Below are 72,089 nucleotides of genomic sequence, written 5' to 3' on the forward strand. Positions count from 1 at the left end.
TCAAATAAATATACAAGAGAAAGATCCTGGGATAAAATACATGTTTATAAAAGATTTTGATTGTTAAAAGTTTTGATTGCCAAGTTGATTCTTTCATAAACACACACACACAATTTATTCATTTGTGTGATTTTTTTATCTCAGTCCCTATCTTCCATATTATATAAATGAAATGAAAATGTATGTATGAAATTGTACTTTTAAATCATGATACAACACCCTCTTTTTAGGTCAATTGATATATTTGTTTGTTTCACTCTTGAGTTTTAAGTGTGACCCCCATAAGACTTTGTTTTCCTAATATAAACTTTAGTGGAAGGTTTCTTGATTTAAACTTGTAGGTATCCTAGATGTCTTTGAAACCCTGGAAAAGACAGAATAATAGAAATTCACATTCTAATAATAATGTTTTAAATAAATAAAACTAAAATTCTTCAAAGTAAATCAATTGTGCCAAAATATAATTAGCAAAATATATTATAAAAATTAACAGTCTTATTGTGGGAAAACTGGGGCACTGAGAGGACAGTTGATGAATCCAACCATTCTGGAGGGAAATTTGGAAACTATGACCAAAAGTTTATAAACTGTTATACTCTTGATCTTGAAATAGAATAATTAGATCTGTATACCAAAGAGATGAAAGGGAAAATAGAAAAGGGTCCATTTGTATAAAACTATTTATAGTAGCTCTTTTTGTGATGGCAGAGAATTGGATGCCCATCAACTGGGGAATGGCTGAAAAAACTCTGGTACATGTTTGCGATGGAATACTACTGTGCTATAAGAAATGGCAGGCAGGATGCTCTCTGAAAGGCCCTGGAAAGACCTATATGAACTGATGTAAAGTGAAATGAGCAGAATCAGGAGAGCACTATACACACAGCATTATATGATGAATTACTGTTACTGACTTAGCTATTCTCAGCATTATGATACCAGACAATTCCAAAGGATTCATAATGAAAAAGGCTATCCACATCCAGAGAAAAAGCTGGTGGAAGCTCAACACAGATGACATCATACTATTTTTTCAAATTTTTTTTTCATTTTTTGGTCTGTTTCTTCTTTTACAACATAACTAATATAGAAATATATTTATAATTACATAAGTATATCTTATATTAAACTGCATATCACCTCAAGGACTGAAGAAAAGAGAGGGAGAAAATTTGGAACTAAATTGCTTTTACACATATGTGAGAAAAAATAAAATAGTATTTGAAAAAATTATAAAAGTTTACAGACTCCTGGTTAAGAAATCCTGCTTTAGAATCATGTTTAGATTTATTTGTTTGTTCATTTTATTTATTTTCTATATATTTATTAATACATTCAACCATGTTTTTCATTATTTGTTTATATATTTCTTTATTTCATAGTTTCTTGCAGTAGAAAGGACCTTAGAAAAGATCTAGTTCTACCTCTTTTATATACGATAAAACTGAGACTAAGAAAAGAAGTTTCTTGCCATAGGGCACTGAGCTAAATAATGGAAGACCCAGGACTTAAACCTATATTTTAAAACTCAAAACCCAATATATACATAGCTTTTATTTCCAGTGCTACCCTGTGCAAATCAATTCTCTTTTCTGGGTGTTCATTTCCTCAATTATAAATGAGTGATATGAGTTAGCTGACCTATCTTTAAGGTTCCTTCTTATTTTGAATCTCCTCCCTTTATTTTACAGATATACTTTCAGGAAAGTGGGGTGACAGGTGAACACTAAAGTTGTATGAGTATCTCTCTATAGTGGTCAACAACCCTCACTGTAGAGCTGTGTTTCCAAGAAACTGTAGCAGTCTCAGCAGTCATACCCAACTAAACCATCTTAGAAGAGGGCTAAATGAGGTTGAGGGTAACCCTAAAACACATCTGTGAATAAGGGGGATATCTACTCCAAACATGCAAAAACTTTCCTCAGTGGAAAGGGTGCAAAGACAACAATTTGTTTCAACAGGCATGAAGTTGAATAAAGCAGGAACTATGGAGTGCTTACAGCTTCGTTAAGACATAGAAAAAGTCAAGGTCAACCAATGCATCTGGACACATTGCCAGTCATCTTGACTTTTATCTTGTCACTGGACTGTGATGACTGGAAAAGAAAGTGAGGCTGATGACTTTGTATACCTCTGCTTCACTTAAATCCAATTCAGATGTAAGTCAAGACATTGCCCATTATGCCATTGGTCCCCTTCAAAATTAAGGCAAACAAAACAACATCCTCTTAGGACCTCAGTTTTATTAAATAATGTAACCAAGGTTGCATTTTTTGCAGAACAAGAACTCAAATTCAAATCACTTATTTTTTCACATTTGTTTTATTTTCAATTTATGGAATAAAGTGAGAATTTTTATAACAGTATAGTAAAAAATATGCTTGCACATGAAATTTACATACAACTTGTTATTCTTTTTTAAATATGTAATAATATTTTCATGTAAATGTATTTTTTTTCTTTCCCCCTGCCATACTGGAAATAGCTACCATTAGATACAGATTTATGTGTATGTATGTAGGTATGCATATATGTATATAAAATTCTTCTGTACATCCATATTTATCAGATCTTTCTCTGGATTCGGACAGTAGCTTTCTTTATATGTCCTTTATATTTCAACTAAACTTTTTTTTTTCCCAATATATCCCCATGTCACAATTTTGGTGCATGGTATGTGCTTCATAAGTACCTGTTGATAGTTTGATGTTTTTTTTTTTTCCCTTTGAAATTTCTGCATGATACTTAGCAAGTTCTATCTCTAAGAAATTTTTTTTTTGTTTTCAAAAGCTTTATTAATTTCTGGTTTACATCATTCATTTGTGCCATATTTTGAATTACAATTTTATTCCCTGTTTTTACCCTGCCCAACATCCCAAAATAGTGGTCCCACAGCATATCTCATCCTCCAATCTGCTATCTCCTGTATCTTCTCCCTTACCCCCTTCGACTTTTCCAGTAGGGCATGGTTGATCTCTATGCCCCAATGCCTGTATATCTTAATTCCCAATTACATGTAAAACAGTATTAATTATAGTATTTATATTTTTAAACATTTGATTTTAAAACTTTGAATTCAAGATTCATTCCCTTCCTCTGTTGTCACCCACCCTTACTGGGAAGATAAGCAATTCAGCATTAAGTTATACATGTGTAGCTATGCAAAATATTACAATTGTAGCTATATTGTAAAAGATTGACTATATTTCCCTCCTTCATATCACACCTCCCACTTACTCTATTTTCTACTTTGATCCTGTCCCTTTTAAAATGTGGGTGCTTCCAAATTCCCCCCCCCTCAGACTTCCCTCCCTTCCATCATTTCCCCTCTCATCCCCTCCCCACCTACTCTCCTGAAGGGTCAAATACCCTATTTAATGTGTATGTCATTCCCTCCCTGAGCCAAATTAAATGAGAATAAGGTTTTGCCATTTTGCCTTCCTGTTCTTCCCCTCTATTGTAAACATTTTTCCTTGCCTCTTCTATATAAGATAGTTTACCACATTCTGTCTCTCCCCATATCCTCTCATTATATTCCCCTCTCACGGTCACCTTTTAAGTATCATGCCTCCTATTAAATTGGTCCTGTGCCTTCTATCTATGTATACCTGTAAACCTATATACATACATTCACATATGTATCCATATGAACACATACCCTCCTATATACACATATATATGTGTATATATGTGTATGTGGTGTGGTGTGTGTGTGTGTATGTGTGTGTGTGTATTCCCTTCAAATATTTTCATACTGAGAAAAGTTTCAGCAGTTACAGTTATCATTTTTTTCCATGGAGGAATGTAAATAGTTTAACTTTGATGAGTTGGCCTCCAGAATATCATATCTGAAGCCCTTCAATCACTCAGTGTAGAAGCTTCCAGATCCAGTGTTATCCTAATTATGTTTCCACAATATTCAAATTACTTCTTACTGGCTGCTTGTAACATTCTGTCAATGATCTGGGAATTTTGGAAGCTGGCTATATATATATATTCAAATCACAACTCTCCTTATTATCCATGCTTTGATTTTGCAGAAATGACTTAACCTCCCCCGACATCAGTGACCTAATTGACAATATGATAGTTTTGAACAAAGATGATTATAAAAGTATTTCACAGATCTAAACACATGGTCCTATTTTTCAAAAATGGAATTCGTCCCTCCAAAATGTGTCCTAAATACTAATCTCATCATATCTCTTAATAGCACTACAATCTTTGTACTTACCCAGGCTTAAGAGTTTGACATTGTCCCTGACTCCTTTTTCTCCCTCAGCAACCCCCACCATATATAACAAGTTGCTAAATAATGTTTTAATTTACTATATAACAGAAGCAGGACTTTAGAGTGGGTAGTGTTGAAATGGGAATCAGAAAGACCTGGGCTCAAGTACAGCCTCTATCATTTACTAACTATGTGTCAATGAACATCTCCTGGGTTCAAACAAATGTTTACCATGGTAATTTATAGAGAGCTGTATTTTGCTTTCTTAGAATTGTGTCACAGGTTCTGGCATATATTCAGATAATAGCTCCCATATACCACAATAGCTTTTTCAACTTTCTTTGTTATCACCTTAGTTAAGATTCTAATTAATTTTTCCCTTTAGATACTCACTTGTCTCATCCATTCAATTGTTGCCAAAGTAATATTCCTAAATCACGGGCTTGATTTCATGATTCATACCCTTTCAGTGACTCCAGATTAAAGGTTTTGTAATTAAATGGGAAAATCCTTAGACAGGCACTTCAGACATTACACAGTATGATTCCAAACTAACTTTTAAAACTTATTTTCCATATCCAGGACAGTCGGGAACTAAGAGGAGCTGTCACTTGTAAGGACATGTTAGTATCCTTCTTTTTTCCTCTTCCTTCCTCCCCCCAGCTATATGCAGACTGTCCAAGAGCCCATGTAGACTGCCACTCAAAATTGGGAAGAAACAGTTCCCCATCCTCTTGCCTTCCTCATTTGATTTGATTGCTTTACTATTCAAAGGGCTTGGGTAATCATTATTTTCCTTTCTTCTGATGAGATGAAGAAACACCAGACTGTGCTGTCTGCTATGAAATTTCCTTCTAAGTTATCCACACCAAACAATTTGCCTTACCTTAATACCCTGAAGTCCCCAGCACTGGCCTTTAACCTAATTATATAACCTAAGAACCCCTGAGCTTTTGTATCTGAGTAGCAGCCACATCCCAGTTTTCATAGATTAAAACATATTGAGGGCAAGTGATAGGCCTCAAACTGTTGTTGAGTTAGGGAATTGTTTGTTCCAATCATGTCTAGACTTATTCTGGTGGAATAGGTGGATGAGAATTATTTATTCCAGTGGCCATAAATGTGGCTGAAGCAGGCACTGTGGAGGTCTTAGAGCTTGGCTGGATAATGAAGAAAACAAAGTAGTTCACATCATCCCAGGCTATGACTAGGCATCTTAACTTTTGTCTTGTCACTGAACTTCAATGACTCTGGAAAGAGAGAGTGAGACTTTGTGCAACTTTGCCTCATTTAAAACCAATTCATTCACTGCATGATCCAAGATATCAACTTGTGATAGATACTACTGGTCATCTATGATAAGGAAATAAAAACAAAAACAATAACAAATATTTTGGAAAGCTAGACAAGCAGAGTTAGAACCAATTGATGTGAACAATGTTGTTTTGTTGTCTTGATTTTACAAGAGTAGCCAGCTTTTGAGGTTGGTAGACTTAGGGGATGAGTCAGACAACTTGATAGGGTAGAATGGCCCTGAGTCCCAAGCTCACATAACCCTAACCTTTGGAAAAAAGGATTTATCTATAGAAGACAGAGGAGCTAAAGGCACCAGAGCAAGGTACCCAGAAAAGATTACCAAAGATAGAGCTTATTAGAAGATCTAGACTGACCTTATGATACAATATATAACATGAAGGACAGTGTCAGAAATCCACAGATGCGGGGCTCTGACAACCAGTCCAAGAGTTGGTATGGATTGATGGACCTTTTTTTTTTCTATCTCTTAACAAAGGTAAGTTTCTCTCTACTGGTCAGCTAAGTATACAGGATCTTGTTTATGTATTTTCTAATTTTTTTCCATTTAGATTTCAGTTACCTATGATAAAACCCTACTGACCAATGGAAATAGAAACTTCTATGTGTTTTGTTTAGGGTTATTGATAAACAGAAGATGAGGGAGAGAGTGTTTTGTGAAACAATAAAAGATCTGATGAATGGGAAATGATCTGGTTGTTTGGAGCTATTAAAACAAATTTCTACTGTGTACTTGAAGTTACTCTTAGAAATACATTCCAAGATGTTGAGAATAATAGATTTCAATGGAACAAAGTAAAACATTGTCATTTCACTTCTCTTTGTGTAAGTACCAGCCTTCTGCAATGTTTAGATTTAAAATTTGTTCACACCCCTTATGGATGCTGAATTTCCTGGAAAGGAAAAAAATGCATTCCAACACAGGAATGAGGTTGCAAGGGCAACTCTCTACATAGAACAAAAGAGACAAGGGAGGAACAAATTTTATTAGTATGCTTACTTGATGTGTGAGTTCTGTGGGTGATTGACAGTTCATTCAGGCCTACTTCCTCATTTCTTACCTGGCTATACTATTCTGGGATATTTCTGACTTTTCCACCCTGCCCCCAGGAAGCGCATTATTGTGAAAACCTACATCATCCTGAAAAATCCCATCAGCCTTGATACTCCACATCATGAATACCTTCTGACCTGAATGAAAGGCAGTGTTAGGAACTTCAAAGCCTTTATTTGAGAAGGAAGCTCAGATCAGAACATCTCTTCATTTCTCACATGGTTTCATTACTCTGGGATAACTCTGATTTCTTCGTCATGCCACCAACTTAGTGCCTTTCTTCATTCACTCCCCATTTTTTTTTGTTTTCATTTGTATGTTGTCTTTATTTTATAAACCCCATAAGGGCAGGGATTATATTTCATTTGTCCCCTTGTATTTATAGCATCATTGCTTAGCACTGTGTGTAATGTATAATGAGATGAATAAATGCTTACTGATAATTAACTGACTCTGCTTGATAACTAAAAAAAGTAGAAAACTGGTTGGAGGAGGGGGGGATCATCACCAACTTATTTACATGAACTCTAGATATCAACACAGTACCTTACTAATAGTATATATTTAAGAAATATTTCTTAAATTAAACTGAACTGGGAGAGGTGGAACCAAGATGACAGAGAAAATCCAGGATATTATCTCAACTCTCCCTACTTTTACTCAGCAACAACATTAAATGAAGCCTCTAAACATATTCTGAAGCAACAGAACCCACAAAATGACAGAGTGAAACTATTTTCTGCCTTCATATAACTTAGAAGGATTGCAGGAAAAGTCTGTCTCAATTCGGTAAAACAGGAGTGCGGTCCAGCACAGATGATGTCTGGACAAATAAATGAGAGACTCTTAGCCACAGTATAGATCTCTAAATGAGGTTCCTTGACCCTGGTTCAGCAGGTCAGCAGTGAGACCATCAGTCCCACTGCATAAGACATTTATGCATAAGACTGCATAGACAAATTGCTAGCCTGCGAACCTTACCACAAGAGGAACAATTAGGCTGGGTCACCCCCAGTACAGTGGGCAAGCTGCAAATATGTAATGCCCCATCATGGAAAGCAAGTGACCATATCCTGTCCCAAAGCATTACAAAATGGAATAGTGACCCCTCTGCTCCAGAAGCAGAATCCAACTTTAAAAGACATAAAATAGATTCAATATTTAGTAAGAAATGGAAAAGAGAACTGACCACAGAAAGTTACTAAGGTAACAAGGAAGACCAAAACACAAACTAACAAGAATATAACAATGTCACATGAACTCTCTGGGAAGCCTTATGGGCATAGTCTCAAGTCCAAAAAATCCTCTTTGAATAATTCAAAAAGGACTTTAAAAATCAAGTAAGACAGGTGGAAGAAAAATGGGGAAAAGAAATGAAAGTTATTCCAGAGAATTATGTGGGAGGGGAAGAGTACACAACTTGAAAAAGGAAGTACAAAAAAAATGAAAGGAGAAAACAACCCCTTAAAAATACAATTGACCAACCAGGTCTAAAAAAAAACCCAACTCCTTTAAAAGAAGAATGGGCCAAATGGAAAAGGATGCAAAAAAGCTAAATGAAGAAAATAATTACTTTAAAATTATCATTGGGCAAGTAGATGATAATGATCCTATGAGACATCAAGAATCAAATTCAATAAGAATGAAAAATAATAGAGGAAAATGTAAAATACCAATGACCTGGAAAATTGATCCAGTAAAGATAATTTAAGAATTTTTGGGCTAACTAAAGGCCATGATATAAATTAAAAACAAAGAGCTTGGACAGCAGCTTTCAATAAATTATCAAGGAAAACTACCCAGGTGTCTTAAAATCAGAGGGTAAATAGGATTACACAGGATTTAAAAGCTTTGATATGAAAAGATCAGAGGGCTTGAAATATGATATTATAGAAGGTAGAAGAGCTCAGATTACAACCAAGAATCAGCTGCCCAGCAAAATTCAGCATAACCTTTTAGGGGAAGAAATGGACATTCAATAAGATATGGAAGTTTCAAACTTTTCTGATGAAAAAATCAGAGCTGATGAAAGAATTCTATCTACAAATACAAGCTTCAAGGGAAGCCAAAAAAAGGTAAACAGAAAAGAAAGCAAAAGGCATTTAAAAAAATAATTTTTACCTACATAGGAGGATGACACTTATAATTCTTGAGCATATAAATGCTCATATATGCTCAAAACAAGTATATAAAATATTCTAAATCACTCTTGGTAAGTGAAATGCAAATAAAAAAACTCTGAAGTCCCACCTCACACTTATGATATTAGATAACATGACAAAGTAGGAAAATGATAAATGTTAAGATGTGGGGAAATTGAAAAAACTAATGCATTGTTGTGGAGTTCTGAAATTATCCAACCATTCTGGAGAGCAATTTGGATCTATGCACAAAAGGCTATTAAAATGTGCATACCTTTTCTTCCAGCAAAGCCACTACTAGGTCTGTATCCAAAAGAGATCTTAAAAAATAAAAAAAGGGCCCACTTGTATAAAAATTTTTATAGCAGCACTTTCTATATGGAAATTGAAGGGATGCCCACCAATTGGGGAATGTGAGAAAAATTTGCTATATGAACATAATAGAATACTATTATTTGATAAGAAAGGATGAGTAGACTGATTTCAGAAAATAACCTGGAAAAACTTAGAAAAAACTAATGCTGGGTGAAGTGAACAGACCAAAAGAACACTGTACACAATGAAAGCAAAACTGTGTGATTATCACCTTTGATAGACTTAATTCTTCTAAGCAACACAATAATCTAAGTCAATTCCAAAAGACTATACATGAAAAATGCTATCCATATCCAGAGAAAAAACTAGGGAGTTTTAACGCAGATCAAAGCATAGTATTTTCTGTTTTTGTTTTTTGTTTCTGTAGTATGGTTTTCCCCCTTTCTTCTGATTCTTCCTTCACACCAGGACTAATGTGGAAATATGACTAATATGAGAGTACATGCATAGCTTATGTCAGATTGCATGTTTTTTTTTTTGTGGGGGAGGCAGGAAATAGAAGGAGAAAAATGTATCTCATAGACTTATGATAGTGATTGTTGGAAAATATCTTTGCATGCTATTGTAAAGATAAAATTAATATTATTGAGAAAATATGAAAAAAGGAGGACTGGCTAAATGAAAAGAGGTATAAAAATTAACTGAAGAAAATAATTCCTGAAGAATTAGAACTGAGCATGTGCAAATTATCAAAAATCAGTAAAGACAATCAGAAAAATTAAAAAAAAAATAGAAGAGAACATAATTCCTCATTGGAAAAAGAAAACACAACTTGAAAAATTCATCCATGAGAGATGATTTAAGAATTATTTGACTAAGTGAGGGTCATGATTTAAAAAGAGCCTGGACAGTTTCTTTCAAGAAATTATCAAGGAAAACTCCCCTGATATCCCAGTACTGGAGAGTCAAATAGTCATTGAAAGAATCCACCGATCACCTCCTGAAAGAGATCCGAAAAAGAAAATGTCAAGGAATATTATGACCAAATTCCAAAATTATCAGTTCAAGGAAAAATACTACAAGCAGTCAGAAAGAAACAATTGAAATATACAGGACCCACTTTCCTGAATTTCTACCATAAAAGGATGGGAGGGCTTGGAATATGATATTCTGGAAGTCAAAAGAACTTGCATTACAACCAAGAATCAATGACCCAGAAAAATCAAGCATAATATTTCAGAGGAAAAGATGAACATTCAGTGAAATAAGAATCTTTCAAAATTTCCTGATGAAAAGGTAAGAGCTGAGTTAGAAGAAGGACCTCTCTGCTCTCCAGCTTCCACCTTCCCCAATCCATGTAAAAAAGGGGACTCTAAACAAACTTTGGAGCTGCAAAACCCACAAAATAACACAGAGAAGCTAGCCTCCCTCTAAGGACAGCCCAGCAGGCCAGCAGGTATCAGGAAGCACTCTGGGAGCCCAGCCCAGCACCACACAGAAATTTTAGCCACAGGCAGGGTCTGAAAAGCTGTGGCCAGAAGGACTCCATATCAGCAGCAGCTGTGGCTGTTTCCAGATTTATCAACACATAAATGCAAAGGAAAAAGTGAGAGGTCAATGAAGTCTGGATTTTGGGACCCAGTAAGTGGGAGTGCATGGCTTTTGCCCCCTGGTGAGAAGGCGCTGAGATGCCTGCGCAGCCAGCCAGCTACATGTGGCAGCTTCAGCTCCTGGCCTTCAGAGTGTAGGAGGACCAAGCACCAGTCTGAGGAGCAATTGCTTTTACTTTAACCTCTTGGATCTGGATTGCAGTCTAGGGTGGAGGTCCTAGGGTGTGTGTCCAGCTTGCCAGAGCATGTGGAGACCACAGAGAGGGAACCCATCTAATACCTCCAGCAGCTGAGAAAACCCCAGCGTTTGGGAAGAAAGCTCCCCTGTCTGGTGGCAGAGTCCTACTGTGGCAAAAAGTCCAGGGGTCAAGTGACTGAGGGGCAACATGACCAGGCAAAGGAATCAAAGCAGATAGAAGATTCCAACAATAGACTCCTATTTTGGGGACAAAAAGGAGCAAAGCATGGAACAGGAGGAAGACAGTGAAGTCAGAACTCCTTCACCAAAAGCTTCAAAGGCAAATACGAGCTGGTTACAGGCCATAGAGGACCTTAAGAAGCAGATAAGAGAAGTGGAGGAAAAATTGGGAAGAGAAATGAGAACAATGCAAGAAAATTATGAAATAAGAGTCAACAACCTGACTGAGGAAAATAACACCTTAAAAAACAGACTAACTCAAATGGCAAAAGAGGCTCAAAAATGCAATGGAGAGAAGAATGCCTTAAAAAGTCAAATTTGCCAAATGGAGAAAAGCATCTCGAAAGCTCAAAGAGGGGATTCATTGCTTCAGAATTACAGTGGAGCAAATGGAAGGTAATGACTTTATGGGAAATCAAGATGCTGCTAAACAGGTCCAAACAAATGAAAGAATAGAAGGCAATGTGAAATATCTCATGGTAAAAACCACTGACCTGGAAAATAGAACCAGGAGAGAGAATTTTTAAATTATTGGACTATGTGAAAGCCATGACCAAAGTAAGAACCTAAAAATAATCTTCCAGGAAGTTCTAAAAGAAAACTGCCCTGATGTTTTAGAACCAGGGGGCAAAATAGAGTTTGAAAGAATCCACCAATCACCTCCTGAAAAAGATACCAAAAAGAAAACTACTAGGAATATTATAGCCAGTTTCTAGAATTCCCAGATTAGGGAGAGAATATTACAAGCAGCGAGGAAGATATAATTTGAATATTGTGGAAACACAATCAGGATAACCCAGGATCTGGCAGCTTCTACACTGAGGGATCAAAGGGCTTGGAATATGATATTCCAGAGGTCAAAGGAGCTGAGATTAAAACTAAGAGTCAACTACCCAGCAAAACTGAGCATCGTGTTTCAGGGCAAAATATGGACATTCAGTGGAATAGAGGGCTTTCAAGCATTCTTGATTAAAAAACTAAATTGTGAAGGGTTGATTTGTTTATAACTTTTCATATTCTGTTATGTGTCTATTGTCCTTAGACTGACTCATAAACACCATTTGAATCAGTTAACCATAAAAGTATCTGAATTTATGAACCCTCCTTTCCTATATGATTTAATTTGGGACTGCCTTCTTCAGATAGAACCCAGTACTCCAGCCTGTTCTCAATCTTGGCTCTGACTAAGCTTACTCTACTCCTCTCTCCAGTTAGTGCAGAAAGGTAGAATGCATTAACTCTAAATTCAATATGATTCATTGTAATTGTATTAATTCTTAATTTGGGCAAAACAGCGCACAATGCAACATGGATAAAAAAACAAAAATTATTTTAAAAATTGCCCTCATGGAGTTTATATTCTATTGAAAAATATGCAGAATATATCCAGGTAATAATAATTCAAATTAATTTGAGGGAAGTTCAAGAACTAGTAACTGAATGTGTCAAGGAAGATATTCTGGAGAAGACTAATCCATAGCTGAATTAAAAAAAATAGTAATTTTAAAAGTAAGACTGTTGAAAGGCAGAAATAATGTCAGATTTCATTACAGAAATGAAAGATAGTGTGTGGAAAGGACTGGAAGTAAGAAATGGAATCTCTAGTAGGGCTAACAGATAATAATAACTTCAACTAGAACACAGATTAAAAGAATGAATATTGTGTAAGTAACACTGGAAGATAGGTTAAAGCTAGATTGATGAGGACTGTGAACCTCTTTTATCTGATAGCTTCAGATAGCCCTTTGATGATATTTGGATTAAGGAAGTTATATGAAAAGACATATACCTTTTGGTTGTCAGTCATGAGGAGGAGGTATTGGAGAGGGGGAAAGGTAATGTCAAAGAAATCAATTAGAAGGCTATTGCAATTATTAAGGTAAGATGAAGTGTCAGTTAGGATGGTGACTAGGGGTGTATAAAGAAAGAGTTAGATGCAAGAGATAATGTGAAGAAAGTTGTACAGTCATAACAACAGATTATATGTGGTGGCTGAAGGAGATGGAAGAGTCAAGGGTGATTAAATTCCTTGCCTTCTCAAGGAGGGGAAAGGAGAGGGAAGAAGGGAGAGAATTTGGAATTCAATTTTTTTAATTGCTCTATAAATGTACATGTAACTGGAAAATGTTAAACAAAATAAATAAAAAGTAATTTTAAAAAAGTAACTAGGAAGATTGTGTTTTCCTCAATAGCAAGTGTGAAAGACGTTAGGAAAAGACTGTCAGATCTATTTTGGACTTATTGAATTTGAGCAAATGGGAAACCAAGGAGGAGATTTCCAACTGACAGAGATATAAGTTGAGGAGACTAATTAGATCTGGAGAAATAAATTTGGTAGAAATATGCATAAGAAACGCAGAGGAACAGGTAAAACTATCAAGGCAGACAGTATAGGGATAGAAGAGGAGGAGGCATTCAGAGTCAAGACAAAGAAGATATGAGTTACCATAGGTGAACAAGAATGAGGAGAATGGATTCAAAATAATATACAGAAAATTATATATTTTTTAAATATGTATATTTTTTTTCTTAGAATCTGCTGAGGCTTAACATGTCCATTTCAATGTCCATCTAGAACACATGACTTCCTAATGCATATTAGTTTGAAAGTGATGTTCAATATAGGTCACCAAAAAGCATGTGGGAAGGTTATATTATTTATAATCTTTCAAAGGCTCTACTGCTAGAAATAATGATTGTCATTCCGAAGTATGTAATATCCTGAGGCTTACATATGATGCTATGAAAGGTAAGGAAAAAAGCAGGATATTTATGTGTGTGATTTACATACATATATACATGCATACATACATACACACATATTCATTCTTGCATGAATTTATTTAGTAATGTAGGGTCAAGATCAAGGTTCAGGAAAAGGAAAGGCTCTTGCTTGAAATGGATGGAATAATTATAGTATAAGGAAGCAAAAGCTGAACTAGTCAAACTGCTATTGTTGCTGTTGTTTTCTCTACCAATAAGAATGGATTTAGAAAAAAAATGTTTAGAGAAGTGAGGAGATGTGAGTATCAAGCTCTACTAAATTTAATCACATCTTGAGTTCAGGGCAAACTACACCCCTCCACCTCCATTAATTATAAGTAACTTGATATTATGATTACTGAATTGCTTTTTGCAATCTGAAAAATCTTGTAGAATGGGTGAAGTTTTAAGTGATATGAGACAAGAAAATGTCTCATCTTTTCAAACCATCAGCCAATTAACTACAAGCATTCACTGGAAACATTAGAGACTATATAACTAAAGAGGTGGTTTGTGAGCACTTGGAAAGAGAAGCAAGGATCTCTTCAGTTCAATATGGTTTTTCCTTGAATGAGTCATGCCAAACTAGCCTCAGGGTTGCTAGATTGCCACCTGCAATAGAACGTCAATAATGAAGCATAATTAGATTTCAACGAGGCATGTGCTACTTTCTTAAGCAGTCTTTATAGAAAAATTAGAGGGATGTGACCTAGATGATTTTCGAGTTAAATATGATCACAACTGATTGAATTACAAGCACAAAGCAGTGTTAGCTAATGGATCAGTGTCAGCTTGGAGAAATATCACTAATGAAATCTCTGCCTTTGAATCTAGCTTTTTAAACATTTATTAATCTAAGTTTATAAAGTATCAATAGAATTAGACACTCAAAGTAGCAAACAAATTTTAAATGGCAATTGATAAACATGCAAATCTCTATATATTAATAATATTTATTTCAAAATTAACAAAACATGTCCTGCTTCTTTTAGTAGCCACTAATGATATTTCACTTTAATGTTGTTGGGGTTTTATATGTATCTTTGCTGTTAATTATTTTTTACATGGTTATAGATATGTATTTTTTTCAGATTTTTTCACATGGACACTTCATAATTCTGCTTCATTTTTATAAGACATTTTAATAGTAACATTTCATTAAATTTTTGTATGTTTTACTTGTATCTCCACAACCACTGGATATAAGTTATTTCTAAATTTTACTGAACAAAGAAACAAAAATTTCTACAATGAATGGAATTCAGAACTATCAGTTAGCCAGCTAAGAAGACCCAGCAGGCATTGTGTGTCTTTAAAACTTACAAACAAATTTTATATGAACATCTGGTAGAAATATTTTTCTTTTATGTTAGTAGTACTCAGAAATATTTTTTAGCCCTTAATGATTTAATTAGTTTACGTAAAAAAGATAGTTAATGAAATTAGAAAATGAAATTTATACATCAAAAGGTAAAGCAATCTAAAAGATAAAATAGAAGGAAAACGCAATTGGACATGTTATAATGATCTATAATGACTTCAATTTTTTATCAAATTATACTATTTTTAGTAAAAGAAATATTATGTTATTTAATCTTTGAATGCAATCTAACAATATTTTATAATTTTGCTTTGTTCCAGGTATTATTTAACAAATTATTATAGTGACTGCATATATTTTGATCATTTTTTTCATGGTGAATCTTTTTATTGCATTATGATCTATAAAAGAGTATTTGAAATGTTTTCCTACTTAATTTATCATAGCTTTTTGTACTGTTGTGATATAGTGATGACCCACAATTCTCAAAAGCTAAAAAAGTAGAGAACATTCTCTAAAAGGTTGCAAAATGCTGGAAAATAATGAAATATATTATTTGTTTTCTGAGGAGGAGTTCAAACAATTTAATAGGAATATATCACCAGAAAATTGACCATTTGTTGAAGAATCCTTTTGTTATAGCAACCCAGGAAATAAAGAAACACTATACAAGTTTACTTTTTCCTTCTGATTTTGAAGTGAGATGGACAGTGTATCAGAATGGAACACACAAGAATTATTCAAGCTTAAAATAATCTATAAATATTAACTTGTCTGTTAGAACTATAAAATCATAAGTCCTGTTATGTCTCATGCGAAACTGAAATAACTTTAAGAATGGAATGATAGGGAAAGCATCAGTAATAGATGGAGTAGGTTTATGGTGGAGGTAATGGAATTTTGAGGGTATCAAGGAATATATTCTTTTTTTAATTAATTAATTAATTTTTAATCAAATGCTTTAATAAGTTCTAGTTCACACCTTTCATTTCCAGAAGATTTTGAGTTACTAATTTTCTTCCCATTTTCCCCCTATCCTCCACCCCAAAATAGCAATCCCACTAGATATCCCCTCCTCCAATCTGTTCTCTTCCATATCTTCTCCCATACCCCCTCCGACTCTCCAGTAGGGCATGGTGGATCTTTATGCCCCGGTTCCTGTATATTCAAGGAATATATTCTTAAACTACATAATCAAAACTGTAGAATGTCAGAACCTCTAAGCAATAAAAGTTGCAGGTGACCCAATTGGAAATGGAGGGATACAATATGTGTGTAACTGAAGCTACAACATATAACTGATGGTATCTCTTGTGCAACAAATGGTGAAACATAGTGGCTGAACAAGTTGTGGTATATGATTGTGATGGAATACTACTGCTCTATTAGAAATGATGATGTCTCTCCAGAGCAGTCTGCAGCCTCAGATGTCCCTCCTGACACCTGGATGGGATCTGATGGCCCTCATTCTAGCAGGGCCCTGTCAATAAGAAGAGGCAGTGGGGCACCTCAGGGGATGGATGGGGCACAAAACCATCAGTCTATGTTGACAGATCTTGGAGCTAGAATGGGGGGACACTGCGGAGTGGGGTTGGGGGGGCAGCAAATCATGTCCAGCCTAGGAAACTGCCCAGTTGCTGTTGTTTTAGGCCTCAGGCCTGGGTCTCACCATGCCTGGTGTGAAGCTGACCACCCAAGCATATTTCAGGATGGTGTTGCATGAGGCCAAGTACCTCAGCTTTGCCTGAGCTACTTATGGTCTACAAGCAGAAGACCTACAAGGGGCAGTCATAACACAGTGGCCAAACCAGCACAAGATCCTCTTCCTGGACTGTATCCCTCTTTTCCACAACACCATGGCACTAGTGCTGGAGGTGGCCCTCACCTTGATTGATTCATGGTATAAAGATAACAGCTATGTGATCCTTGGTTATTATCAATCTAATGAAAATGTAAAGGATGCCAGTCCAAACCAGGTTGCTAATAAGGTGGCTTCCAGAATTGCAAAGGGCTTCAATGACACCATACACATGAAGGTAGACAATTTGAAGTTTGCAATGGAGTACATGGAACCCAGGATTCATATGTATGAGCATCATGAAAAAAAAAAAAACTGGCAGGGAAGAGATTCATGATCCACACAGTGATTATAGTGAAGACTGGCCAGAAGCCCAGAGGATCTTGGCATTTCTCTTTGACAGCAGGTCCTATAAAACTCTTGCCAATAGGGAGGCTACGTGGCTCAGTGAATACAGCACCGTCCCTGGAGTCAGGAGGATGTGGGTTCGGATCCAGCTTCAGACACTTAATAACCTCATAAACTAGCCATGTGACCTTGGTCAAGTCACTTAACCACAATTGCCCTCCCCCAAAAAAGCAAAAAATAAAATAAAAACCTTGTCAATTTTGATAACCATTTGTATGACATCCAAAATAATTGGACAAATCCAGAGATCAATTCACCTAAGTCAAGCAAGGATTCCAAGGACAGATTTATGGGCATTTCCACTATACTTAAGAAGAAAAATACATACATACATACATACATACATACATACATACATATATATGTGTGTATATATATATATATATTTTTTAAGCAATTGGGGTTAAGTAACTTGCTCAAGGTTACATGGCCATTTATTTCTGGGTGTGGTGCTAAGTATCTGAGCCTGGATTTGATCCCCAGGTCATCCCGACACTGGAGCCAATGCTCTTACTCGCTGAGCCACCTGGCTGCCCCTAAGCAATTGGGTTTAAGTGACTTGCTCAAGGTTATGCGGCCAGGTGTTTCTTGGTGGGTGCTAAGTTTCTGAGCCCGGATTTGATCCCCAGGTCATCCCGACACTGGAGCCGGTATTCTTACTTGCTGTGCTACCTAGCCACCCCTACATATATTTTTTAATGTAAATAAAATAAAATCTCATACTTTGTATGGAAATAAAATAGCTTTAAGAAATGGCATGTGGGCCAAAAAAAGGCATTGTGTCTAACTGGCCATTTTTTTAAAGCAAAGATCTCTAGAAGGGATACAACTGTGAAGTTGAGCTGATGCTGTGAATTCTTTCCCAGTTGTATGTTTCTTTGTCAAAATTAAAGCAATTTCTGTTTGTCCAAGATTGTTCCAATTAAAGAATTTTAACTAACATTTTATATTCTTGAGGGAATACTTTTTAAGACTTGTGAACTATCTTTCTCAAAACAACAAATCTTACCCTTTTAATATGTGTTTTGGGGAGATATTTCTGAGTCGATATTGTTAATGCAGTATTTGGAGAAGGTCTGGAAATCTACAGTGGATGCCTTGGTACCAAACCAACTATCCCAGAAAACTATTTGTGCAAATAGTCATCTCTGTTAAAGAAGCTGAGTTTGTTTAGGTTGATTAGACTGTACCACTTAAAGCAATATTGTGTTCAAAAAGCCATAGTGAGAAGAAAATTGCTATTGTCTAAGCAATGTTTATATTTGAGGGTAGAACCAATGAGTGTGTCACAAGAACTCAGCTTCCAGTCCACAGAGTTTCATAGTATCACTCAAATAGACATATCTAAAACCCAGAAATAGAGGGATGAAAAATATTATTGTGTTAGTATTCAATGCAGATGCAGGCTCTGTATTTTGGACAACTGAAACCATTCCTAGTTCTTGACTCTTGCATAATCACCTAAATACTTCTTAAAGATGTCTTTAAAATAACTGCCATTGCTTTTGTATTTAGAGGAAAACTCTTTCATTCATAAAACTGAACAAGGGAATGAATGTATCTTTTTTATTCGTTCCTTTGGTGGTTTCTAACAAAATCTGACAAAAGAAATGGAACTTTTTATAGCACCACTGCATTTGTTGTCCCTTTCTCTGTTAATTATTTTGTATATTTTCAGTGTTCTCTACCTTTCCTACTGTCTGTCTCTTTCCTCTTGTTACATTGAGAAAACTTGTGACAATTGGATGAACCTAACAAACTTGTAAAGGATTCTCTTTGCAGCATCCAGTATTTTACTCTGAAAAGCAAAAATCAGTAATTTGGGCTTTTATGTTTAAGTAGCATGCTTTAGTCCATGACCTTGTGAGATTATAGATTTAGACCTGGAGAACGCCTTAAGAATCTGCTCGTACAAACCCTCATTTTCGCAAGTGACAAAACTGATGTCTAGGAATGTTAAGCTACTTGCCAAAAGTCACATGGATAGTAATTGGCAAACCCAGAATCATGGAGCACAAATTTAAAACTCTTTTCTGCTTTTGTATATCATAATTGCCCTTTTCTCCTTTTTCTCCCCTTCCTTCTCTCAGATTTTTCATTCCACAAATAATTTTCCTAAAAAGTACATTGTAGTTATAAAGCTCTCTGCATGCATTATCTTCTTTGAAACTCAAATAACTGTGAAGTTGACTGAGCAATTGGCATGACCCTCAGTTTGTAAATGAAGAAAAAGGTTTTCAAAGATGTTGAGTATTTTATTTACCCATGGTCACAGAAAGTTATTGAGTGTAGCAAAGTTTGGACTCAAATCTGATCTCTTAACTCCTTGTTCAGTGGTCTTTCTCTTATACCATGCTCTCTAAAGCTATGAAATATATTTCATGTGGGGAACAATTATAAACTTTCTTGATAATAAAATTTTTTGAAGCAATAAAAAGCAATTATAACTTCAATGATTTTTAGAAATAAAAACTGGAAAAATTGTACAAAATAATAAGTAGTGAAATGAGAAGAATCAAAAGAACATTATATACAGTAAGAGCAATATTGCTTTAAGAATGAATGAGTGAGGGGCGGCCAGGTAGCACAGCAAGTAAGAGCACCGGCTCCAGTTTTGAGAAGACCTGGAGATCGAATACCGGGCTCAGACACTTAGCACCCACCCAGAAACACCTGGCCGTGTAACCTCGAGCAAGTTACTTAATCCCAATTGCTTAGGGGTGGCCAGGTGGCTCAGCGAGTAAGAGCACCAGCTCCAGTGTTGAGAAGACCTGGAGATCAAATCCTGGGCTCAGACACTCAGCACCACACCCAGAAATAACTGACCTTGTAACCTTGAGCAAGTTACTTAACCCCAATTGCTTAAAAAAAAAAATGAATGAATGAGTGAATAAATTATCTTGTCTATTTTAAATACCCAAATTAACTAAAATGAACATATGAAGAAAGACACTATCTGAATCCAGAGAAAGACTGGATAAATAGATGTATGCATAGCATATACGTACATACATGAATACACACACATAAAGACACACACACAAACTTTTGCCTCTAAGTTATCTCTAGGGCAGGGGGCAGGGGAGAGGAGGAGGAAAGAATAAAAAAGAAAACAATTACTTCATATTGTTGTTGTATATTTGAAAGGAATAGCAAGTTGTGCAAAGTAGATATGCCATTACATGTACAATTGTCTTTTGTTGTTTTATGTTAAGAAAATGCTTGTTTTATTCTATAAATAAAAAAGCTATATAAACAAAAAAGTGAGCTTATTGATTATTGAAAAGTTATCTAGAGAAAATACAGCTCCCACTTTGATATCTATTTTAGAGAAATGATCATTTTTTTTTCAAATGCTTTATTAACTTCTGTTTTACATCACTCATTTCCTCCAGATTTGGAGTTACAAATTTTCTCCCCGTTTTTCCACTACCTACAACCCCAAAAATTGCAGTCCCAAAGGATATGCTATCCTCCAATCTGCTCTCTCCCATATCTTCTCTCATACCCCTTCAATGTTTCCAATAGGGCATGATGGATCTCTATGCCCCAGTGGATGTATATCTTATTTCCCGATTACTTGTAAAATAGTTTTAATAATAATAATATATATATATATTAAACATTAGATTTTAAAACTTTGAATTCCAGATTCATTCCCTTCCTCCTTTATCACCCACCCTTACTGGGAAGATAAGCAATTCAGTATAGGTTTTATATGTGTAACTATGCAAAATATTACCATAGAAGATATATGGTAAAAGACTGAGTGTATTACCCTCCCTCCTATCCAACCTCCCACTTGTTCTATTCTCTACTTTGATCCTGTCCCTTTTCAAAAGTGGGTGCTTCCAGCTTTGCTCCCACCACCAGCCTACCCTCCTTTCAATCACCGCCCTCTCATCACCTTCCCCCCTACTCTCCTGCAGGGTGAGATACCCTATTTAGTGTGTATGCCATCCCCTCCCCCCCGAGCCAAAATCAATGAGAATAATGTTGACCCATTACCTTTTGACTTCCTGTTCTTCCCCTCCATTGTAACCATTTTCCCTTGCCTCTTCTATATGAGATAGTTTACCCCATTCTGTTTCTCTTCATCTCCTTTCATTATGTACTTCTCTCACCTCTTTATTTCACCTTTTAAGTATCATCGCTTCCTATTAAAATGGTCCTTTGCCTTCTATCTAAGTATACCTGTAAACATTTATACACACATTTACATATGTTTTCATATGCCCATATACCCTCCTATACACACACACACACACATATATATATATATATATATTAATATTCCCTTCAACTATTTTCATATTGAGAAAAGATTCATCAATTTCAGTTACTGTTATTTGAGGTAGGAATGTAAATAGTTCAACTTTGATTTGTTGCTTATGATTTCTTTTCCATGTTTACCTTCTCATCCTTCTCTAGCTTACTGTATCTGGATGCCAAATTTTCTATTCCACTCTGGTTTTTTCATCAAGAATGCTTGAAAGTTCTCTATTTTACTGAATAGCCACATTCTTGCATGAAACATGATACTAAGTTTATCTGGGTAGGTGATTCTTGGTTTTAATCCCAGATCCTTTGACTTCTGGAAAATCACATTCCAAGTCCTTTGATCCCTCAGTATAGAAGCTGCCAGATCCTGTGTTATCATGATTGTGTTTCCACAATGTTCAAATTGTTTCTTCCTGCTGCTTGTAATATTATTTCCTTGATCTGGGAATTTCAGAAACTGGCTAAAATATTCCTAGGAGTTTTATTTTTGTGATCTTTTTCAGGAGGTGATCGATGGATTCTTTAAAGCTCTATCTTGTCCTTTGGTTCTAAAACATCAGGGCAGTTTTCCTTCAGAATTTCTTGGAGGATGATTTCTAGATTCTTTCTTTGATCAAGGCTTTCAGGTAGTCCGATAATTTTTGAAATATCTCTCCTGCATATATTTTCTAGGTCAGTGGTTTTTCCAATGAGATATTTTACATTGCCTTCTATTCTTTCATTTGTATGGATCTGTTTGACCACATCTTGATTTCTCATAAAGTTACTAGCTTCCATTTGCTCCAATCTAATTCTGAGGGAATGAATCTCCTCATTGAGCTTTTGAGATTCTTTTTTTCCATCTAGCAAATTTGGCTTTGTAAGGCATTCTTCTCCTCATTGCCTTTTGGAGCCTCTTTTGCCATTTGAGTTAGTCTATTTATTAAGGTGTTGTTTTCCTCAGTAAGGCTGTTAACTATTGTTTCATAATTTTATTGCATCGTTTGCTTTACTTTTCCCAAATTTTCCTCCACTTCTCTTATTTCCTTGTTATGGTCCTCTATGCCCTGTAACAAGCTCATATTTTTATTTGAAGATTTTGGTGCAGGTGTTCTGACTTCACTGCCTTCCTCCTGTTCCATGCTTTGATCATTTTTGTCACCAAAATAGGAGTTTAAGGTTGGGGTACTATGTTTATATTGCTTTCTTTGCCTGATCATTTCACCACTCAGTTACTTGACCACTCAGATTTTTGTCACAGTAGAGCTCTGCCACCGGATAGGGGAGCTTTGTCCCAAATGCTGGGGTTTTATCATCTGCCAAAGGTATTAGTTGGGTGCCCTCTCTTATGCTCCACATTCTCTGAGAAGCTGGTCACACACCCCAGGACCTACACCCTAGACCACAATCCATATCCAAGCAGGTTAAAGCAAGAGTGATTACCCCTCAGACAGGTCACTTGGTTCCCCTACACTCTGCAGGCCAGGAGCTGAAGTTGCCAGGTGGGGGCAGCTGTATGGCCCCCTCAGCTGCTTCTTGTGCTGCGGGCAAAAGCCAAGGTACTCCCAACTATTGGATCCCAAAGTCCACACTGCATTGACATCTCACTTTGTCCTTAGCATCTATGTGTTGATAATTCTGGAAACCATCGCAGCAGCTGGTGATCTGAATTCTGTCCTGTGGTTGGCCAGGCTGCCCTGGGGTTAAAACCTCTGACTAGAGTGGTATAAGGTTTATGGGAATTAAAGATCTTCCATGCCCCATTTGACTTGCTGAAGTAGCAGGAAGGGGTGGAGCAAGAGGAAGCTAGAGTTCCTTCAGTACTGGAAGTGGCAGCAGCAGCAGCAGAGGCAGGAGCAGTGGTAGTGTCCAAGATGGACGCAAAGGTGTGAACCTCTTTTTTTTTTTTGAGCCAGCCAGTATTTCTGCCAAGGAGTCCTGCTGAGGACTGCCAGGGACTGGAAATGTGGGGGCCTGAAACTGCTTGGAGCACCCTTGCTTGATGCTGAGCAGTTGCTGTGAGTGGGGAGAGGAGGACCTTTGCCTGAGATAGTATGTTCTGGTTTAAAATCTTGAAAATGTAGGTGTTTACTACAGTACTACATTAACTACATGTGCCAACTTCATAACTATTCTGATGGCTTTGACTTTCTGGTTCTGGGACTCAGTTATTTGGTATTTTAATAAATGTTCTATCTTTATCCCTCATATAGAGAGCCTGGTATATTATATGATTAATAACCACATCAGCATATTAATAATTGCCATAGGGATTGTGAATATTGCATTGTTGATATATTTGGCGACGAGGATGGGGTTAAAAAATGTGCAGGGCTCTATTTGGAAGCAGGGGGCTTTTAGAGGGAGATATGGCTATCCCAGGATGGGAGGATTTGCCTTATTCCTCTCTAGCCAGAGAATGGGCCAAAAGCAGTGTCCTGTGAAAACTGGGAACCAAGGACAAAAGAGGGAGAACCTGGAGATTTGGAAAGATGTTTGCAAGGAATACCCATAGAACCAGGCAAATAACAGGCAGGACTGTGCATGACAGGCTGGGTCCTGCTAATAAGTTATTGCCTTATGTGTAAAAGTAGGGATAAGCTGCTGGAGGAAAGAGCTCTGATGTCTAGGGAGTCGGCTGGTTTGCCTGTGTATTCTTCTCTGTCACAGCATTCAGAAGAACAAACTGGAGGTACTCAGGTAATCGAGGAACAAGCTACTGGTCATGAAGCTAAAATGAAGCAAAAAATTAGCAAAAGGAATGTGCATGCAGCTTTTATACAGGCTGGGCAGAGTTGCCCCCAACAGCTGCCAGGAGAATGTGTATGAGGAGAATGGAACAAGGTTAGATGAGGAGTCTTCTTATGTAGAAGTTCTCCCCATATGAAGAAGAATACAGGAGAACTTCCAGGGCCAAACAGACTCCAGGAAGATAACTGAGGATTTCCCTCAACAGGAGATCACTGATATATTGAGAAGATTCACCCAAAGAATGGGAGATTCTTTAATGTCTTGGATAGTAAGAATCACTGGTGAAGGTGCTGGAGGAATAACACTGGACAGTGAGGACTGTTTAAAATTCATAAGTATCAGTCAAATCCTTTTGTAGACCAGGCTTTTAGGGACCACCATATTCAAGGAGGCCTCGACAGAACTAATCTGTTAGCTTAAACTGCAGAGGGATGCAGAAAGCAATATCCTACTGACTCTATGTGGCCTAGTGGAGACAGACCCTGGTACTCAGTTTGGGACTGTATGAGAAAGTTAAGGGAGAGATAATGAAAACTACTATCATGGTTGGAGATGCAAATGCATATCATGAAACCCCCCTGGAGTTCCTCATAGAAATATCATAGTGAAGATGACTCCTCCTGCTTATAAACACCTAATTCTGACTCTATTAATTGGAGAAATAGGACACCCTCTTTCAGAGTTGCTGAATAAGATTTCACAATTAAGTGACCTAGGGGAATGGGAAAAAGACAAATTGCCTCAAGAGAGAAGAATAAACAGCCAGAGGATACAGAGACAAAATAGACCAACAAGAAGGGAACTGTTTACTGCTCTATTGAGAGCAGGGGTGGACTTTAGGAGAATAGATGGTATTCCAACTGAAGAGCTGCATAAGCTGTACCAAGAAAAGGTACTTAGCATTAGAATGAAGAGGGAAGCAGGAACCACCCCTGCAGGTATTTCTGAATCTGAATCTTTGTATCCAAGTTTGCCCCACCTTCAGGGGGAATAGGAGATAGGCCAAGCCCCAGCCCAGATAAAAGAAATATGCAGAAGAGATTGCAGACCCCATATTGGTTTAAATATATATTGGAAGAATGGGTCAACTACTGTGACTAGGGCAGTGTTTGATACTGGGGCTGAGGCCACCCTTATCTATGGAAACCCTGATAAATTTAAACATGGAATTCCTATTATCATCACAAGTCTAGGAGGGGATGAAATGTCAGCCAGACAAGTTAAAATAACAATGAAATTTGGGCAATTATCTAAGAAAGTATATACTGTGGTTGTTGTACCCATTCCTAAATACATCATTGGAATAGATATATTGAGAGGGATGACTCTGAATTTAGCTGAAGGAAGATGGAATAATCTTATCTAGCCAGTAAGAAAATCAGATGAGACATGGAGAATGACTGTGGATTATACATATTTGAATAATGTGACTTCTCCTTTCTATGCTGCTGTTTCAGATACCATTACCTTAATAGAAAGAATGCAGAAATATGATGGGACTTGGTATGCAGTTATGGACTTGGTTAATGCCTTCTTCACCATACCAATAGACCCTAAACAATGGGACCAGTTTTCTTTCACCTGGCAGGGGAGACAATATACTTTCATCCACTTGCCCCAAGGGTATCTACATAGCCCCACTATTTGTCACAGGATTGTGACTGAATTGTTGGATGAATTAAAGCTACCTGGTGTACAGCTTACCAACTACATTGATGATATCATGATACAGGGAAAAGATGCAAAAGAAGTGGAGAATAGTTTGACCCTTCTAATTGATCATATGAAAAGTAAAGGGTGGGAAATTAACCCTGAAAAGGTTCAAGAACAGCTCAAAATATTAAATTCTGGATTATACAATGGAACAAGGGACTACGAGAGATCCTTCCACAAGCCCGACAAAATATTCAGGATTTTCCTACCTCTACCAATAAGAAGGACCCCCAAAAGATCAAAGGATTTTTTGGATACTGGAGGCACCACATTGCACATTTGGGATAGATTTTGAAACCTTTATTTATAGTTACTAGGAAGAAATATGAATTCAAGTGGGGACTTGAGCAGAGTAAAGCTTTTGAAGCAACCAAGGCTGCCATACAATTAGCCCTAGATTTGTGGCCCATGCAAAATGGTCCACAATGGAAACCAGATTATGTTACAAAGCCTGCAGACATTATATCACATGGGAGGGATAACACTGTGACTATTGTTTATTCTGGAGAAGAATTACAAAATTGTACCCTTACCTCATATATTCTACTGTGAGTGAAGCTACAATAGTCTGGTTATTGTCTCTGTGTTTCTTCTTGGCTTTTTGTCTGTTCACCTTATTGCTATATTTGTTTCCACAGGCTTGGTACCCTCCACCTGTAGATGCCTGATAGGTTAAGCTAGATGTCACCCCCAGTCTGCAACTGTGCTGTGTCACCCCTGGACCTGGAAACAAGCACATTAAGAATTGACCTCCCAAATGGGATCCTTTAGGACAGAAACAGCTCTACATCCAATTTCAGCAGCAAGTAGACGTGGAAGAAGAGACCTTTCCACCTGACTCCAAGATTTTGGGGCCCCATTAGTTGGGGGGGGGAATGATGGGGAGATTGAGCTCAAGTCCCACCATAAAATATTGTTTTCTGTGTTTATTGTGTGCTATCTTTGTTATAGGATATATATATATATACATATATATATATATGTATATATATTTATAGATGGATGGATGGATAGATAGATAGATAGATAGATAGATAGATAGATAGATAGATAGATAGATGTAGTTATTGTTATATAGTGTTGTAAAATTCTGTTGACACCAGTTATTCCTAATTTATTTTTGCCAAGTAAGGGACATGAAAGATCTTGCGGCCAAATGTAAGGGTTATGGGATTTAAAGACCTTCCTTGCTTCATTTGACTTGCTGATGTAGCAGGAAGGGGTGGAGCTAGAGGAATCATAAGCCAAGCTAGAGTTCCTGCGGTGACTGGCAGTGGCAGCAGCAGCAGCAGGGGCAGGAGTAGTGGTAGTGGCTGAGGGGGAGGCAGAAGCATGAACCCCTTTTTTTTTTTGAACCAGCCAGAATTTCTGCTAAGGAGTCCTGCTGAGGACTGCCAGGGACGGGAATTGTGGGGTACCAGAACTGCTGGGAGCATGCTTCCTGATGCTGAGCAGTTGCTGTGAGTGGGGAGAGGAGGACCTTTGCCTGAGGTAGTCTGTTCTGTTTTAAAGGCTTGAGAATGTGGGTGTTTACTACATTAACTACATGTGCCAACTTCATAACTACTCTGATGGCTTTGACTTTCTGGTTTTGGGATTCAGTTTTTTTAAATAAATGTTCTAGCTTTATCCCCCATATAGAGAGCCTGGTATATTATGTGATGAATAACCACATCAGTGTATTTATAATTGTCATAGGCATTGTGAATATTGCATTGGTGATCCATGCAGGGCTGGGGTTGAGTCCCAGAGCGGGGATTCCTGCTGGCCTGCCAGGCTGTCCTCATCAGGAGTTTAGCTTCTCTGTTTCATTTTGTGGGTTCTGTAGCTCCAAAGTTTGTTCAGAATCACCTTTTTATATCAATTGGGGAAGGTGGAAGCCAGAGACCTGCGAGAGTCCTGTTTCTACCTGCCATATTGACTCCACCTCCCCCCAAATGATCATTTCTATCTATATTAATAACCTATTATTAAATTAGGATTAAAATTTTCCATTCCTAGTTTCTCATTCAGAAATCACCCCCTATAGGTTCTACAGTCAGTCTCAGAAGCATATTGCTGATGAATGAGATTGCTCAAATACATGGAGCACATGCTTTTTTATTTTGGGTGGGACTCCACTCAAGGAGAAGACCTTAAAAAGAGAATTTTATCTAAGTGTAACTCTTAGCTCACCATTTTTCATTGTTCATTCACTGGAGAGAGATGAATAGTTTACCCAGAGAGCTGGAAGCTTCTGAGCCTCAAAGGTCTCAGCAGGATGAGCCACAGGCTTTCCGTTCACTTTCTCATCTACCCTTTAATTGATTGTTAATCAAACTTGATTTCCACCCTCAGGTACATAGCTTTTTTTCAAAGACCTTTAAAGCATTCAGTTTTCATCTGGAGCATCTTTGGTTTATGAGAGAAAGCCAGTGTCCTCTAATAATTATATGCTAATTGTAAGTAATAAACTGATTATTAGTTACCCAGAAATTATGTGTCTTGAACTTTTCATTTGTCATACATGAAAAAAAAATTAAATATAAATAGAAGATGATAAATTGCAGAAGTAAATGTAAAAATCTATTGTGGGTTTATTAAAGAAAGAGATAGAGAACAGAAGAGATACACAATTTCATATCAAAAGGATAGTGGATTGCATATTCAATTCAACTAATATTTATAGAAGGCTTACTAAATGGAAATATGAAATAATAATCTATTGCAGAAACTCCCAAAAGCTAATGTAATCTTGTAGTGAAATAACAGAAGAAATACTTATTAAAATTAAAGGTGACAAATAAAAGTAAGTTGTGATGATGCCAGCCAATTGGGTAATGGCTGAATAAGTTGCAGCATATGATTTTGATTGATTAATATTGTACTCTAAGAGATGAACATGTTCATTTTTAGTGAAGCATGGATAGACTTGCATGAAATAATGAAGAATGAATTGAGGAGAAACAAGAAAATGTTGTATACAGTAATAGCAAAAGTGTGTTTTTATTTTAAGAGCATTGAATTATTATAATTACCCAAATTAACTATAAAGGGCCTATAAGACAGACACTATCTGCATTCAGAGAATGAACTGATAAATAGAAGTATGTATGGAATGATTTTAAATATACATGCATATTTGTTTCTAAAGTTAGCCATCTTTAGGGGAGGAAAGTTGAAAACAAGAAAAAAATGGGGAGAAAGAAAAAAAAGAAATTTATATGATCATTTTGTTTTATATTGAAAGGAATGGCAAGTTGTACATAATAGATTTGCAGTTTCATATGAAATCCTATTTATTTTTATTCCAATATATTATGGAAATGAATGTTTTATTTCATTAATTAAAAATAAATAAAACTTAAGGAGTTAAAGCCTCCTTGTATTTAACTCTAATCCAAACTGTATGAGGACAGGACCATATTTGACTGGAATTATGTTATTTTCCACAATGTTTTAATGGTAATGTTAAGACCCCTTTTTTATTGGCAAGTAAACAGGTACTTAGCATTAGTACCTAACCAAACCACTGTGAAAGAAACAGAAGGCATGAACCTCTGTTCCTGACATAACAGGAAGAGGTTTGCTGAAAGAGGAAGTAGCTAATGCTGTGTATATAAGAAAAGCCCCAGAGAGTCACAGTCAGAATTTTCCTGGCACAAGAATCTGGAGGCAGAGAAGCTACAGAAGAGAGAATCAAGAACTGAACAAGGATTTCCTGAGAATTTGTGGTGGTAGTGGAGATTCTTCTGAATAGGAGCCCAGGACCCTTCCCCCCAGCCCCCCCCCCCCACGCTGGATAAGGTGATTCTCATTTTTTGGATGAACTGCAGAAGAATGAAGAAGCATGACGAGGGTGCAGGCACTTTGTCTGTTTGTGGCTTGATTGAGCCTTGAATTCCCAGAAGCAGAAATTGTGAAGGATTTAAAATGGACTGCACCCTTTGAACTTCAGTGTGGAGCAGAACCTACCCAGAGAGCTGGACAAGGAACTGGGAGCTGCCTGCTATTGAACCCAGGTGACAGTCTGGTGAATCCAGATAGAATATGGGACCTTGGAAGGGAATCCAGGGAATCTGAGAACCGGTCCCAAGTCTCTGTGGGTACTGAGTAATGATGAAATTGTAGTTTACTAGTGACCTAGGGGTGGAAAGTTTGTGTATTTTCTAATGTAATTTACTTAGTGATTAATGATACTTAGTAACTGATTGCTAAATAAGTGAATGATTGAGCTAATTTAATGTGTCCCATGAGTGGAAGACTTTGACTATTGTACTTTGAGATGATTGTTCTTTGTTCTAAATATTGTGACCACTTTGGTGAAAACTATGTGACCATTTTAATAAAAACCTCTTGGGAATACTATCTTGTGATTTTCTGTGATAAGTTGTAATATTTTGAATACTGTACTTGATTTTCTGTGAATGTTTTGCTTTGATGTGGAATAAGTAGAGTGTTCACTATATTGTGTAATCAGAACCTTAAATGCTGTTCACAGTAGCATTCTTTTGGAAAGCTGATCATTCACGGCATTATAAGTGTCTAGCATTTCCACAAGTATTAAAAAATATTAGATTTTTCATTTGAGTGTGACTTGGTTTGACTGTGTTTTCTTCTTATGACAAGTGAAAGAAAGGTATTGATAAGCTAGAGTGTTTCCCAAGGACAATTAACAAGATACTGTAGTGACTAGAAACTACATCATGCAATGAATTACAGAATGAATAAGGTTTAGCCTGGAAAACATAAAACTTAAAGAGGAAATTGTATTTTAACTTTTGAAGGTCCGTCATATGAAAGAGAAATTAGAAATGTTTTATTTGACATCGTAGAGTGGGAAGAACACTTTCTCTGGAGAAGTACTGCATCTGATGCTTATTAACTTTATGATTTTTGCCAAGTTATTTAATCTCCAAGGGCCTCAGTTTCCTCTTCTGTAAAATGACTACATGACCTTAGAGGTCCCTTCCTGCTCTATAGCTATGATACAAAGAATCTGTAGGACAGCCATAAATTTAATGTATAGAAGATGAAAATTTTGACTTGATTTAAAAGTAAATTTCTCAACAATAAAAATTATACACATATGAAATGGATTGCCTTTCTGGACATGATGTGGTTGATGATTGAGAAGTAGAAGTTGTCTTAGAGACCATCTAATCCCAACCCTCTCATAGTACAGATAAGGAACTGAGAACCAATGAGTTCCAGTGACATACCAGGGATTACACAGGGAGTAAGAGAAAGAAGAGTGGAAGGTTCCGGTTTCACTGACTTTCAGTTCATGACTCTTTGCATTACGTCATGGTGCATTTAGATCTTCAGACAAAAGCTACAATGACCACTCTTCATGGATTTTATAGAAGAGATTCCTGCTTCAGATGTGCCTCATGTGAGATAATGTATGCAAAGTCCCTAGAAAACATTGAAGCATTAGGTAAATGACATCTATGGTGATGAGTATGATAGTGATGGAGGTTGGACTAGAAGACTCCTGAAACCTGATACTGAAATTTGATGATTTCATGGTGATTAATTGGATGACTCTCTTGGAGGTGTCCCAGAGTAAGAGTGTGGGAAATAATGTGAGATAGTTTACAAACCTTTGAGTTCTGAACATGTAAGTGATCAGCCCTATGTTTAGTACACATTTACAAAGCACTTGAGATGAACAAGAACCATTAAGTAGACAAGTTACATGAAAATTAATTTAAATTATTAGCTTTCACACAGTGTAAAAGATGTTAAAATACATTGCAAAGCTCATTTCTCATGGTGTGACTCAACCTGATTTTTTCAAAGGGTTTAAAAGGCTTCTTTATGTTGAAAGGAGGATCCTCTCACCTTATGTCATTATTTCAAATGAAATGGAGAGAGGGAAAGAAGATGAGAAAGTTACTAGAATCAAATATATCTAGCCATTTTAAATGAAAATAAGTGTTAGATCATTTTTGCATATGCTTATCTCAAAAACCTGTTATTCTTTAAAACTCTATTCTTGGGCATTTTGTAGTGGAATTCAAATAAGATTGGATATAAATATTGAATAACTCATTATTAGCAAATGATTAAAAATTAGTTCTATTTATACTTGGTAAAATGTTTTGGTCAGCTTAATGCTGCATAATGTATCGAACTCAATAAAAATGTGTGCTACTGGCAATAAGTGTTTTCTTCCATAACACTACAGGTATATTTGTATATGTCTAAAGAAATATTTTGGTAAGCTTGAAAGGAGTTCTATAGACAAAGACACCTTGAAGAGAATCTCTCCATTGTAGATTCCTTGACTCAGACAGCAAGGATTTTTTCAACGGGAAGCCAAAGACCCTCCAGTTTACTAATGATTTCAGATTTAAGTCTAATTTTTGACTTGTATTTTCTGATTATCAAGGACTGCATTCATTACTCTAAAGAGTCAGAACATCCATCTAGTCTAATTTATAATTGCTAGACACTTTCTAGTCAGTATCCATTTAGAAACTATTCTTTCAACAAATCAGAAAGTGGTCTCTGGGTTCAACGACCCACTCCTAATATGCTCAACCCAAAATTTCTTTTGCTCTCCCAGGAAAATGTTTTATTAGAAGAATAGCAAAATAAGAGATATTTTGTGCAAGGGTCAACATCATTGCATTCTCCTAGATTGGGTACCTTCCTTGTCTTTCATATTTTAATACTGTAGATAATCTTTGCATGATTTAAGGAACTATTAGAGATAAAAACTGATATATCTATAGCTTTCTAAGGATACATGCTGTTTTCCAGTCCTATATAAAAAAATAGAATTTACTAAATGACTAAATAATTGTAGGTTTCCACTGCTGAAGAATAAAGAGGTGATGTTGCTACCAATACTGCTTCCTATTACCTTCAAATCACCAAATCCTTTAGGTGGTTGGGGTGCCAAGCCTCAGTCTTTCTTGGGATATGAGACTAGAACAGCCTCTAACTACTACTGCTGATGAGGTACAGGCTCTGGGAACCCCCTTTAACTCTCTTTGAATCTTCCCACTTGAGGCATTTGCCTGAGGACATAACCCTTTCATTATAGCTCTGCTCAAATCTCTGTTTCTAGCCTAGCCCTCCATTGTCCATCTACCTCCCACCCTTGATCCTCCCAAAATATTTATGCCCAAATCTGCTGCCCTTAAACTAGCTTATCCCTCCATTGTCTGTCAACAGGTAGCCTCCAGCTATTTCCCACCCTTAATCTCTCATTATTGGAGTCTGACTTCATTTAACTCTTCCTGAAGACCCTCCCCAATTCTTCCTCTAGAGCATCCCTAGAATTCTCCCACAGCCTTTCTGCATATAAGCTTCATCTTACCTCCATGAGCTAGCCAAGAATTATCTAGCACAGACTTCCTGTATGTCATATTATTCTGCCCCACTTGTCCAATGCAAGTGTTACAGATATCAAGGCTCCTTAAGAGTCTACCCATTATGGTGAACGCTTAATAAACTTTGCTTTATTTTGGCTGAGAGAAGACTTGAATAGAATTTATTTGGCAGGACCAGGCATGTTGCCATGTTGGGGTCTTGTACACTTTTAAAACTTAAACCTCAACATTTTATAGCTCCCTGACCTCTACATTGCTATCTGTGGGGGGCTGTCAATTTTTGCTTTTTCACCACTTTTTACACTCTGTTAATGCTTCAGACATTATCAATTAGTTGGCCCTCAGGCGCCATAGAAATTCCAAGTAGGTAGAAACCTACCACATATAAAGAGTAGAGCAGACAAGGACATTGTGAGAAAGAATGATATTGATTTGTATTGGCCAAATTGTGCTTGGGACTAGAGAAATACACAACAAGCCTCTCCTGCTTGCCATTGTAATTGGTCTTCTTGACCTTGTCTCAGGAAAGCTCCATCCTTTCTCTAAGTTTTCTGAAGTGGAAATTGTCAAGTTGTAATTTGACTCTTGTTAGAATTTTCATGGCTCATCTATTATACCACTCCATTTCTCTTCCTTCCATTGGGAACCATTCTTAACCCCTCCAATCCTCCATGTTGTCATTCTCAATTCTTCCTTCTCTCTAACCTCACCCCATATCTAATGAATTCCCAAAGTCTGTCATTTCTACCTTTGTTGAAGGTAGATGGCATATATGTCACCTTCTTTCCTCTGATGCCTCCATCACCCTGGTGGAGGTCTCCTCAAATTTCTTTCCATTCCAGCCCATTCTCCACTTAGCTATCAATTTATTTTCCTAAAGCTCAAGTATGACAACATCATACCTGTATTCAATGAACTCCAATGTCTCCTTATTGTTTCTGGGATTACATATAAATTCCTAATTGATTTATAAATACCTCTATAACCTGACACCTTCATAGCTTTATACTTTATACTTCCCCACAGTCTCTGTGAACCAGTCAGATTTGCTTCCTTGTGATTCCTCATACCTGGCACTTCATTTCCACATTTCTAGCATTTTTATTGTTTCTCTCTCATTCCTGGATCTTTCTCCTTTTTCATCCTCACCTCCTGGATTCCTTGGTTTCCTTCAAGTCTTAGATAAAGTCTTACCTCCTGCAACAAATCTCTCCTGATCCCTTTAATGCTAATAAATGTATCTACTGATCATTTTTTCTATATTGTTTGTTCATAGATTTTTGCATATGGCTTCCACTATTAGCCACTGAGTTCCTTTAAAGCAGGGGTTGTTTTTTGCCGTTCTTTGTATCTGCAGAGCTTAGTATGGCGCCTGGCACATAAAAGATGCTAAATAAATGCTAGGTGATTCATTAAATGATTGAGTGCCTGAGAGAAGTGAATGTGAAAATGGGGAGGTGAAAACCTGACCTTGGGTCAGGCTATTAGGAAAAGTTCATAAGAAAGAGAAACTGGCTTCAATTAACCTAGGGATATAAGCCTACCCACATATACATTGTGCCAAGGGAAGAGGGCTAGGTTTGGAATCTGAGCAGTTAGTATTCAAAACCTCACTATATCCTTCAACAAACTATTTAACCTGTTGACCTTCATTTCCCCTATTTTTCACCCCAGATCCACTCCCTTTCAATATATATCTCTCAAGCTCTTTCTTGCAGGGGGAGTGGAACATTAGATGTAGAAGAAAGGGAGATTGGGAGGGACAAATATAAATGACCTCAAATCCTTGTATACAATACAATACAATCAATAGCGTCACTAGAGTAAGTGACCTTTGGTAACCAATTTCAAACCCTAAGTTTACTGTCCCCTTTAGAGGAAGCTAAGCTAGTCTGAACTGGGCCCAGGGTTCTAAGGTTTGCATTTCATATGTCATTGCAGATGGTACTCATAAAAAAAACCTTTTTAAAAAGGGCTATTGTTATCCTCTTTTTATGCATGAGGAAACTCATATCACAAGGCTAAGGGGCTTGTTCAGGGTCACATTATAAATATTTGTGAGAGGATTCAAACTCATGTTTTTCTGACTCCCAATTGATAGGTCTGTGCATTTGTACCAACTATTTGTATCATAGAACCCTATGGCAGGACTGTCTTCATGACTGGCAATGACTGAAAAAATCTACTGCATGGTACCCAATTGTTTGGTGAAGGGCCTTTGAAATTTAGTCTAAGTGGACCTCAGATAAAGGCAGCTGGATCTCTCAGTATATAGAGCATTAAATTTGCAGTTAAAAAGTTACTGGGTTTAAATCCATCCTTAGACATTTTCTTAGCTATTCAATCTTGTGCAATTCACTGAATCTTTCTGTATCTCTGTTTCCTCATCTGTAAAATAGGGATGAAATGCCCATGGCCACATATACTAAGCCCCTGTATGTAATAAGTTTGGAAAATTACTGAATTCTTCCTGAACTCAAACTTGCTTAACCAGGAGCCCCTCTCTTGTGAGAAACAGACCTGGCCATACTTCCTGATAAGATGTCAGAATGATCCTGGACATCTGGGTCCCACAATAAATCAGGGCAAGGACTATACAACTGTCCAGACCAAGGCCTGGCTACAATGGATGTGCTTATCTACCATTGTCAGACTAACTTTGTTTCCCACACTGATTTTTACCAATTTTTTATTTTAAATGTTCCCCCTTTCCCGATGGTCAGGCAGCTTTCCTAAGGTTTCCTTGGGAGACTGTCGCTGGCCAGCTTAATAAACTGATGCTCAGAATAATTGAGTAGGCTTGGGTTCTTTTTCTCTACTTGTCCATTTCAGGGATAATAATAATACCACCTATCTCCCAGGATTATTGTGAAAATAAAATGAGATCATATTTATAGAAATGCTTTGTTTACCATAGTGCTTCATAAATGCTAGTCATTGTTATCATTGTAATTATTCAGTCTATCACCATGCCACCCTAATTTTTTTTTTTTTACTGTTTATGGCCTGATGAAGAGGCAAAGTCTTTGAGAATCCAAGGTTACCTCTATGCAAAATGACGCATCAGAAATGAGGTTTAATGGAGAGCTCTAAATGCAGAAAATGTGGTTGAGGTGTCAAATCATGACATTTCAAAAAAAGGTTTTCTGAAGATATAATATATATATAATATGTTATATCAATACATAATAATACCTTATATATGATATAATACATTATATCATATATAACATATATATATCCTAAAAATATAAAATAATGATAATATCATATAATCTAAAATGCATAAGGGTAAGAAACCAAAACTTTTTTGGTCTGTGACACATTTAAAAATGCTTATAATTTGATAATTTGTTTTTTGGGAAGATCTAACTAGGTAATGTATGTAAAGCACTTTGGAAACTTTGCATCACTACACAAATGTAAATTGTTATTATCGTTGTTATAATTTGATGCCATGAACTTAATCTGTTATTCAAAGAGGGCCAATTTTGTGCAAGAAAAGGGCAATTATTGAAGTCACAGGGATCATATGAAGAGGCAGTATGATATAGGGAATAGATAGCGATGAGAGATCCCCCTCAAAGTTCTCCTCCAAGATTCACTTCTGACTTTGCAGGTAATCTCTGTCATGACACAGAAATCTCCACCCCCGTAAACTCTGCCCCAGATTGGTTAGTTCCTCCCAGAGCGCCCCCTTTAAGGAGAATGTCTTCCTGACTCTCTAAACTTTGTCTACCATGTCCCTGTGCAAATATTATCCTTTTAAATGTTGTCTTCTCCCATCAGAATGAATGCTCTTTGAGAGAAGATGTTATTTTTCTCTTTGTATCTATATTCCCAGTTCTTAGCACAGTGACTATTTTTTTAAGTGTATAATAAATGTTTGTTTGTTTTCTTTGTTACCTAGTGAAAATCACTTAAATTTTCAGACAAATCTAAAAGACTAATTTTTAGAGTAGGCTATAGCATGCGTTTGATAGAGAAAACATTCTCACTGGCATTCAAAATGTTGATGGAAAAATAAGTACAGTTTTTTTTTTTGTTTTTTTTTTTTAAGAAGGGGAGAGCAAAAGTTTTATAGCTAAATGGAACCTTAATATCAAGCAAGGGGGATGGATCTATATTTCATTGCATCACTATTGTTTGTCCATCATTTTCTTTTCTTTTCTTTGTTTTTTTGCAGGGCAATTGAGTTTAAGTGGCTTACCCATGGTCACATGGCTAGTTTTTGTGTTAAGTGTCTGAGGCCGGATTTGAACGCAGGTCCTCCTGACTCCAGGGCTGGTGCTCTATTTACTGTGCTGTCTAGCTGCCTCTGTCCATCATTTTCAAATGAATCAATGATATCATTGGGTGATGTCTTGCCTTGTACAAGAATTGGAATAAAGTGAGGCAGAATTGTGCAAAGTCATTAGCCTAATTATCTCTTTCACAGTCATTGAAGTTACTGTACATTGGTGGAACCCTGACTCATACCCTGAGACCCCACTTAAACATCTTAGATCAGAATCTGTTGGATCTTTCTTAGACTTTTCCCAGAGGGTTTTAGAAACTACAGTCTTGAAATTAGATCATTCCAGGGCAGACCTATTCATCAAGAAATCATTGCATATAGACTTGTGGGTGGGTGGCAATAAGGATCTATATCATATCAAATGGGTTAGAAAAGAAGATATAGGTCACTTTTATTTAATCTAATATCTTGGCTTGATAAACTAAACATTTCTAAGTAGGATGGATGAATGTATGGACAGATAAGGAAAGTTATCTGGGAGGTCTTTGGATATCATGCTCAGAGGATTATTGAATAATGGAACCTCTGTAGTAAAATATAATTGCTAGAACACCTCATACGAAACAAATAAAAAGTTACTGATCTTTTTATTCCTATTCTATTGTCTCTGATTTTTGTTTTCTCTTTTTACTAATTTACTTTCTCCTTTACAACACATAGATTCATTAACCTTACCTTGCTTTTACATCTATTATATTAAACTTTCTGGTGCATGTGATATTTATTTAGAATTTCATGTTGAGGAGAGAATAAACAGGAAAAGAGAAGGTAACTTCTATTTCTCTTTTTTTTTGTAAATATGGGTATAGTTTTAGCCTACATAAACTAAATAATAAATTCTTTATATTTTTATTTAAATAGCCATCTGCTTTTGTTTCTTTTCTAAAGAAAAAATATCTAGGGAACATGATTGCATGTATATCTATATATGCATACATATATCTACCTCTATCTACATATAATCCAAAAATGTACAGAGTTAAGACATAAACAAAATGCCCTAAAAATTACTTAGAATTATGTCCATCAGAGGTGGACATGTAGACATTGCCAGCACAGCAGAGGATATAAAATTAGTAATATTTATCTCATAGTCCAGAGAGATTGAATTTCTGGAAAGTGAAAATACTCAATTAAGGTTGAGCACTGTGGAGTTTGGTGGGAAATAATTGATTCTAACCCCAAAAGTAAATTGTGGAAATTGTCTGTAGTCCATTTATTTAGAGAAACATAGTGAAGTGGCAGCAGACTTCCCAGAATTTATTTCATCTGGATTGCACAATTGAAATTTACTTTACTTTCAATGACTCAAAGTTATTCCCTGAAATAAAGGTCAATATTTTTTTTTTAAGCAATTGGGGTTAAGTAACTTGCTCAAGGTTACACGGCCAGGTGTTTCTGGGTGGGTGCTAAGTGTCTGAGCCCGGGATTCGATCTCCAGGTCTTCTCAACACTGGAGCCGGTGCTCTTACTTGCTGTGCTACCTGGCCGCCCCTTAAAGGTCAATATTTTAAAGAGTGATATCCTTTCATTGATATTATATGACTGTGGAACATGGAATACCTGTGAGGAATCAGTAGTCTCTGAAGAATTAAAGTTTAGGTCAGAGAGCAATAGAGACATCTATACTGAAGATGAGTAGGCTACCATATGTTACTAATGCTGAATTACTTAAGAGAAAATAAATAAAGTCACCAGAGATATATGAGCAGAAAAGGAATATGACTTACCATATAGCAAGAACAAATGATGGAAAGTCCATGTGTTGAATTGTTCACTATGAGTACAGCTATAGATCAAGACTGATAGGGTCAGAGTTGGGAGAGCTGGCTCAATTTTTGGAAGAATTCAGTTAGACCTTCTCTTTAGCCAATGGGAGATTGATGCAGAAGCATATAGGCCTGAGACTTAGCAAGGAGCTAATCAAAAGCATTGATGTTGATTTTTCTGTGATAAGTTGTGATATTGTGAATGCTGTACCTTGATTTTCTGTTAATGTTTTTCTTTGATTTGTTATGTAATAAGTAAAGTGTTCACTTTACTGTGTAATAATTACCTTAAAAGCTCTTCACAGTAGCATTCTTCTGGAAAGCTGATCGTGAATGGTGCTATAAAAAGCAACCCTTAATGTTATCCCTTAGGATACCTTTGTATCCACATCAAAGACCTCCAAGAGTTGGGTGGATCTCCTGTAAAGGATTCATTAGAGCACATCAATTAAAGTCGCATAGGTTATAAAGCTATGGTTAGGCTGTGATCTTCATTTTTGAGGATGTATGCACATTAAGGAAATCATGGAGCCATTGACGTATTGCAATATAAAAGTGACCAAAACTTATTTCATCTGATTGTTTGGCATTTTTCAGAGTAAGATGCAGAGATTAGAGTTAAGTGCTTCTGACAATAGTTGAACTAATTTAAATAAACATAGAGCACTGAAATTTTACTAATTATGTTACTTAGCATTAGTTAGTTGACCTCTGATTTTTTCTTCCCTCATCTCTAAGATAAGGGAAGTATACTGTATCAGTGTTTGACCTCTACTACAAAACACAAAAGTATCTATATTCTCTCTTTAAAAAAACTTACTCCATCTTATAGAGCTTAGGAGGCTATGGGCTGTTTTATGGGCAAGAAACATAATCCAAAGGGGAAGTATCTGTAACAGGAGGATTGGGAGGGAGAGAGAGGAATATATAATTCCATAGGGATGTTTTTAGTAAATAATTTTTTGACAGGAAGACATTTGTCATGGAAAGCTTCTATTCCATGGATGAGGAATTTATACTATCCTAGGTCATCTCCAAGGTCTCATTATCTTTGAATTCCAACTCTCAAAGTAGTATGTAAGACAAATAGTAAGAATGTCAAAATATAAAAAAGACATCCACATTAGGGTTTGAAGGCAGTTTGGCATAGCAGATAGAGCACTGAACTTAGAAGTCCTGGATGTTTATCCTCTTTCAAACACCTGCCAACTCTGTAACCCGAACAAGTCACTTAATCTCCCTGTGATTTGTTTTGGTGAGAAAAAATTCAAAATTCTAAAATAGTTTCAGAAAGAAATACATTACGTCATTTGATGGAGAACTAGCTGGAGCAGAGGGGTAGATCCCTTGAGTCCAGTCTCTGGAAGGTTTACATTATATAGCATTTAGAGTCCAGGGGTGGGGAACCCCTGTAGCCTCAAGGCTACATGTGGCCCTCTAGGTCCTCAAGCATCATCTTTTGACTGATTTCAAACTTCACAGAACAAATGCAATTTATAAAAGTATTTGTCCTGTAAAACTTGGATTCAGTCAAACGACCTCATCCAAGGACCTAAAAGGTCCAAGAAATCCTGGGTTCCCCTCCCCTGATTTTAGACAAGGATAAACATAATACCTCCTAGACTAAGTTTCTATGGGTCACTGTTTTGGTGGTTTTGATTAAGTGTAAATAGCATATTTTTTTCTATTCTGGCCAGAAAACTTAAAGGTATTCCCTTCTCATATTGAATTTTGCAATAGTACATTAGTTCAGCTTTTATCTTAATTCTTACCTAGACCTTAAACATTGAATGGATATTTCCTCAGATAATCTGAAGTCCTGGGAAAAACCTTAATTTAGAAAGGTCAAGTTCATCCACTGCATCTTGGGTAATCTCCAGTCATCTTGACTTTTGTACTACTACTGGACTTTGATGAATCTGGAGGAGAGAGTGAGAGACTTTGCACAGCTCTGAATAACTTCAATTCATGTGCAAGAAAACACACCACACTAATCTTGGCAATAGTATTAATTGAGAAGAAAGAATCGAAACCACACATAAACCATACATACAAAGTTAAGCAATTTTGGTGAGAGGGTAATTTGAAAGCAAGGTAAATCGAGATGGACATAAATAAATATAACATTAATAATATTTGGGCAAAATCAAAGCACAAGGGGAACCCAACAGACATGCTTGGGTGCACCCAAAGCAAGATCTAGGTGTGGAGACCCAAAATAAGATTATTTTAGGTAGATCCAGGACTGCTGGCACTTAAAATTCCCCAAATCCCTCTCCAGCATTCCTAGAGAGTTGCTTGGATCAAGGTGACATTCTTAGTTGAAAGAACCCTTAATCACATAAACACAGATTTAAACAGTATAATAACAATGAGGGAGTTGGACTTCATGGTCTCTAAAATCCCTTTCAGCTTTACAACTATGATCATATGAAGGTTCCAATTATTTGCCCCAAACTCATACAGCATCTGTGGTAAAATATTTTAGTTTCATGGACTTGTTTCCTTATCTGCAAAATGGTTAGAAAATATTATCTTGTGGGGTTTCTAGGTGGTGCAGTGAATACATCACCAGACCTGGAGTAAGAAGGACCTGAGTTCAAATCCAGCCTCAGACACCTGACACACTTACTAGCTGTGTGACTTTGGGCAAGTCACTTAACCCCAACTACCCTCAAAAAAAAGAAAAGAAAATATTATCTTTTTCATACCTTAATTTCCATAACTTGGTGAGGTGCACAATTATGTGATTCCATATAGGATAGACTGGGTTTGTCTTATTTATACTACAATATCCAAGAAGGCTAATTACCAAATTATGCAATTTTAATTTGTTATGCTTGTTGTGTAATAATTTTTCATCATGTCTGACTCTCCATGACCCATTTTGGTAGCATTCTTAAATATAGGAAGGGCAAAACATGAAAGATTTAATCACAAAAGGTGGGTTTTTTTTAGTATTTTCTTTTCCAAGCCTAATTGCAAAAATAACAAATTTCTTACAAGAATTTTAAACAATAAAAGTATGGAGCATGTATAACATGAGGAAGAGTAAGGGTTATACATAGTCTTTATTTTTGCTTCAATCCTTTGTCCTGAAATTACATCTATAGCTGCTTTTGTAGATATATGAACATGTAGGCTTAACTTATTTCAGTATTGCTTTTACAAACATTTGACCAGACCAAAAATAATGAAAGCAAATATCTGAATAAAATTTCCTTATTTGTATTTGATATACAAATGGGGTAAAGAACAAATGACAGTGCTCACTTCGGCAGCACACATACTAAAATCGGAATGATACAGAGAAGATTAGCATGGCCCCTGAGCAAGGATGACATGCAAATTCGTGAAGCATTCTATATTTTTAAAAAATTTAAAAAAAAATTAAAAAAAAGAGCAAATGACATAATGAACTACATAGGGTAATAACTATGTTCCTGGGTTTGTTTAGTAACCATTTCTCACCACAAATTGAATTAAGCTCATGTAGGAACCATGATTTTCAGCAGTCAATTCAATTCAACTTATAAACTTTTGTTAAGACCTTGCTATGTGCAGATTTCTGTACAGGACTGAAGCTTTGAGTATACTTTAAGTCACCCCAAGTACTTTACCAACATTATCTTATTTGAGCCAGACAACAATCTTGTGAGAATAATAGGCATCATTATCCCAATTGTACAGTTAAGGAAACTTAAGCCCAGAGAAGTAAATGGATTTTCCCCAAGGCCACTTAATTAATGTAAATTAAAGATAGTATATGAACCCAGAGTCTCCAGACTCCACCTCTACTATGCCTAGATACTTATCAATGACATAGATTATCATATCAATTTTTAATAGGCCACTAAGCACCACATGTACTAAAAATAAGGATAATAAAAACAACAGCTAACATTTATATAGTGTCTTATGATTCGCAACATTTTTACATATACTGGGGTAGCTAGGTCATACAATAGATATATGGCTGGACCTGAAATCAGGAAGGAAGGCTCATTTTCATGAATTAAAGTCAGAACTTGTTTTCTCCTCTATAAAATGAGCTGGAAAAATAGAAAACCACTTCATTATCTCTGCCAAGAAAACCCCAAATTGGGTCACAAAGAGTCAGACATAACTGAAGAACAACAATTTAGATATATTATCATATTTTATTTGATCCTCATTGCAAACATTTGAAGTATGTGATAATATTGTTCCAATTTTAATAGATGGGGTATCCATGACTTAGAGAGGTACAGTGAATTGCCCAGTGAAAACAAAGCTTCCAAGAATTTTGTATGATTCAGTATTTCAACTCAAATCTTCCCAATTCCAATATCAAAACTCAATCCACTATGCAAATTAGAGGCTTAGATAATAAAATATGATAGTGTGATTACTGCCTCCTCTAAACACACATATATAATTTTTCAGGGGGACTTGGAGGGGGAGGAGTGGAGTTAAATGATTTCAAGGAACTCTGAAAAATATATATGAATAATAAGTGGTTATGCCATTGCTTTATTAATACCTCAGTGAGATTTTGGTAGGGAAAGAGTAATATGGGTCATTTTTTTACTCTATCATATCTCATAGCCATGTTATTAATTCCTTTTAGAAAGATAAAGAGATTAACAGGATACATAATCATAACAGTAATTTTCTATAGTATTATAATGTCCTCTAAATATTAAGATTATTTTAGTAAGAAACAAAAATACAATCAAGGGAGAAATAAAAGCTCCTCCCCCCTCACACACACAAATCAACCTTTTGATGTGTATACAGAGGTGCACTAAGGGTTAAAAATAATATTAAGTGTTGCTTCCTCAGTACCTTGGGAGGTCCTACTGAGCCTGACAGTATACTAAAGTAAACTGCCCCCTTATCCTGGACCATTTGGAATATCAAAACTTTCCTCTTATCCAGGACCATAACCATCCTAGTTCATAAAAATTTATCCAGTATTCCTTATCTTGTGTCATCCATATTCTTCAAACTGTCCCTAAATCTCCAACCCCCATGAAAAACCTAAAATAACATCACCATCTGTGTAGCTTTCTGTCTATATAAGTCTTGTCCTTTTCCTAATCAATGGCTTTGTTTAATTCCTTGCTAAGACTCAGGATCACATGCTTTTGCCTTAATAAAGCTCCCATTGGCTAAAGAGAAGGTCTAATTGAATTCTTTCAAAAACCTGAGCCATCTCTTTCACAATTCTGAATTCAGCACTTTGGTACCTTCTTTCAAGTAAAGGACTACCGGTATTGTCCACCCTTCTCTTCCCTCCATGACACCCCCTCAATCTCACATACCAAAACATATTTGTCTAAGGGAATTGGAAAACATAGAATGCTACATATGAAACAGCACTGGAAAATATTACAAAGCATTACATAGTTACTTAGAAATTCCCAAGGTGGATTGTGTTTGGAAAAGGAGATTTGAGGTGACAAGCTCATATAATCATACAATACCAAAATCAGAAAGGACCTTAGAAGTATGAGGGATGATTTCTCAGAAGTGAAGCCTCCTCAAAAGTGTTAATAGTTTTTTGTATTACTGAAACACAGTTTACTAAAATTTCCAACCTTTTCTAGTACTTTGTTCTTTGTTGCTGGGGAAGATTAGATCAAAGAGATCATGCCCCCTGAAGCCCAGCCAGTGGGATAAGAGGAAAGAGGAGAGGGGAGGGCTTTCACTAGAGTATAACAGCACCTTGCTTTCAGGAATCAATTTGTGCTTCCCTGGTCGGTGCCATTAGGGCAATGGAGTACACTTTCTCATGAGAAAGCAATAAATTCATTTCTGCTTTCAGGTATCTAAGTCTTTGTATTGATTTTTTTTTTTTTGGTAGTGGTCTCTGTCTCACACAGAAGTCACATAGTCCAGTCATTTATAGAACAACACTTCTTTCTGCAACATCCCTGAAACTCAATCATCCAACATCTGCTTGAAGATTTCTAGGGATGGCTGAACTACAGTTTTGAAATGCATTGTCAAGACCATGTACAAATGTAATCCACTTTCCACAATTGATTTGTTCCGGAAAAACTACATGGAAGTCATTTTGTGGAAAATGGAATTATATTTTGAAATGTTATTTAAAACTACCCTGCAGTAAATATTTTGTAAAGCTGTCAATCCACTTATAATACAAGTAATTTCCCCCTCCCCAATTCATCTGTTTTATGAATTCAGGTTTTTATGTAGCCAGTTTTAAAAAGCTGGTAAAACCACTATTGTGAGGACGATAGGATTTGTTCACAGGATCATAAGATCAAAGATTTAGAGCTGAAAATTTGCTTGTGATGCCATTTGGTGGAATACCTTCAGTTTGCCCATAAGGTAACTGAGACAAAGATAGGGTAGGTCAGTGATTTGCCTGAAGTCTCCATTTCAGTAAAGAGTAAAGCCCAGATTTTAATCAAGAGCCTTTAACTAAAAATAAAGTCGCCTTTGAACTTGTCAGAGATTCAGCTGAGAAGAATTTGTCACTGAGTAGAAATTGTTTCTTTTATTGTGTTTGTGTCCCTAGCACTTAGCAAAGAAAATGGCATATAATAGGCACTTAATAAATACTTGCTAGTTTATTGATTGAGTCAGGCAATCTCTTTCTTCTACTCTAGGCCCTTCCCCCCCTCCCCATTCCTTCTTGTGGAGTTTGAAATTGCTACAAAGGTGAAAAGATTCTATTTGTTCTGATGTCCTGGATTTTTTGACACAGTCAAAATTTCCAGGGGAAAAATAAATCTGTTCTTTCAATGAAGTTTTGCAAAAGTAGTATCTATTGTTAAGCTTTTTTGCCATGCATGATTTCTGCTTTTGAGAAACTAACATGATTATGTGAGATTACATGAGATATTCTTGTGATATGATTTACACACATGTTCTGATACTCTGGGTGAGCAGTTAGATGGAGGACAGGCTGTTGCTGGGATCCTTGGATATCTGATATGAAAACAACATAGAAGGTTAGAGTTTTCCCAGAAAATATACTGAAAGAATGCTCTGACCTGGCTTAAGCAAACCAATGCCTTGAATAAATGCACTACTTATTAACAAAGCAAGAGAATACCCAAAGCAGACTGAGAATGTGTTTGAAACTATCTTGATGTTGAAAAGAATTGATTCCCCATCATCCTAAAAGAAAAGCATAAATGAAATTGTTCATCATAAGAACTTTGGGAAATGCTTACTGACCCTGAAGCTCTTATTAGATGTGTTACATAGAGAAGTAGAATAGTGTTATACTGAGAGACCTATTACTTCTGAAAATTGATTATCTAAATCCTTGAAAATATGACCAGCAGCCTATGGGAGTCATTGATGCTTAAGATACCAGCCCAATAATCCAAAAGATAAGGTGTAAGTCCAAGAACATTATCCCTAATTAGGTACATTTCTGATTTTCCAGTCACAGCTTTCCTGTCCACCATCACCATGTTCCTATATAATACAAAGAAAGAATCACTTTAAGTAAGGGGAGGGGCAGGGACTCTAAATAACTCATTTGGCAGGAAGAACAACATATGTACTGAACAGTAAAACTAGTAGAGATCAAATCCTAAAACCAGTGGACAGGGATTTGATCCAGAAATAGATAATCTGAAATAGTAACTTACTCTAAGATTTCCAGTAGAAGCAGATGGTAGAACAGTGTATGGAGCACTGAGCTTGGAATCAAGAAAACCTAATTTCAAATTCAGTTTCAGCTATACTTGGACAAGTCATTTAACCTCTGTTTGCCTCAGTTTTCTCAACTATAATATGGAAGGAATAATAGAATCTAGCTTTCAGTATTATTTTTAAAATCAAATGAGATAATATTTGTAAAAAATAAATTAATTAACCATTGATTGGCACATAAATAGGTCCTATATAATGCTTATTCCTTTCCTCAGTTCTATAGGCAGAAAATATTATATTTTTTGAGCACTCTTTTTTTATCCCTTAAAAACACATTTGCAGGAACTGTAATGAAGGGGGGGGAGGTTAAGAAACATACACACAGCATGCATGTGTATATAATTTCAGATTCTTTTGATATCTTGAGATAGTACCTATTTAATAAAAACCAAAAGAGATCAATAAAATGTAATTTTTATCTCATAAAATCTTATGAATAAATTGAATAAAATGCAAAATTAAACTGGTCTTAAAACATATAATGTTTAATTCATCATCATCTCTTTAAGCACAAAATGATTACTATTTGCATTCATTCTCTCCAGAAAGCAATCAGTGGGAAAGAGAAGGACATTCTCTAACAATGTCAAGGAATGGAAACTATTTTTAGAGGAGCATTGTACGTCCCATTTGCTATTTTAGTATCAAAGTTGAAAAACAATACACTAATTCGGTTTTTGACAAATTCCTTGTATCCATCAAATGTTTTGCTGTACTGGTATCATTTTCTACCTGCTGGAAAAAAGAGGGGAAAAACATTATACTTACCTATCTTAAAATACATTCAAAGACTTTATTGCTGTTTTTTGTTCCTGTTGTTATTATTCTTAGTGTTGTAGGATTAAAGCTAAATTTAACCTTACATGACATATAGTCAAATAAAGGACATAATAGGTATTTATTACAAAGTTAAGAAAACTGAAAATCAGAGGCCCAGCATCAGAACTCAGGGACTGGGATTCCTAATCCAACTCTCCATTATACTATTATTCCATTTTACAAACCGTCAAACTCTATTTTCCCAGTATTTATACTATTTTTTTAGAAACAACACTGTATGCTAAGTGCTGTCCCTCCACCCTGACACTAATGCACCTTAACAAAATTATTAGTTTGCCATAAAAAACATGTCCAAGTCTTGATCTGTAAAGAAATAATAATCAATAAATATCATATTTTTGACCAAAGTCTGAATTAAACAGATTACTTTTCCTGACTTTAAGAATGTCTTTTCCTGTGTCAGCAACTCCAGAGACCGCATAAGGCTAAAAGTGGGATTTCCCTTTATCTTGGGACTTACTCCTTACAGGAGAAGAACAGAGATGTCCTGACATCATAAAATAGAACCAATAGCTTCTTTTTTCTCTGAGTAAACTCAGAGAATATTTCTTCCTATAAAAATAACCCCAGACAGGGCTAACTTAAGAGAATTTTCCTTCTGCCAAGGATGAGACTCTGAACCTAAGACACTATCTTGAATAATGGCACCTTTTCTTATTTAAATATATTGTGTGGCATGTATTATATTATGACATGTTAATTATAAAAAAAACACAGATGTTCTAGGTTGACACCTCAGAAACTCTCTTATCTTACTAAGAAAATTCCTTGTAATCATAAATTTTAACCTGAATTGGGCTGGCTTTGAAATGTATTTAAGCATTCTCATTCCTTTGTTCAGTAGTCAGACTTCATCTGGTTCCTTGTACATGTTGGCTAATCTTAAGGTAATAAAATGAAATAAGCATATATCAAAGTTTGTTTGTCTCCTTTAATCAAACTTTTTAAAGACTAACTACCAAAAAATCATATCAAAATGTAGGCCATAATCCATGGTTTGGCACCAAATTTCATGGGAGAAAATTATAACTAAAAGACATAATCAGCATTTATATTTGTAAAAAGCAGAGGATTTGGTATCCAAAGGTGGGGATTGAAAGACTCCTAAAAGTGCTTAATGCTGATTGTTTTGTTTTTGGAGGGGGAAGGTGAGGGACTTGCCCAAGGTCACATGGCTATTTTTTTTTATTAAGTGACTGAGGCCAAATTTGAACCCCAGTCCTCCTCACTCCAGAGCCGGTGCTCTATTCACTGTGCCACCTAACTGCCCCTAAAATCTTTAACAGTGAATGGGATGAAAAAGACCATTCAAAATTTAATAAAAAACACTGAGGTTTTTCAGTATTAAAAAAAAGGAAATTTTTTCTCTTCTCCTCCATGGCAGAGGGGTGGTCCTCTCCATGGTGGATTGGTGGGCGGAGGCCCCAAACACACACCAAAGCAGGATTTTTTTTTTAAAGAAAAACTCCAAGTACATAGGGTGCCCTCCCCCCTTACACTCTAAGGTGGTAAGGAAGACAAAGGACTGAAGCTGTGTACTATCCCTTTCTCCTTTTGGCTAGGGGACAGAGTTTACAGCCTAAGGTGGAAAGGGAGGTGGAAAGGGAGACTAAATGGGGGTCTAAAGACTCCTAAAAGGACTTAATGCTGATTGACAGTAGCAATGAAGGTAGAAGGGTGGAACCAAAGCCAAGGCCTTCTCACATCACATGCAATGGGATGGAAGCCAGTTTTAAAGACTTAATGTTTGGGACACTGTACATTTCTAAATTGTGTAATTTGGTATTATTATAAACTCCGATGTTAAAAACACTTTTCTTATTACTATTCAGAAGCTAAGTACCCTAAAGTTCTTGTAAACTCTATACAAAAGTTGCATTGTAAGGATTCCTATTTCACAGATGAGAATCCTGGGAAAAGATAAAAGTTATGATTTTTCAAGTTTGTTTCATCTAAAGATATAAATGTTAACTTGGATGTATGAGAAATATATAATGTTTTAGAAATTTATATTACTTAAGCATATTTTACACCCAATTAGTTTTAAGGAATTTCCTCATTTGAAGGTATATTTCTGCTTTAAGAAGGGAGTTGTTTTAGATGGAAAAGCTGAAATTAGGTAGTTATCGAATTTGAATTCAAAGATGTGCATTGATTATGGTAAAGATATTTATAATTATTACTAGAACCAAAAGAAGCAGTTAGAATATTGTGCCAGCATATTTTAAACTGACCTGATTATAATAGGTGATGTCAAAATGCTTGTAAACCCAGGAAAATATGAACATCAATGGGGAACTGAAAATATGTATAAATTTGTGGATAATATTCCCCTTTTGAGAGCCAAGAGTATTAGAACTTAGAATCGTATAGTTATATAATCAAAAAGGTTTACTCTGTCTGGAAGAGTGAGATACTTAAGGAATCTATATTTTCACTTATATGTTCAAATACAAATGTTAAATTTTTCTTAGCCATGAAATAACCACAAATTCAGATTAAAACATCAAGATCTCTTCTGCTTTACAACTTATTGGATGAATTTAATAATAACTTGTTTTGAAAACTGAGAAGACCTTCAGAAACTATCACATAAGACTTTTAAAAACATCATTTCTAAAAGTATTTCCCTTCTTTAGAAACAGTTTGTATTTATCCTGGTGTTAAGAGGAATAATCCCTAACTCTTTATGAAAGAAAAATTAATTAGAAAGTCTTAAATGATATGTATCTTTTTCACCTTAAGCAAAAATGAAACTTTAAAGACAGAATTCATTAAATTAAGTTAGTGTACAATGTTCTGAAGTAACATAAATTCCTAAGGTACTATACAGAATTCCTAGATCACATTTAGTGTTTTTAAAATCTACTGCTTTTAGAATCCCTTTAAACAATGTGAGCATAACACAAAAGACCTCATATATTTTACTGAATGTTTTGATCAAAAAATTTGTAATAGAAAGTTCATGATCTTACTTATACTGTTGGTTTATAGAGGCCTTGGTAATTTTACAAAATAAGGCTGCACACTACGGGATTAGCACTAGGGAATAATAAACAAACTTGCAAGGACATGAATCCATTAGCTAAATAGGTTTAGCCATTAACCTCTTTCCTTTTGTTTAAGATAGGATTCCAGTACAGAACAGTTATGTTAGTAAAAGAATAACAACATATGAGCTATCTTGTTTTATGGTTAAAAATGTAAAGGAAAGCTGAACTAACTGGAAAATGGGTTTGAGAGATTTGGAAGGATAAATAAAAGTTTGATTAGAAATATGGTAGGCATGTAAAAATGTTTGTGGACAAATGGGTTTTATCCAAGCCCCTCCTCTCTCCAGATGGTCACTCTGTATACCTTTATATCAGTTTTAGATGGTTAAATATGTTGAGAGAGTATGAGGAAGTATTTTCGGGAAGGCAGAAAGATTTGTAACTTGATTTTATTATTAATAGTTCAAACAAATTTGAGAAGGAAAGGAAATAAGTATACAAATACAATGTTAAATCATTATCTCATGGACTGAGTTTGGCATTATAAAGTTACTCTACTAAAAGTGCATCTGTGTATATGTGTGGAATGGGGTCCTTGGGTATTTCAGAGTGATAAAAGAGCAATTGGGTATTTACAATTGACTGATTTAATTGCTGAAACTAAATCAGAAGTATCTTCAGTATAGGGGAAAGAATGTCAAAGGTTTTAGAAGGAGATAGCTTGTGGAATAATCCTGCATTGATGAAAATGTTAAATGTTTCTGTTTCAATAAGAATTCATTCCATCACCTAAACATTGGTCAAAATTAATTCTTGAACCTATGTTTATCTCATATAGTATGGCTAAAGGAAGAAAGAGAAGATTGGGAAACAGGTTCAAATCTATTAGGAAATTAATTTATAATCCCAATGGGAGATTTGATTTTTATGAAAAAGAATAAATATAGAAATGAATACAGGTTATTTGAGGCTCACTTTAAAGATGCTTCTTAACCAATGTGAGATTATAATCATATGTTAAGCTTATTGTTGGTGCTTGTTTTTTAAGGTTTGATGGGACTGTTAACTGACTCTTTCTCTGAGTCTAACTCCTGCTATGAATATTAAGAAAAGCTATCCAAGGGGTGGCTTGGTAGCAGAGTGAATAGAGCACCAGCCCTGGAGTGAGGAGGATCTGAATTCAAATCTGGCCTCAGACACTTAATACAAAAATTAGCCATGTGACCTTGGGTAAGTAACTTAACCCCAACTGCCCTATCTTCCCCCTCCAAAAAAGCAAAAAAAAGGAAGAAAAAAGAAAAACAAAAGAACATGTTAAAAAAAAGAAGGGCTTTCTTTCCAAACTATTCTAGCCACTGATCCATGATGCCAGACCCTGTAAATTATAGGTATGGTATGTAGAAGGAAGGTCAAGAGAATGACCGTGCTGCATGAGCAGAGGTAAGATTTCTGACTCAATATTCACTGTTGACACCTGGAAGACTTTAACCTTTGCTCAATGCAGATTGCAACTTGCTATAAATTTTGCCTGAAATTGACATTCTGAAGTTTGGGAAATATGGTTCCCTCATTATACTTTTCACCCTGTTCTTGGTAGCAAGGTTCAATAATCAAAAGTTTGGGATAAACAACAGCAAATCTATTAAATACTTGAATCTGTAATATCTTAAGTTATTATAAGATAAAGTTATTAGGCTTAGGGTTTAGTATAGGTATTCTAATATAAGTCAGTGTCCTTTAGTTCTTTTTTTAAATCTTTATCTGTGTGTTTGTTAGTTATTTTGTATGTTTATAGATTTTTGGAGTGTGGAAGGTAGGGAAATTGGGGTTAAGTGACTTGCCCAAGGTCACATGGCTAGTTTTTGTGTTAAGTGTCTGAGGCCAGATTTGAACTCAGGTCCTCCTGACTCCAGGGCTGGTGCTCTATTCACTGTGCCACCTAGCTGTAGATCCTTTAGTGCTTTGTAATAATATGAGGACAAGTAGGTAGAGGGTTAGTGGGAATATTATTATTGTTATTTAGTTAGTATCACACATGTCTCAGCTTTGATTTAATTAGTCAATGTTAAAAGGAGGATAGTTTTTGGACTTTGTGTTAAAAATTTTAATTGTTTTAAGGGTGAGTTAATGTAAATCCCTTAATGAAATCCCATCCTCCTGGTGGAGTAATAATGGATTGAAGCAAAATATAAGAAACTGATTTTAATGTGGGATCATGACAGATGAACAAGACTCCAATTTTAATTTTGTAAGAATGTTTAGGTCTCTGGAGTGGTCATTTAAATGGGCACCAAGGGAGGAAGAATCAAGATGGCAGATTAGAAACAGGACTTCTATGTGGCTCCTACTTCTACCTCCTCCAATTCCTGTAAAAAATGACTCTAAAAACCTTTGGTGCTAAAGAACCCACAAAATGCCAGAAAGAAGCTAACTTCCCACTGAAGCGAGCCAGGCAGGCTGGCAGGAAGGGAAAGGTACAGCATTCTGGAAGCAAAACCCAGCCTTCTAGGAACTGGAGCTTTTAGCCTGAGGGCAGCAACAACCAGCCACTGGCTCAAGGGAGTTCAGATAACCAGCAGTTGTGGCAGTTTCCAGAATTATCAACTCATAGATGCTAAGGAAAAAGTGAAAGGTCAGTGCAGTGTGGACTTTGTGAATCCAGAGATCTGGAGTGTGGTCAGGCTTTACCCCCTGGAGGAAGAAGCAGTAGAAGCACTGTGGCCATTTGTAATGTAATGCCAAGGAAAGACAACTTCCCCAAGGTTCAGAATACCAGCATAGGTGCTCTCCATTTTATTCAGTGACAAACCAAGAACAGAGAAGATCAAAACATGACATCATTCCAAATACAGCATTTACTAAGTGTGATTAAATAATCTCCAAGTACTACCCCACCCCAGGACCTTCCAATCATTCAATCAATTACAAAGTCTCTGTTCTAAATACTTCTCCACCCCTAGGCTATACCTTAATTAAGTCCACCACAAAGCCCCTCTTCTCAAATGGAGATCAGTTTCCAAACATAAGGTCAAAAGTTCCCCACCCCTGGATCACAATTGAATCTACCCCAGAGTTACATCAAGTTTAAACACAGCACTTAATACCCAAATGGAGGTCTTTTCTTCATCTTGACAAGAGGCAAGTTCTCAGCAATCTTAGTTCCTGGGGAGACAAGGCTTAGCAAGGCTAAGATACATACAATAAGATACATTGCCAGTCCCTTCATGAATTTATCCTCTGTCTGTAGAACAGTCCTAGAACCCCTGAACACATTAGCAAAGCCCTCTCCCAGGATTTCTGTAAACATACAACAAGAAAATCCTTCTTCAGGACTTCTGAACCAACAGAAAGGCTCCCAGACCCCTGCAACAACAGCACTGTCATTCACCAGTGGACAGTATTCATTCTGTCTGCAGGACAGTCTCCAGACCCCTGCAACAACAGCACTGTCCCTCACCAGTGGACAGTATTCACTCTCTGTCTGCAGGACAGTTTCAGGGCTTCTTAGCGAACAGCCAGGTTCCAGGACTTCTTCAACAAAAGGACTGTCTTTCACCAGTGGACAAATCTGGCAAAACAACATCAAAACAGACAGACAAAGTACCAGCAAAACAGCCATGTCTCCTCAGTCCTTGGCAGCTCAGGGAGCAGGTCTCAAAAGTCCAGGGCAATTCAAAGTGGCCACCAGCAATTCTCTTAGTCTCTCTCTCTCCACGAGGTACTGCTTCCAAAAAGATCTTCCGCCTCTCTCTAGTGTCTCTCCAAATCTACATCACCAGCTCCTCCCAGTTCAGGACTTTCTTTTCACATCAACAAGCCCATCCCACAAGTGGGATTAACAAACTCTGGGTTTTAACACAATCAATTTGAAAACCAAGCCAATACAGGGGAATCTTTAATTGCCATTAGTATCACACCATTTAACCACTGCCAAGTGGTTGGTTCAGAACACCTGGCCTGAGGATTGTAGGGGCATCAAGAAACCAGTTTGAGAGGTAATAGCTGTTGCTTTAACCTTCTTGGATCTGGATTTCAGTCTAGAGTGGGGGTCCTGGAGTGCATGACCAGTTTACCAGAGCCAGTGGAGACTTCAGAGAGGGCACCCAACTAATAGCTCCAGCACCTGAGAAACCTGAGTGATTTGGGACAAAATTCCCCTCTCTGATACCAGAGGGCTATTGTATCAAAAAGCTAAAAAATCAAGGAATTGAGCAGCAAAATGAACAAGCAAAGGAAGCAAATCAAGCATAGCAATTACACATTAGACTCTTATGTCAGGGACAAAAAGAATCAAATCATGGACTAGGAAGAAGACAACCAAGTCAGAACTCCTGCTGCAAAAGCTTCCAAGGAAAATATGAGCAGGATACAGGCCATAGAGGAGCTTTAAAAGAATTTTGAAAATCAAATAAGAAAAGTGGAGGAAAAATTGGGAAGAGAAATGAGAACGATACAAGAAAATTAGGAAATGAGAGTCAACAACCTGACTGAAGAAAATAGCACCTTAAAAACATAGACTAACCCATATGAAAAATGAGGCTCAAAAAGACAATCATGAAAAGAATGCCTTAAAAAGCAAAATTTGCCAGATGGAAAAAGAATCTCCAAAGCTCACTGAAGAGAATTGTTTTTGTTGCTTTTTAAATTTTAATTTCAGGTATTCCCTTTCAAAATTCATGGTAATATGGTGTTCTGATATTAGGTGTTCTGTAGGTTACACCTTATTGGATTCTTTCCAAACTATCTCTGTGTGACCCACAGCTGCTGACAGAAAATCTCCTTTATGAAATAAATGGAAAATCAGCAATAATCATTCCACTTCCTTGCTAAAGGGACCTTGTCTTTAGAGAGATTCCTGCTGAAATAGAAGAAAGGAATGTCTAGACATTGACTGGTTAGAGGAATAATGAATGGAAACATCTGGGATATTTTGGGGGGAAGAGTGACAGCATTGAATTTCTGAAGGAACTTGTGGTGATAAAGTTAAGTGTTTTAATTCTATCAAATTTGTTTTCTATTAGATCCAAAAGGAAGAATGAATATCCCATTCCATTAGTACTAAAAGAATTTTAATTCTGAATTTTGAATGTGGCCAATAAATGAAAAAAGGCACCTTATCTTTTATTTTGTCTCAAAATTCCACTACAGCACTTTTCCACAAAACATTCCAAAAGATCAGTAAATAAAAGAATCCTTTGCTCAAAGCCTTTACATTAGATGCTACTCTTTCTTAATTGAATAGCCTATGAGAAGCATATGTTTTCCCAATCAAATTGATTGATGTTGACATTCAGTTTTTTCTCCTTATTTACCTGATGTTTCACAGTGAAAATATCTTGGGAGTAGGGACTTCACATGCTGTATAATATTTTAATAGTTCATTCAATTCAATCTAATTCCATAATAATCTATTAAAAGCCAACTGTGAACTGAGCATTGTCTTAAGTGATAAAAATAGAGGGGGAAAAAAAAGACAGTTTCTGGTCTTAAAGAGTTTATCTCCAAAAGTGTGGTACCACCTGTGGTACAATAGGAAGAGAAAATTATAATTAGAGAAACTACTAGCTTGAGAAAATCAATAGTAAATTTTCTTTTTTTTCATCTTTTTTATGTTTTGGTTTACATCATTCATTTCCACAAGATTTTGAGTTGTAAATATTCTCCCCATTTTTCCTCTACCACACCCCAAAATATCTATCCCATAGAATATCCCCTCCCACAATTTGCTCTTTCCCATGTCTTCCCCCATCCCCTCTCCGACTTTTGAGTAAGGCACAGTGGATCTCTATGGCCCAGTCCCTGTATATCTTAATTTCCAGTTACATATAAAGTAATGGTAATAATAATACTATATATTTTTTAACATTTAATTTTACAACTTTGAATTCCAGATCCTTTACCTACCTCCCTCATCACCCACCCTTACTGGGAAGGTAAGCAATTCAATATAGGTTGTACATGTGTAGCTTAGCAAAACATTTCCACAGTGGATATACTGTGAAAGCCTGACTATATTTTCCTTCATCCTTTCCACCCCCCATTAGTTCTATTCTCTACTTTGATCCTGTCCCTTTTCAAAAGTGGGTGCTCCCAACTTACCTCCCCCCAGGCTGCCCTCCCTACCATCACCCCCCTCTCATTCCCTTCCCCCTACTCTCCTGAAGAGTGAGATACCCTATTTAGTGTGTATATCATTCCCTCCCTAAGATGATTTTAATGAGAATAAGGTTGACTCATTCCTTTCAGCCTTCCTTTTCTTCCCCTCCATTGTAACAGTTTTCCCTTGCTTCTTCTGTAATTTACCCCACTCTGTCTCTCCCCATCTCCTCTCATTATATTTCTCTCTCACCTCTTAATTTCACCTTTTAAGTATCATCCCTTCCTATTCAATTGGTCCTGTGCCCTATGACTATGTATACTTGTACACATATATGCTGCACACACTCACATATGTATTCATATGCCCATATACCGTCCTATGTAGACATATATGTGTGTATACATACATATATATGTATATACATGCATATATATGTGTGTGTACATATATATATATATACATATATATTTCGATTCCCTTCAACTATTCTCATATTGAGAAAAGTTTCATAAGTTATAATTATCCTTTTACCATAACACTCCTCATTGCCTTTTTGAGCCTCTTTTGCCATTTGAGTTTGTCTATTTTTTAAGGGTGTTATTATCTTCAGTCAGTTTGTTGGCGGTCATTTCATAATTTTCTTGCATCATTCACATTTCTCTTCCTTATTCTTCCTCCACTTCTCTTATTTGGTTTTCAAAATCCTTTTTAAGCTTCTCTATGTCCTGTAACCAGCTCATATTTTCCTTGGAAGCTTTTGTGGCAGGAATTCTGACTTAGCTGTCTTCCTCCTGTCCCATGCTTTGATCCTTTTTGTCCCCAAAATAGGACTTTTATGCCAACTTTCGGTGTTTTCTTTGCTTCCTTTGATTGCTCATGTTGTCATTCAATTACTTGATTTTTGAGCCTTTTACCACAGTAGAACTCTGTTACCAGAAAGGGGAGTTTTATCCCAATCACTGGGGTTTTCTCAGCTGCTGGAGCTATTAATTGGCTACCCTCTATGAATCCTCAACAAGCTCTGGCAAACTGGGCATGCACCCCAGGACTTCCACCCTAGACAGTGATCCAGATCCAAACAGGTTAGAGCAAGAGTCATTTTTTGGTCCCCCTACAATTTGCTTGCCAGGAGCTCTGAAGAAGCACAGCTGTGAAGCCTCAATTGTTTCTTGCCCTGGGGCCAAAGGCCTCATCAAACTCCCTCACTCCCTATTCCCAAAAAATCTACACTGACCTATCACTTTGTCTTTGGCATCTAGGGGATGATAATTCTGGAAACTGCTACAGCTGCTGGTGATCTGAAGTCCCTCCAGCCAGCATCTGGTCAGCCTGTCCTGAGGCTACAATCTCTTCTGTGTGAGGGGCTGGGCTCTGCTCCCTGAGTGCTGAGCTGGCCCTTTCCTGCCATTCTGCTGGGCTGTCTTCAGCAGGAGATTAACTTCTCTCTGTCATTTTGTGGGTTCTGTAGCTCTAAAGTTTGTCTAGAGTAATTTTTTATATAAACTGGAGGAAGTGGAAGCCTGAGCCACACAGAAATACTGGTTCTACTCGCCCATCTTGACTCTGCCCCAATAGTTAATTTTCAATGTGAGTGCTTACACTTTGGAAATTGGCATATGTTAATATTCAGGACTTGATATAACATTTTACTGATTATCTAGACTTAAGAAAGTGATGAATAAAATATTAATGATGAAGATTATTATCCTCAGTATCCTCATCTGCTAAATAAGAGAATTATGTTGTATCACTTCCATGCTCTTTTCTATTTCTAAGAGATTATATAGTCAATTAACGTAATGATGAAAGAAGAATTTTACCTAGGGCCCTGCTTTCTGTACTTAATATACCCTTCCTTTTTAGGATTCCATATGTGGTGAATTGCTAAAAAATTCATGAGACAACAAGGTATTAGAGGTCATAACATCATAGATCATAAACTTAGAGTTGGGAGTGACCTTATATATCATGATTTCCAAACATTTTATTTTCAGAATGAGGATGCTGATGTTCAAAGATATTATATGTTTGTCTAGTGTCAAGCATCTAATAATTATCGAGCACATTATTCAAAGTCAGTTCTCCCTACCTTCAGATGCAGTGTTCTAGACTCTACACAACATGACTTCTTGAGTTCTGTGCTTCAACTCAGAAATACCTTTACTGAAATTTTACCCCAGATATGTAATAATTGTGTAATCGTTGAAAAGTCTCTAGAACCATTCTGTGACTCAAGTAATTTCTTAGATGATTGCTACTCTGCCTCCATGGGTGCGCTTCACACTAAATACAGCACTCTTATACACACACACACACACACACACGTTTGTGTTCAGGAAATTCAAAGAAATAGAAAATGAATATCTAGTTGCTAATAGTTGTAATTCTAGGAGTTGTGAGAGTTAACCCTGACTCAAAATATTTCTTGTACTTGGTGTTGGTGTTTGGGAATGAATACCAGTTTTTTTTTTTTGTTTTGTTTGTAGAGATGATAATTGAACTTATTCAAGTGATTTGATAAGGAAAGAAAGACACAAAAACTGACAGACAAAGGACAGAAGCAGAGACAAAGAGAGAGAAGAGAGACACAAAAATAGAAAAGAAAATCCAAAACAAAAATTTAGGTAATACTAGTGATTGGATCTAAGAGGATACAGCAAAGCACCATTTAGGACAAGATAGAAAAGCAGAAGGAAAATCAAGAGAGAACAATATCATGAACGCCAAGAGAGAAAATCATTTTCAGGAGAAAAGAGGGGGTAATGAAAGGTATCAAATTGTAAAGAGAGATCAACTAGGATAGGTCCTAAGAAATTAGGATCAGATTTACCTACTAAATTTGGAGGTAGAAGTGTCAACATGTGGTTAGATCAGAAGTTAGGGGTTGAAAATTAGGTAGGTGAGGAAACTGAGTCAATATATTAAGTCAAATAAAACAGGGATTTCATTTTTGGAATTTGACTATAAAAGGGAGAAAATGTTCAGAATGTACCTTTAAGAATAATAAATGGAAGGCTTTTAATGATGAAAACCTGACTATGTTAATAGGCAGCAGGGGCAAAACTGGGGGATAAGAAGAAAGAAGAACAATTTGGATAATCTCACCAAGGATTTAAAGGGAGTAGATCAAAAATACCATTACAGGGGTTGGCTTCAACAAAGAAAGGGGACAAGACTTCCTCAGAGACTGAAGTAAAGGAGATAATGAATATAGATACATGTTGGGAAATGTATTACAGGAGAAAAGAGATCTATAATTATAAATGACCTATATTTTCTCAACACCATATGAGGCAAGGCCATCTGTTGAAATACATAGGGTAGGGGATGGCTTATAGCTTATGGAGTTTAAGGAAAGAAAGGGTGAGAATAACTGTCTGTAAAATGTAATAGAAAATCAATCATATAAGAATGAAAAGATGTATCATGCACCACTGGGATCTAATTCAATATAGGTAACATATATATTGTGGAACCAACATAGTTTTGTGACTTATTTAAGCTGTGTTCATCTAACTGCACTTGATTAGAATTGGAAAAATCAGATGATGGTAGTAAATCAAGGCTAATGTTTGGCAAGACATTAACATTAATAGGATATGGAGATAAGAGATTCAAGCACAGAGCATGGTATATAAATTAAAAGCCTAATCAAAGGCTTCACAGGATTGTGAAGAACAAGCAATTGAGGTCAGAGTAAGCATGGTGAACAAGAACAAGTCCAGTGAAGGGACTGAAGATCATAAAGATCAAGAACAGATTTAGAAATGAGACAGAGCAAGAGAGGGAAGGACAGGTGACCATGATTAAGTATGGAAACTTAAAATGTTCATGTAAATTTATGCTTTCTTTTGACTTGTCTGACTGATTATTCCCATTCTTCTTTATTTAATAATCATCACATCCCATTCTGAGCTGTGAGTTTCCCCAGTCATTCTATTTTCTTTTCATATCCTCTCTTGATGAACTCATTAGTTCCAATAAGTTTAATTATTAATCCTATGAAAATGTTTCCTAGAGAGATATATGCATCACTAAGGTCTCTCCCTTGACCTTCAGCACTAACAACTTTGCCTATTGACCATTTTCAACTGTATGGCTCACAGGTAGCTGAAACTCAATGAGTCTAAAATGAAGGTCATTATTTCTTCTCTATCCTATTGAACCTAACTTCTAAATTTCTGTCAAAAATACCACTAATTTCCCAGTCCCTTAGATTGGTAACCTAGTATTCATCATCAGCTCTTCATTCTTTCTTATCCTCCTCCATATACAATCAGTTTATGAGTCTTGTTAAATTTGCCTCCACAACATTTTTCAAATGTGCTCCCCTCACCCTATCCACATAATGACCATAACAGTTTATGTCATCTATCATGATGAATTTCCTTTTGTGCCCTACTTCACACTACAAAATGATTCTATGCTATCTTCTATTCCACCCTGGTTCTCTACTGAATCAAAACAATATATTCTCCTAACTGGTTTTCCTACTTCTAACCTCTCTAATCTACAAACTCTTCTCCATCGTGTGGATTTTCAAAACTGAGATTCCTAAAGGACAGGTAACTCACTTTGGAATTTAGAAACAATTCATTTACAATTGAAAGCAGAATGTTAGAATGAAAAGCCTCTTAGAGTTGGAGATTGACTTTTATTTGAAATCTGGCTCAATGACTTAAGCAGGTGTGTTGCCTTAGAGAAATTACTTGATCTCTATGAAATTCATTTTTCTCCATTGTAAAAGGAGAAGAATACAGGCAACACCTATATCATAGAATCTGTGTAAATAAAATGTATTATTTTCATCATCTTTCACAAATAAATCCTTTGCCATAATAACTTTTCTCTAGCACTCATCATTTGCCAAATTCTAAATATCAAACAAATTCTGTTATTTTCACCCACTTCACAATCTTCATATTTAAGTAGGTGAATAATCTTAGGAAAATTCACAACTTCTAAAATATCAGCACAGAATGAAAAACAATGAAATCAGGCATCGGTGGTCATTTGGTTTTATAATGTTCTGAAATTCTAATTTGAAATATAAATTTCTTTCTTACCAATTAATAATATTTTGATTCTTTGGACCAGAATTTGGAAGACTGTGACATTGATGAATTAGTAAAGAAGTCATTGACTTGTTTAAGTGAACCTGACCTAGAGACATAAGCAGCTCTGGGATTCCTATTTGTTAGTTTGTTAGTTTGTTTGATCTCTAAATGGGGATAAAAAACTACCAGTCACCTGTTGTGAAGATTAAGTTGCTAATATATCTCAAATACTTTAAAATTTTTGGCTACAAGGTTTTTTTTTTTTGCATATGGAAAACAAAAAGCAACTTTTTGTTCCTTTCCCAAAAATACTATATTTAAAAGTGAAAAAGTACAATATTTGAGTTCTGTAAGGTATGAAAGGTATTTTTGTATTAGTTTCAACTTCAAGCTCTTTTTCTCTCTTTTACTTTTGGCATTACCATTATTTTTTAAGTGCAGTGTTTCATTTGCATAGTAATTACAAAGTTTAACAAATAGCATTAATGTCTGAAAAGAAGAGGTATACTCCATTCAAATTACTGTCAGTATTACATTACACATTTTTAAGTGCATTTTTTGAAATGAAAGCCATTCCATCTGAATGTGTTATATAGATTCCCAGAGCTCAGAAATATTTGTTTTTTAAGAGGGTAAAACTTCTTCTTCTGTTCTTTAGTGACTTCCAAAATCCTATTCATAAATACTGATTAGGCACTATTTCGCCATGGGGTGCAACATTACTAGCAAAGCTCCCTATTCAGGGCTGAACCAAAAATGTTAGCATAGTAAATTAGTCCAAATGCCCTACTAGCCACATACATTAAAGAGAATGCTTCATGAATAGATTTTAATTGGCTATTCATATCTCTTTAAGTTAGCAAATATTGGTATTGATTATAAGAAAAAAAAAAACCTAAAATTTGGAGGACAAAGAAAATGGAAAATTGGTTTAGTTTCTTTGTCGAAACAGAGGTAGATATCAGTGGGTATATAAGCTTTCAAATGAATCAGAGGAAAGAAAAACAAGGAAGAAAACAGCAATTTTTAATTCTTCTCATTAAAACCTCTGCATTTCAATCATTTTAATAAAACTGTGAGATTGAACATACAATTCCATTGTCTTTCTTATTTATCTACATCACTTCCTGCCACTCACTTCTTAAAAAGCCCTGATTGAAAGTCCATTACTTAGTTCAAGGGGTGGAGCTGAGATAGTGGAGTACAGAAAGTCCTCAGCTGAACACTCCCAACATCACTCTCCAAAAAAATTTAAAATAATATATCAAATCTAAGTGTTGAGTGACAAAGCCAATAAAGAATTAGAGTGAGGCATTCTTAGAGTCCAGGACAACTTAGGAGATCTTGGTTACACAGTGGTGGAGGATGACGCAAAGTCCATGTGGTTTAAACAGCAGTGGTGGGATCAGATGGTGGTGACAGAAACAGCAGCATCTTTGGGAACTCTTAAGTCAGAGAAAGTAATGGGATCTGACAACTTGTCAGAAAGAGATAACAGGGGACTCCTGTTTTAGCATTGGACACAGGAGCAGAAGCTATTTAGGAACTGCATTGCTTATGCTCACTTCTGAGTAATGATTCAGGGGTGGAAAGGAACATTTTTGGCCAAGAGGGAGCAGAAGATCTTAGGGACAGTATTGCTTTTGGTCACAAGGGATCAAAGGCCCTCAGGAGCATTATCAATTGCATTCCCATAAGGATGGGGGCCCTTTCTGGGTAAAGATCAGAGTGTAGTTTGGGAAAGCAGTGACCACCACCTCTTCTGAGATCATATTACTTTTGAAGCACTAGAAACTTCCAAACATTCAGAACTATGACAGAAAACAGCAATGCAAAAAAGTATAAAGTTTGAGACATTACATATCATTTCACCCTGATGCCAGGAACAGAGGTCAAATTTAACATTAGGTTACAAATAAGAAAAAAAAAGGTAGAAAAATGAGGGGGAAAAGAACACAACCATAAAAACCAACTATGATGACAAATAAATCCAATGCAAAAATAGAGATTACAAGAAAGTCAAAACAGTTGCAAGTAGGATAGAACCAAGAAGATAGATTAGAGGTATACAGACAGCTTAACTCTCCCAATATTTTCTATCAAATAACTTTAAAATAGTTCTTCATCAAATAAAATTTTGCAGCTACAGAACTAACACAAGGTCAAAATGTGATATTTTTCCTGCCTATGACTACTTAGAGGTCCACAGGAGAGGTCTGTGACACCAGGGTGGGGTTTTGTCCAGAGTATGATAGCAACACCAGTTTATGGGCCTTGCATATAGGCACAACAGTGGCAGTAGAAGCAGCAGCTTACAGAAGTTTTAGCCATAGACAGGAAATGGGGTGTTGAATGACTGGTCTGAAACAAATTACCTGACACCCTTTTCTGGCATTAGGTGGATTAGTAAGTTTTGTTGCCCAAATGTGGTTCTTGGTCAAAGTTGCTGTGCAGAGAGGAGTATTTGTAATTGGGAATAAGAGATCATGGGCTCTTGTACCAAATCTAAAGGGGAGAGGAGCACTAGCACTTGTGGTTGCAGTAGAACTAGGAACTGGGTCACAGTTCTATGATAAAGAGTAGCACTAATATTTGTGGCTAGAGGAGATCAGAGTAAACACCAGACCTCAGACTAATAAAAAAAATGACCATACAACTCCCCATATCACACCACATAGGAACACAGAAAACTTTCAAATTCCCAGAACTAGATATGAAAACAGTAGCATGAAAAAGCTTAAAACCATATAGGGAAGCAGAGTCAAACCTGAGCATAACATTTAAAGTCAGAAATAGGCTACTATGATAGTTGGACAGGCCAAGATATAAATTCAGAAGAAAACAACAATGTGGCAAACATCTATTGGCAAACCCTCAAATAAAAAATAAATGTTAACTGAAAAAAGCAATGAGAATTTTGGAAGAATTAAAGAAATTGATGAATGTACAGTAAACACTGGAAAATGTAAATTATACAAGAAAATTATGAAAACAGAATTAAAACCTTGATAAGAGAAGTACAAAGCTAAATACTGAAAGAAATCACACGTTAAAAATAGAATTGGACTAAGTAAATGAGGCAAAAATACAAAGAAAAATCTCCTTTAAAAGCAGAATAGCCTCAAATGGAAAAGGAGTTAAAAATTAAAACTAAAACTAAAAAAAACCCTCTGACAATATAAATGGCTCAAGTTGATAAAAGAAGTAAAAAGATGAATGAAGAAAATGATTACTTAAAAATTTGAATTAAGCAAGTGAAACCTAATGACTCCATAAGACATCAAAAAACAATCAAAGTTGAAAGAATAAACACAATAAAAGATAATATGAAACAATTATTTGGGAAAACAACTGACATGAAAAAAAAGGTTGAGGAGTGATATTTGAGGAATTATTAGACTACCCTCAAACCATGATTTTTTAAAGCCTATATATAATATTTCAAGAAATTATTAAAGATAACTGCCCCAGATTGATGTGTAATTTTATAACTTTTTTTCTTCTTTTTTCTGATATAACTAATATGGAAATATGATTTGCATGATTTCACATGTATAATTGATGTCATTTCGCTTGCCTTCTAGGTGGATGAAAGAGGGGTGGAAAAAAGGAAGAGTATCTGGAACTCAAAATTAAAGTAATAAAAGAATATTAAAATAAATTATTTTTTTAAAAAAAGGGAAAAAAGCTACAAGCAAAACCTTAAAACATGAATTTGACAGAAGTCTAAAAAGAATTTCTAGAAGATTAAAAAATGATTTTCAAAATCAAATAAAAATAAGAGATGAATAATTATTTAAATAAATAAAAGTAAAGAAAGAAGATTATAAAAATTAATGAATGGCTTGGTAAAAAAGGCACAGAAATACTCAAGAAAATAATTTAAAAAAATAGAATTGGCTTAGTGGAAGTTAATCATACCACAAGATATCAAGAAACAATAAAACAGAGTCAAAAGAAAGAAAAATCAGAAGAATATGTGAAATATCTCATCAGAAAACAAGTAACCTGGAAAATAGATCAAGGAGAGTTCACTGAATTATAATACTACTTAAAATTCATGTTTAAAGACAGAGTCTGTACAGATTTCAAAAAAAATTATGAAGGAAAACTGCCCCAATACTATAGAACTAGAGGTTAAAATAAAAATGAAAAAATAAATCCATATATAACCACTTAAACAATTTCACAAAATAAATACTTCCAGCCATATTATAATGAAATTCCATACCTCCCCAGTCAAAAATAAACTAGTTTAAGCAGTCGCGGGAAAAGTATACACATTCAAATACCATGGAGACAGGATAATCAGGATAACTCAAATTTTAGTCGCTATCACTTTGAAGAACCAGAGGCCTTAAAATAAGATATTGCAAAAGGTAAAGTAGTTGTGATCATAAACAAAAAGTCTACCAACACAAACTGAATATAATCCTTCCGGGGGCAAAAAAGGGATATTTAATGAAATAGAGGACTTACAAACATTCTTGATGAAAAGAACAGAGCTGAATAAAAATCTGACTTTCCAACACAAGATTCAAGAGAAACATAAAAACATAAACATGAATGAGAAAGTATAAGGGACTAATACTTTAATCGATATGTAATTCTATATGGAACATAAACACGCAGATACACATACATATATTTATGTACGTTTGTGTATGTGTGTGTTGTATGTATTTCAATTCTAAGTATTTCATCATTATTAGGGCAGGTAATAGGATTCTATAAAGAGAAAGGGCACAAAATGACTCAGATTTCTTGGAATGACAAAAAAAATGATAGGGAAGAAAGAAGGATGTCCTCAAAGAAAAGGGAAGGGAGAGGAAGAATGAGGAAAATTATTTCATATAAAAGAGGCATTCAAGGAAGAACTTTTACAATAGAGGGGGGGAATGGTGGGTGGGAAGGTAATCCTTGAACTTCATTCACATCTATGTTAGTTTATAATGTGAAATATGTGCACACTTACATACACATACACATACACACCCAACTGGTAACAAAAATCTTTCTCATCCAACAGAGAATTAGAAGGGAAAGGGGATCATGAAAATGGTAGGTGAAAAAAGGAGGAAAGATAAAGGAAGGAAGTGTTCAAGAAGAAAATATAATTCAGAGGAGCATCAAGATAAAGAGAGAGAAGTATAAACAAGAAAATTAGATAGAGGGAAATGTACAGTGAGTAATAATAATGGTCAATGTGAATGAGATGAGCTCACACATAAAACACAAAGGGATGCAAAAATGGATTGGAAACCAGAATCCTAAAATTTATTGTTTATAAGCAGCACACTTAAAACAAAGGGTCACACAAAGATAATTAAAGTAAAGGGGTGGAACAGAATCTACTATGCTTCAGATGAAGTAAAAGAAAAAGCCAGGGTAATAATTATAAACTCAAACAAACCAAAATGAAAACTTCAACTAATTAATAGAGATATATAGGGAAACTACATCTTGTTAAAAGGAATCACAGAAAATGAAGCAATATCCACACTAAACATGAAAGCACAGCATGTTATTACTTCCAAATTCTTAAAGGAAATTGTGAGTGAATTATAGACTGAAATTGACAGTAAAACCATACTAGTGGGGGAACTCAAGTTTCCCCATTCGCAGCAAGATAAATCTAGGCAGACAATAAATAGTAAAAAATTTAAGGAGACAAATAGAATTTTAGAAAATTCAGATATGTCAGACTTCTAGAGAAAACAATGAAAATAGAAAGAATTACATCTTTTTTTTTTCTCATCTGTACATGGAATTTTCACAAAAACTGACCATATATTAGGACATCAAACACTTAACAATCATATTGAGAAAAGCAAAAATATTAAATTCTTTCTTTACAGATCATAATGTAATGAATTTATAACTAATAAAAGACAATGAGAGCATAGATCACTTTTTTTTAAATTAAATAGTCTACTCCTAAAGAATGAGTGGGAAAAAGAACAAACTTTAGAAAGAGTAAAGAATTTCATTAAAGCAAATGACAACTTCAAGATTACATTTCCAAAATTTGTGGAATGTAGTCAAAACAGTACTTATGGAAAAAATCTATCTCTAAATATATTCATACACAAAAGAGAGAAAGAACAGTTCAATAAGTAGGACATACAAATGAAAAGAACCTAGAAAAATATTTAAAATCCCCAATTAAATACTAAATTAGAACTCTTGAAAATCAAAAGAAAAATAAAAATTAAAAATAAGAAAACCTTTAAATTAATAATAAAACTAGGAGCTGTTTTTTTTTGGGGGGGGCTTAATAAGATAGATAAACCATTGGTTAATTTTATTAATAAAATTTATATAAAATATAAACATATTTGATATCAAAAATATGAAAAAGATGAATACACCACATGAAGATGAACTCCAAGCAATTATTGGCAGTTATTTTTCATAATTGTATGCCAGTAAAACTATCTAAGTCAAGTGATTGAATATTTGCAAAAATATAAACATCCTAGATTAAGAGAAGAGGAACTAAAATATTAAATAACTTTATCTTTAAAAAAAATTAATTGAATAAGCCATCAATAAGCTCCCAAAGAATAACTCCCCGAGATCAGGTAGATTTAAAAGTGACATCTACTAAACATTTGAGGAACAATTAACCATGGTTTTATTTAATTTATTTGGGAAAAGTTGTGTTTCTGTGTGTGTGTGTATGTGTTAGCAAGGATATTATAGCAATATGTTACAAAAATCATACACTATGACTAGATGTCATACTATTTATACCAGAAATTCAAGGCTAGTTCATTATTAGGAAACTTTTCAGCATATTTGACCATATCAGTTACAAAATCAACAAAAACCATCAGTGTCTCAATAGATGCAGAAAAAGATTTTTGACAAAACACACCACTCATTCCTTTAAAAAGAAACTAGAATGTATGGGATTCAATAGTATCTGTCCAAAACCAAGAGGAAGCATTGTCTGTAATATGGATGAACTTGAAGGCACGAGTGAAGCTAAGGTATCTGTTATCACTAGTACTATTTAATATCATTGTATAAATATTAGCTATTGCAATAATACAAGAAAAAGAAATTGAAGCAATTAGAATAATCAATAAGGAAATAACTACCTCTCTTCGCAAATCATATTAGAGTATACTTAGAGAATCCTAAAGCATTAATTAAAAAAACTCACTGAAACAGTTAATAATTTAGTAAACTTGCAGGAAATAAAATAAACCACATAAAATCACCAGCATTTCTAAATACTACCAACAAAGTAGAGCAAAAAGAGGTAAAAATAGAAATTCCATTCATAATAAATGTAAACAATACAAAATGCTTGGGAGTTTATCTGCCAAGACAAGCATTGGGACTATGTGAACACAATTTACAAAATATTTGACATAAATAAGGTAATATCTAAACAATTGGAAAAAATAAAAAAAAAAACAATATTAATTGTTCTTTTGTAGGTCAATCCAATATATTAAAAATGAAAATTTAATTAAGTTAATTTACTTATTCAGTGTCATACCAATGAAACTACCAAATAATTATCTTATATGACTAGAAAATGTAATAAAATTCATATTGAAGAAAAACAGTTCAGGTATATCAAGGGAATCAATTCAAAAATATTCATAATAGATAGCAAACTTCTTACCTTAAAGAAAAAGCATCAAGGGGGAGAAAATTTGGAACTCTCCATACACACACACACACACACAAACATACATACATACATACATATATGAAATAATAATCATTAAATATCATTTTTTGGCCAAAGTATGAATTAATGAAACATACTCTTTTGCTTTAAAAATACCTTTTCTGTGTCAGCAACTCCAGAGATCAGACAAGGCTGAAAGTGGGATTTGCCCTTTTCTTGGGGCATACTCCATACATGAGGATAACAAAGACATCCTGAGATCATACATTCTAAAATGGATCCTGCTTTATCTTTGCACTTTGAATAATCTCAGAGAATACTTCTTCCTATGTCAACAAAGCAAGAAAAGGCTTGCTTTATGGCTATTTAGGATGAGACCCTTACCTTGGGTAATGGGACTTTTTCTTATCTTAATTTTTTTTGGACATATACCATGTTATGGAATGATAATGGTAAAGAAAACACAGATATCCTCAGTCATATATCAATGTACACTTTGTCAACTCTCTTATTTTATTGTTTTTACCATCTATTCAATTAAGAAAATTCCTTTCTCATAACAATGTTTAAGCATTTATGGAGATCATAAATTTGTGTGACACAGCCACCATGAATAGAGATGTTTCTAAAATTTATTTAAGTTTTCTAATTCCTTCATTCAGTCAGTCATTCTTAGTTTCTGGTTCCTTGTACAAGTTCACTAGTTTTAAGGGAATAAAAAGAAATAACTATATATCACTAGTTTGTTTCTCTCCTTTAACCAAACTTGCAGGTTAACAATATACATATACATACATATACTTATACACACACACAAACACAACACACTTAGTTGCTCCTAAAATTTTCATTGATTATGCCCATCTGACATTTCTCCTTTGCTTTTAGTAAATCTTTTAGCACTAACAAAATAATCTGTCTAAAACAATGTAAATCATTTGACTTGGAAATATCCAATTGTTTGACTGACTTTATCAGTTTTTGCTGCTGTTATGACCTGAGCTAAAACTAGCCCAGATTTAATTTTTAAAAGTAGAATATAAGCTTTAGAGCAGAAATTTCTGCCCATGTTTTAAGGCACTTCAAATGATTTCATTTTTTTTTTTTACATTTTAAAGCCATTTAATAGAAAGATAAAATTTTTCATTTCTTTAGGTCTTCTACAAGAAATACCCTTTAGCATAATAAATGAAGCACTGAGTTTGTTCTCTGGAAGACCTAAATTGGATCTGTCCTCAGAGGATAACTGGCAAAGGGACCAAGTCAACTCGCTTATCCTTTGCTTGCCTCAGTTTTCTCAACTATAAAATGGGGATAATAATAGCACCTAGCTTACATAGTGGTTTTGAGAATAAAATGAGATAATACTTATAAAAAGTGCTTAGCACAGTGTCTGGTGCATATTAGGTGCTATATAAATGTTTATTCCTTTCTCTTCTTCAGCTATAATGAAAAATGTTCACTTTGATATTAAGATTTAATGTATTTGTACAATATTTAGGATGTTAGAGCCAAGGAACAACCCCATTTGTTATCTTTGAATTGATTTTTCTATTGTTAAATAATTTCACTTGCTGAAATCATAGTCTTTACTTCAATATTTATATCTGTAGAATGAAATGATTTCTTTTCCTGTCAGTGATCTTGCTTTTTAGTTGCCTTAAAATAATTTATTGGGGGATTTGGGTTTTTTGATTATTTGTGTGTTTGTTTGTTTTTGTTTGTTGTTGAGTTGGGGCAAGGCTCTTAAGTTTATTGGCATAGAAAAGCTCCCAACAGAAAAAAACTCTTTAAACCAATATAGATCAATATTAGCTTTGTAATTTATAGCTTTAAAAGGTTTCCTGGCAAATTGAGAGATTAAGTGACTTTTTTTTACAGGTCACACAGGCAATATCTGTCAGTGATTTGATTTGAAATCAAAACTTCCTGATTCTGAAGTCATTATTCTACACACTATTCTAGGCACCCTCTCAGTCACTTAAGTTTGTGAAAAGTCATTTTACACCAATCAACCTTCATTATCAATTCTATAAGATCTTCCATAGAATATGCTAATATTTTCCATTTACATTAGTATGCTGCTTTCTTTTCAAAATTGAATTTTCCTTCTCCTTTATTTGGTGCTTTGAACTATCAGTTATTTCACCAGAATGGGCTCTTCCTCCAAAATAGCAGATTTCTGACCTTCCATGCCTAAATAGAAAGTTTTCATCAGTAGTTAAAGCTGAAAAATATTATAACCCAGGGTGACTATTTTGGTGATAAAATTTTCTGCAC

General features: G+C 35.6%; 1 non-coding gene and 1 pseudogene across 1 annotated transcript; both read left to right on the forward strand.

Annotated features, from left to right (window-relative positions):
• Positions 1-16,837: 16,837 nt before the first annotated feature.
• On the forward strand, positions 16,838-17,391 carry LOC138163190 (ER membrane protein complex subunit 8 pseudogene; annotated as a pseudogene).
• Positions 17,392-42,753: 25,362 nt separating this feature from the next.
• On the forward strand, positions 42,754-42,860 carry LOC138163657 (U6 spliceosomal RNA). The gene has a single exon (XR_011168890.1). It is a non-coding gene; the product is annotated as a U6 spliceosomal RNA (small nuclear RNA).
• The last annotated feature ends 29,229 nt before the right edge of the window (positions 42,861-72,089 follow it).

Source organism: Petaurus breviceps, unplaced genomic scaffold (genome assembly GCF_028583685.1).
Source record: "Petaurus breviceps papuanus isolate PSGF00001 unplaced genomic scaffold, PetGlider_PUasm1.0 125, whole genome shotgun sequence".
NCBI lineage: Eukaryota > Metazoa > Chordata > Mammalia > Diprotodontia > Petauridae > Petaurus > Petaurus breviceps.